Below are 72,089 nucleotides of genomic sequence, written 5' to 3' on the forward strand. Positions count from 1 at the left end.
CCTTCCTTTCATCCCCATCCCCTCTCCCTCTCATTTCCTCGTTTTCTGCCTTACCCCTTCATGGCTTGACGTTTTTCTGCAGGTACTGTACCTCCGCCAGGCTTTCCTCGACTCTCTTGTTTCTCTGCGCCCTTTAGCAGGAGGCCCGACTCTTCCCTTTCGCCCTGTTTTGCTCCTTTTCGGCTGTGCACTACTGGCTGCCGCCTCTCAAATTGTCAGATATTATCTCTGTGCCTTCACTTCAGGCCGCACATCGTCGCCATGGTTCTAGATTCAGTTTTCCCTCAGAGATCCTCGCAGAAGGTATGCGAGTGGAAAAGCAAGGCTCTTACAGAAGCGGATGCTCGCGATGCCAAGACCATAGCAGCCAGATGCAAGCGCTCAGAGATTCGGCGTTTTAAACTTATGGCTGCGTGTGGACGTTTTGCAGAACCTCCGGCTAAGAGGGCGAAAGTGCATGATAGACTGGTCGGCGGGTTGGAGGGGCTGGCTGAAACCCATGGAGCTGGGAAGGAGACAAGGCCTACTGTTTCTACTTTAGGAATTTCAGTGGAATGCACATCTGACGTCGGAGTTTCAGTGCGCGACGCGCGGGATAACGCAGGTGCCGTTATCGAAGGGCAGGCCACGGGAAGGAGCAAAGTGATCAGAACGGCTGAGGACGCTGCAGTGGCGGTGGTACAAAGGCGGAGTAGTGTGAAGGACGATGACGAAGAGGAGCAGCAGCAGGACGAGGAGGAGAGGAGGCTGAGCGCCGCCGCGTCTTCCGCGGCTTGCCCGGCGCATTGTGTCGTGAGCATATGTGGGCGGAGCCGTGAAATGGAGGACGCTGCAGTTGCCGTGCCGTCGTTTCTCACTTTACCCATCGAGGTCGACCACAGGGCCAATGCACCCGCTGACACCTTCCATTTCTTCGGCGTCTACGACGGCCATGGTGGGCCCCAGGTAACACGATCTCCACTCTCTTGCGTTCAGCTTTCTTCTATGCAGTGGGGTATCGAATTTGTTAGTAATGGAAGAGCGCGTCTGTGCAGGCGGCAGAATTCTGCAAAGAGAGGTTGCATGGGACGTTGGCGGAGGAGATGAGCGCAGCAGGAAGCAGCTCCCCGTCGCAATGGGATGCATCCATGCAGTCGTGCTTCCGGAGGCTTGATAAGGAGCTGTGCGGGTTTTGTCCACACGGATCTGAGTGCTCACAAAGCAAGGCGGAGGCCAGCAATAGCTGTCGAGAGCCGTTGGTGCCGGGATCGGTGGGATCTACGGCGGTGGTGGCTGTGGTCGGCGCCACCCACATCGTGGTGGCTAATTGCGGGGATTCGAGAGCTCTCCTCTGCCGTGGAAGGCAAGCCGTGCCCCTTTCTACCGACCACAAGGCAAACCGTCCTGACGAGGTGGCTCGCATCGAAGCGGCTGGCGGTCATGTGATTTCGTGGCAAGGATATCGAGTGCTAGGAGTGCTCGCCATGTCGAGAGCCTTAGGTAGGTTGTTTCGGTGGTTCTGATGTGATTAGGGGTAGCGATTCGGCGCAGGAATGGAGCGGCTAACTAATACGTGACTGTTAATACAGGCGATCGCTACCTCAAGCCCTACGTAATTGGGCAGCCGGAGGTGACGTGCACCGCGCGCAGTGACGACGACGAGTGTCTAATCCTCGCCAGCGACGGGCTGTGGGACGTGCTTTCCAACGAGCTGGTATGCAACGTGGCGCGAAAGGCCCTGGCAGGCTGGCGGAGCAAGCGCTCACACCACCAGCGGCAGCAGCAGCAGCAGCAGCAGCAGCAGCGCCGCCCCTCCTCCTCCGAGCAGCAGCAGCAGCAGCAGCAGCAGCAAGCGTTGAAGAGCAATGCCGCCGATGTGGAGGAGTCCCCCTCCCAGGTAGTGGCGGCCCTCCTCACCAAGCTAGCCCTTGCCAAGAACAGCAAGGATAATATCAGCGTTGTGGTTGTGGACCTTAAACGGCTGTAATTTGTACATCTCTGCATTTAAATTTTTTTTGAGAGTGCACGACAAGAAAGACTGCCCAAGAACGTGTTTGGCAGAGCTCATCCAACAAAGGTTTACAATTGTGAATTATTATTTTTTGTTATTCTCCTTACACCGCACATGTACTGGATCCCAAGAGGTTTACAATTGTGAATATATTTTTCCTTGCTATTATTCTCCTTACACTGTGTCATCAAGTAGTCGTGATTGTTTAAGAAATCTATCTCTCTGTATCTCTCTCTCTCTCTCTCTATAGATATATATATATATGTATCTCTCTCTCTCTCTCTCTCTATAGATATATATATATATGTATCTCTCTCTCTCTCTCTCTCTCTCTCTATATATATATATATATATATATATATATATATCTAATATATATCTATATTAGAGAGAGAGAGAGAGAGAGATACATATATAATATCTCTCTCTCTCTCTCTCTCTCTCTCTCTCTCTCTAATATATATGTATCTCTCTCTCTCTCTCTCTCTCTAATATAGATATATATTAGAGAGAGAGAGATATATATATATATATATAGAGAGAGAGAGAGAGAGAGAGAGAGAGATTCCATTGGTCATGCGTGTTATGTGTTCTATGCTATCTATCTGATTTGGTGAGTACTAATATGATTTTGAGAGTACTAATATGATTTCGAGAGTACTACGTACTAACATTCACAATACACTATAATATCAGTGAATCATAATATGTTATTGGCTATGTGATTTTGTGAGTCCTAATGGGACTTGGGAATATCACTTGTGAAGTGTTACATGCCATGTGTCGTGTGCACACACACACGGAGAGAGAGAGAGAGAGAGAGAGAGAGAGAGAGAGAGAGAGACTTGAATTTGGATGTTTGACAAGTTTTTTGGACTTTAATTTGTTTTATTTTTTAATTTCCACACAATTTCTGTATTATGTTTTTTTTATCAGCACAATTGAGGCGGTGATTATACAACCAGTTATAGCGTCATTTATAGTGCTGCTTATAACAGTGCTTATAGCAACGTAACGTAAAACTCCGCAAATAATCTCTCCTTCCAAGGGACTAAAAGTAAAATTTTGGTTAAAGGTCCTCAACCTCTTTAGTGCAATTGTACTTAGTCCCTTGAAATGCAACTTTCACCTTATAACTAGAGTGTGATGCATCTAGGTTAAGTGCTTTTAATGCCTCTTCAAAAATAAAATCATGAGAATTACCATCATTATTCAAAATAGATTTTTTATTTCCTTTCATTTTTTCTTGATTTCTTAACAAAGCATGAATAGGAGCCTTACCTTCAACTGAATAGTCACTGGTCAGGATTGGAATTACCCTCTTACTTGAGTGAATCGTCATCATCATCTACAACCATGTTGACATGAGTCACATGTGCGAAATTCTTTTTCTTTTCTAGACAATCTGATATAATGTGCCCCTCCTTGTTGTGACATTTGAAACACTTGACAATACAATTCTTTGACTTGCCATTTGAGAGTTTGTTGTTATTATCTTTTCGAACATCTCCTTTGGTCACATCTTTACCCTTATACATCCTGGATTTATCAAAATTTCTTAAAGGAAAAGATGGTTTAGAATTCTTTGCATTTGCTTGTATTCTAGAATCTCCAGAAATAGAAGCTTTGCATACAGAATTGAGAGCAAGTTCCATAGCAAAACTGAGATTACGAGGATGAAACATATTAACATCTACCCTAATGGTTAGTTTGAGTCCAACAATAAATTTTCGCCTTTGCTCTCTGTTATGCATATAAGGGAGATCATGCTTTTGCTTTGGCTCAGGCACCTTATTATTGATTTGGGTATTGGCGAGTCCTCAACCACCACTATCATTTTCGTTGACAATCAGAGCGAGGAATCCAGTTTTTCATGCTCGCAGAAAGCACATTAAGGGTGCACTATTATTATGTCAGGGAGAGATGCTATGATGCAGGGAAAATCAACTTAGCTTATGTGCCAGCATAGGACAGCTTGGCTCTCCCATGAGAAAAGTTTAAAGCTTTTTGCAAAGCTTTAAACTTACTTCCCTTTGGGGAACTAAGCTGAGTTCCCTCAGCCCAAAGAACGTTACACATCTCTGTACTTCTAGTGCCAGCTCACCCCTTGTTCACATCATCACCGCCAAGGGGGATTTGTAGCCATATTTGGTAGTGATGTGTCTGAACACAATAGGACTAGCGGGGTACTTTTTTCCTCTTTAGGAGGTGTTTTCCCTGTGCTAGTAGACACCCATCTTGGGGTATACTTTCCCTTTTTCCCTCTTTAGGAGGTTTTTTCCCCGTGCTAGTATACACCCATCTTGGGGTATACTTATCATCTTTTTACAACACTCATTCATATCATCTCATTGTGTGCTCCCTTGAGCTTCTCCACTATGTGCATGTGTGTATGTGTGTGCGCGCGCGCATTCTTGCAACCCTACTGATAACTTATTCTAATCTCTTAGATAATTTTGGGATGCTTGGATTATCTTTTTGTCATGCCAAATTATGTTAATATTGTGGGTGATGCCATTTGAAAGATTAATACATTTGGTACACATTGATGTATGCCAGTTGGTTTGTATGGCAAGGTGATTCCTGGAGTACTTATGCCTAATAAACATGTGTGTGGTGATGGTTTGTATTCCTTTGGTACCAATTTATTGTTGGATATTTTATAAGTGAAGAGGACTTGGAATATTGAGGTGAAAAAGCACTAAATATTATTTTTAAAAGATATTCATTATTTTAGACAAGCTTTGTATTTATGTACTAACTTGTGCACATCCATTTATTTGTTTCTGCAAGCTTAGACTTGATTTTGTAAATCTTAAAAGATCTCCCCTAGCCCCAAATAATCTAATATTTCAGAGCTCTCCATTTTGGATAAAGAGAGAGCGCCGTGCAAGAAAAAACACAAGTTTTGTATTTTTGGAGGCTATGGCCTATTTTGGCAATTGAATACTTAAAAATACTTATGTGTGGGGAATATGCCACACACCTTGGGGGGAAGATTGCACCTAATGTGTTGATTTCTAAATCTTGGTTTATGTTGAATTTGTTTACAATAACTTAAGTTCAATGGTTGAATAATTATTTCGCTTGAGAAATTGTTTCTGCGAATTCCTAGATGGGGATCCTTATGTCACCATTAGTTTTTCTTGATGCTCCCAAGGTGTTGCATTGCTCCCAAGGCTTTTGCTCTTATGTAAATGAAATAACCAAAGTGTAATACTATTTTTGAACTAGGTAATTTAGTGATATGTAGGTGCTAAAAAAATTGCAAGTACACTCTCCTTCCCTAGTACAGAAAAACTCGTGGATTTGTCAAGGGCTAGGGGGGCTTTATATACTTGAAAATGACGAACTAGCCAGCCCACAAACTCTCCTAATTAACTCAAGATTGGTAGCCCATATGTATGTAGATCAACCTTAATCTTCATGCATCCTCTCATTTTTCATGCATCCAATGGGTCACCATAGCCAATGCAACATCTTCTCTAAGGTGTTGACGATGACTTTATCTCATCCCCTTCAGAGGTATCCCTTTAGAGGCACCACATCCTAGGGAAGGATCAGTGCACATACCTTAAATTAGTAGGTCCCTTTAGAGGCACCACATCCTAGGGAAGGATCAGTGCACATACCTTAAATTAGTAGGTCCTAACCCACCTCAGAGTGAGTAACAAGCCCACTGGAGTGTGAGTATCGCCCATGGGACATAGCAAGCCTCATAGCCTGCTTGTCCTTGGAGGTCCGAGTTCCGATAAGTTCTCTTCTCCACAAGGAAATTTTGAATTTTGGAGAGAATGAGCAAGCTTGATGAATGGAAATTTAAGAGCCCATACAGTTGAACTTGAGCCAAGGAGGAAGAAGACAAACCATGCCTAGTTCATGATTGGGAAACTAATCACATCTATACATGTAAAGGCAGCTAGTCCTTGAAGATAGACCTAAAAAACATGAAAGATTCGACCCATGGGCTGAGGCATTCTTGCCAATGAGTCTTCCCTGAAAACAAGGAAGACTCATTCCATGGGCTGATGTGTTCTCACCAATGAGTTTGATACAACTATCCAAATTGTTTCAGTTCTATAAATGTTGATGTTGCAAAACAACTTGTTGGTGGATAGTGAAGATGAGAACTGGGATTTCGAATCTCTCTCGGAGCTTGATGATTTTGAGGATTGGGTCCATGTCTTGGGGCAAACCATGGAAACTCTTCTACAAAATCTTGGAATAAGGTTTGCACAATTGGATGGGATGAAAATCACTTCCCTATTCATGCGTAGTGTGGAATCCCTCATGGGAGCCAACAACGATTTTAAGCTTGGAGTAACTAGTGAGGACTTTTTCACAGAAGGACCAAACTTTGTGTTACCCACAGTCACCCAGCCAAGAAACAAGAAACCACATAGAAAGCCCTAGAAGTATGGAAAACCACATAGAAAGCCTAAGAAGTATCTCCTTCCCATGGAGACAGATTTTCACGAGCTATCTCGAGGCTGTGGGTTCACATGAAACCTACACCCATGGGAAGATGACTTAAACAAGGTCACTATTCAAACAAGACAATGGTCTATAAAAGTGACAAGGAGCCCACGAGGTTTAAGAGCAAGCCAAGATTTTCCAAGCTAGCACATACAAGCTTAATAGAGTTAAGGCCAAAGAAAAAGTAAGCAAAACTCAAAAAGCTCGTCGAGCCTCAAGAAGAAGATTTGACGCAGTGCTCGAGTACTTCAAGTCCTACAACATCGGGGGGACAAAGTGGTACATGATGGTGAGAAGGCTTAAATGAGCCCATGCAGAGAGCCACACGCCTCATATGATGGCCCCACCTAGGTCAATGAAATAAACCTTGATGGCCCAAGTAAAGAACCTAAGCCAATGTTTATCCATGAGGAAGAAGGAGAGTTGATTGCCTTGTTCAAGGAATTTCAGGATGTGTTTCCTAGAAATACACTGACATGAAGGGAATAATTCCTCCAAAAGTTCCTTTGGAAGTAGTGAAACACAATCCATGTGCATGAAGATGTGAAACCATCCAAACAAAGATCCTACAACATGAATCCCAAGTATGGTCAAATGGTTAAAGAAGAGGTAGACAAGGTCTCTCATTAATGTGGGATTTGTGTATGAGATCGAGCACACCGAGTGGGCATTGTTGATAGTGATCATTCCCAAAAATAATGGAAAGCTTAGAGTATGCGTTAGCCTCAAAAAGTTTAATACTGCCACAGTTCGCGATCATTACCCCTTACCCTACATAGACCATATGCTGGAAAGAGTCATTGGAGCAAAAGCTTACAACTTCTTGGATGGCTTCTCACGCTACAACCAAGTGACAATTGACCCAGAGGACGTTTGCTATAAAATGGGGAACCTACGCATATTACATCATGCCATTTGGCCTGACCAGTATCCCAACCACACCTTTCAATGCTTAATGTATACAGTCTTCAAGGATCTCTTTCGAAAGATCCTAGAGATATTTATTGATGACCTATGTGTGTACTCCAAGTAAAAGGAGCATATTTCTCATCTTTGGGCTAGCCTTTGAGAGGTGTAGACTCTACTATATCTCGTTAAACCCACTCAAATGTCAACTTTAGGTTAAACATAGTTTCATTCTTAACACATCATCTCCAAGAATGGTATCTCCATGGATGAAAACAAGATCCGCATGATCTCAAAGATGCCATCACCTATCAACTCCAAAGGGGTGCAGAGATTCATGGGACACATAAGGTATTACATAAGATTTATCTTTGGGCTAGTCTTCAAGAGATGCAAACTCTACTGCATCCCATTAAACCCACTCAAATGTCAATTTGGGTTAAACATGGTTTCATTCTTTTGACACGTTATCTCCAAGAATGGCATCTCTATGGATGAAAAAAAGATCTACGTGATCTCAAAGTTGCCCCATCACCTGTCAACTACAAAGGTGCAGAGATTCATGGGGCATGTAGGGTATTATAGAAAGTTTATCTTCTTATATGCCATGTATGCTAGATCTTTGTATAAACTACTAATTTTCTTTGTGTATACCAATGGGAATATGAGAAAATGAAGAAGTAATTAGCAAGCATACCCATCTTAAGATCCCCCACCAACAGAGAGGAGTTAGCCAAGGTATATGCCATAAAGAAGTACATGCATTACCTATTAGGGCTACTACCAAATTTATGTGCTTTGTCGACCATCAATTATTACTGTATTTGGTAAACAAAGCCTTGAACCATAGGTGTCAGATGTCTTATTGTTTTGGTGTTTAATTTCACCACATCACAATGTGAAAAGGTTCTGTGCATGTTAATGCTCACCACCTTTCTAGAATTCCAAATGGAGAACCCCCTCTAGGGGTGGAAGATGATCTTCTCAATGCTCCACTGTTCCACATTAACCATATTCCAGAATGGAGTGAAGATATTGCCCACTTCTTGGCCAATGGATTTTCCATTGACTACCCCATCAAAAACGATAGAGCTAGATGCCTCATTAGGAAGGATTCCCCCTCTATCAATTGATAGTGGGAATGCTTTACAAAAAGGATCAAGATAGCATCATGAGGAAATGTGTTTATAAAGATGACTTTGTCATTGTGCTTAAACAAGCCCATTCTGGCATAGATGGAGGACACTTTGTCAAGGACATGGCTGCCTGCTACTACAAGGTTCTCTAGGCTTGACTTTGAAGACCTACATGCTTTGGAGATGCGGTTGGGTTTAGTCAAGTGTATGATTAATGCCAAAGATTCTCCATTTTCCACCCACAAGAAGGACTGAATGCCCCTAACCCTAGTAGTTTTGGAACAGCCCTTTGGAAAATGAGGTTTAGATCTTTTTGGTCCCATTAGCCCTATTGCTAATCTAAGGGAACCCATGCGCATTTTATCATCATCTCCACATAATATAACAAAGTGGGCCGAGGCCAATGGGCCGAGGCCAAAGCAACACAAAATGCTGACGTGAGAGCTATTGCCAAGTTCCTCTATGAGAATGTGATTACCTGTTTTAGTTTCCCACTAGAAATAATGAGCGATCATGGTACACATTTTATCAATGAAGTGGTGGAGTTCCTGCTTAAGCGAATGGATAGGCCAAAAGAACAAACAAGACTTTGTGCACTATTCAAGATGCCAGAAGGGTTGTGAAGCGATTGGGAGCACAAGTTGCACTCAACTCTATGGGCCTACCACTATGGGCCAACTGTATGACATGCAAGGTGGCTCCAACAACACACGTTTCGAGCTCACATTCAAACTTAAGGCATTCATACCAATGGAACACTTGATTCCAAGCCTCCAAACTGCGGCCAAACATAACCTTAAGGGAAACCCTCTCATGGAGAGGCTAGTTGCCTTAGAGTAACTTAGTGAGCAAAGACTACAATCCACTTATGGATTAAGGGAAACCCTCTCATAGAGAGGCTAGGTGCCTTAGAGTAACTTAGTGAGCAAAGACTACAATCCACTTACGGATTGATGTTTTGAAAAACTAAGGCACAAGCATTGGTTTAAGACCAACTAAAGGATAAGTGTATGGAGGTAGGAGACATGGTGCTAATGTACAATGTTAAAAACACAAAATGAAAACTTATGTATAGAGTCCACCAAGTTCCCTACTACCAAGTGATAGAGATTGCCCCTCAAGGCACAGTAAAGATAGATACCCTAGATGGGATTGAGATGGAAGTTTAATCCAATGGTAACAAGTTGAAATGCTACTATATACCTCTCACCTAGGACATGCCCTTCCACATCCACAAGAGGAGAAATGAGAAGCTGACAAAGAAAAACAGATGGCACACCTCAAGGTGGTGAGCCTCCTCAAAAAAAAGACCCAAAGAAGCCATAGACCCCCCAACGTATAGTCTCTATGCATATAGCTGATCTCCATGATGCAATTGAAACAAAAACAACCATAGAACATGCTTGCCTTGAGCTGGAGTTCCCCCAAGAAGACCATCTAGTGGCATGGCCTGCCTTGGTTGACATCGGGGCTAGCCAAAATGTTTTGTCATGGGAGAAGTGGACCTCCTTAGGCTACCCATGCCTCACACCTTTCATTTGTTATCGTGACTGTTGTAAATAACTCCCAATCCATGACCGTCGATTGTTTTGAAGAAGAGTTTCTAACTAGATCTAAAGTTACATCGTGTAAGTTTTATGTGACCCTCGCATATACATTAAAAGAGAGCATCATCCTTGAGAGGTGATGCATTGTGGTCATGGGGATTGCATCATCACAACTGCAAGAGAAGGGCCACGATGCTCGAGCTTCCCTTCAGAATGGTTATCATACCCTTGGTAGATTGAGGAACACTGCAAACCTATCAACATCCCAAGCCTCATCCTCCACTTATAAACCACTACCTCATCAGGTAATCTCTAACACTAACCCTCTCACCTTGCCACCATCAGGGCCGCCCCCTAAAACCATTACAGAGATCTAAAACCTTATTAGCAAAGAAGAAGACCACTCCCCAAATCTCAACCTTAACAACCCTTCAAGGAGGTCGCCCCAAGAAAGCATAAGTACCCAAGAGTACACTAGGCAAGCCAGGGAAAGTATGACACCCATGCAAGGATGTGGCCTGAAGCTAATAGCCCATGCAAGGACATAGCCTGAAGGTAACATGAGTGGAGATCCACCAAGTGGAAGTGCCATGCAATAGTGTTCTAACTAAACCCCGAGCCTTGCAAGCTGCTAGAAACCCAGGGCTTCTATGAAGTGAACCCATCTGTCTGGGTCCCAAAATCCTTGCCGTTTGCATACACCTAAAAGCTAAAAAATATCTAAGCGATGGCCTCGGGTACCCAGTACCACCCCAAAAGACGTCTTGTTGGATCCCAACCAAATTGCTATAAGCACAAGGGTTCTACAGAGGAAACTCCTACATCTAGGTGCTAAGATTAAAGAAACCGGTGGCTTGGAACAAACCCAAATGGGTGTGGAGACCTGAAGCCATGCCTCTTCTAATACCAACTCTAAAACTCTAAGCAAGAATGGAGAGTAGTGCTTCCACTTCAACTCGTGGTGTCGACACTACCTGTAAAATTTAGAAGAGCGCGTGGACCCTGAGCAACAACACCTTGCCCCTTTGCCGTGGCCCTACCCATCCTTGTTCCCATAGAAGGACTGCTACCCATGGTGTCAAACCACCCCAAAGAGAACCATGCACACACTTCTGTGGCATAGTTGAGCAACCCTAGGGCTCAAAAAGATCACCACATCCCCACAACACCTATGTGTGCCACACCATAACATCAACTCACTAAAACTGTGAAAGGCCAAAGTTTAAACAAGTGCACCAGTCGAGCCGAATGCGAGCATCCAAGATTTCATTGTGGATGGGCTCCGCCCTCTCACCCGTTGAGTGCAGGCCCCTAACTCACATGTACATATGTAATGTAGCCCTCTTCGCTTAAGAGTACAGTCACTACCTAAAAACCTATCAAGAATCATCCTTAAAAAAAGAACGAAACAAATCGGCAATCTCAAAAGTTCGATCAGTTTCAATTGGTAATCTAAAGTTAGATCAGCATATATTGGATTGCAAAAAATTTGAGGGATCTGGCAATTTTTAAAGTCGAATTGACTATTCGAATGAGATGATTCAATATGTAAGATTGGTGGAGTCTTATCCACCAAGATCCAAGAATCGACAATCAAAGAAGGTGAATCGTTCAAAAAGTGGGATCATCTAAGTCTAGTAAGATCACCACGACCCAAGGTTGATGATTCAAGATGTGTGATTTATAAAGTTGAATCGTAATTGAAAAGTAAAATCAGCAATTCAAGATGTGAGATTTGTAAAGTCGAATCCTGATTTGAGAGGTAGAATCGATGATCCAAGACATTGAATCGTTTGGAAAGTGGAATCATTGTATAGGAGTCAGATCACCACCCACGATCTAAGATCAAACGATTAAAGATGTTAAACTGTCTAAGACTTGGATCACCCATGAACTAAGAATCGACGATCAAAGATGTGAGATCAATAAGGTCAGACCGTGATCGTAGAAGTGAGATTGGTAATTAAAGATGTTGAATCATCCAGAGGAAAGTGTGATCGCATGATTGGATCATAATTTTTGATAATGTGGCGCATGGATCATCTACGTGCATTACTTGCACATGAATCGTCTACGTGGACCACGTGTGTGCGGCTTACGTTAAATATTGGAGTGCCTGCATACATGGCACCCCGCGGGCCCGCCGGTCAATGGCTAGTGTGACAGGCCCATTTGTAGACATATGTCCATAACATGTTATGGACATGTGTCTATATCATGAGTGTGCATGCGGTGTAGTAAATAGGAGCTTCACCTCCCTTGGCAGGGACCTGGGTTCGAATCCCAGTAAATGCACGGACATACGGACGTGTGTCCATAACTCTTTTGCACGATTGTCTAGACCGAGGTGGTCACCGGCTAGGTGATCGCTCATGCTGGGGCCCGCAGAGTGCCACGTATGCAGGCACCTCGAAATTTAACATAAACCCATGTGTGCAGAGAGTGAGAAGGTCCACGTGCTTACATAGAGAGAGAGAGAGAGAGAGAGAGAGAGAGAGAGAGAGAGAGAGAGAGAGAGAGAGAGAGAGAGAGAGAGAGAGAGAGAGAGAGAGAGAGAGAGAGGAAAAAACTAGCCTTACATCCCCTATCTCTGCCATCTCGCAGCTCACATGCCCTCCCTGCCCATGGATTTGTGCCTAGCCATGTGAGCCTAGCCATGTGCTAGCGACTCACCCCCATGCCTCGCCTGCATTGGGGCGGCTGAGAGGGGGGGAGCTTCATGCCTTGTGCAGATCTGGCCACCTACTCTGTTGCTCTATGTCTTGTGCTACTTCAATCAACACCACGACCCATCAGAGAGAGTGCTTGGTGATGTTTTCTACATGGAGAGTTGGTGATTCCGTAAATCTTTGTACTACCGACCCTCACACAGGTCTAATAGGCCCCTTTATGCCTTGGTACTTTCACTTGCTAAAGCCATGCATGTCAAGGTTCACGTAAGTTGACATTTTGCTGCTCTTTTGTGTGAATCCATTCTCTGGATATCTACTAGGGAATAGAACTTTAGGATCAAAATGCATGGTAGCTAGTGGGTAGTGGATAGGTAGAACCCACATGGGGAATTTTGGCTTCACACATCATCATAGACTAAGCATCCAAATCGTGAGCATTCAGTTTGTGTCATGAGTTTGTGGACTGCGCTAGCAGAGGGGTGCCAATAGAGGCTACTCATGCTTAAAAGCTCATGGATGCGGCATTCATTTTTTATCTGAAACGTTTGCTAGTCGGGGTGGGGACATTCTCATTGTACACACCATTCTCTTTCTAGCAATCGCTTCCAAGCCAAGGATGACCCTAGATCACATACTAGGTAAGCTGGGTGATCGTTATTGAGATATCAAGCTCAACTAGTGCTATATGGACATTGATGACCTACCTGGATGATAACATCCACACTTATGCCACTGGCATGGTTGGTGAGATTATGGTTGATATGTCGCTAGTGGATGACAGGCTATGACATCCATATCTGGATTACTAGAGTATGGCATAGTTATAACATGAGCTCATCTAGTCAACTTCGCACTATGGACCAACTTTGTATATTATAGTAGGAGAGTACTTTCCCTTATAATATGTACTCTTATCTCTTTAGTTTATGGTTGTAGAGAAGAGAAGAAGATGAAGAAAATTCTATCATCCATCTCTCTCTTGCGTGTGTATTTGCTAGTAGCAAGGAACTCAAGCTCTCCCTCTCCCCTGCATTCTCTTTATGGTATAAAGCTCTGTGGTACATGTGAAGGAAGAAGATCATATTGTGTGTAGTTAACTATATTAACTAAACCTTTACGTATTTCGATACGATTTGTGCATGCTTCGGGCCTAGTTTTCCACCACAGGCACTCCATGAATTGTCAATTTTGACTATGTATGCCCAATTTATGGTTCGAAGAAAAGTTACAGCATAAATTTGGTTGCAGGACAATTTGTGCAGAGAACCTAAGTGTCGTAGGTATTGGCAAATGTATGTGTATGTGATTGGTTCACATACAGTGGCATTATAATAGGTTTACAGTACCGCTATTGAAGATTGCAAATTTGCTATAAGTGCACAAGGTTGTTTACAAGCATTGTTTGGTAATTTGTTTTGCAAGTAAAGATGTCTGATAGCTTGTCAGATTGTGAGCGAGAAGCTTGACAAGAATAATTCTAGGCATGGAAATTTAGGATGACCAATTTTCTTATAGGAAAAGGATATTGGAAGTTCACTATAAGTGAAAAGGAGCCAAAGATTGGTGAAGAAAATTCTACCCCTTAACAACCATATAAAGCATGGTATAAAAGAGCCAAAAGGTGTTGTACTTTTCTGTCAGTGTGACAAAATCTATGATTGTGCATATACAGGATGCACAAATGCCTAAGGAGACTTAGGACACCTTGGTGAAGAGCACAAACACCCACTAAGCTTGAAAGATGTAGCTAAAGAAGGAGCTGCATAATGTGATTAGAGGAAAACTGAGTATAAATTATTACTCGTGAATATTAAAGGGCTCACAAATGCCCTTGCTTCTATTAGATTACCAGTAGATGATGATGATATGGTTTCAGTCACCTTGAATGGTCTTGGCAAGGAATACAACTAGTTTCAAATCTCCATTGGAGTTCAAAAAAAATTTCTTGATTTTTAGGAGTTAATTTCTCTTCTCATCCATATAAGGAGATGAATATTGGGGGAGGTTCATCCTTTGGAAATTCAAATGAGAAGGCCATCTAATCAAATACAAGTAGAGGGTAGCAAGAGCTTCATCAGAGGCCGAGGTGGAGGCTATTTTGGAAATAGAAATCATGGGCAACCAACAACAACAGAAATCAAATGTACAAATAGGTGAAAGAGGCCACTCTAGAGGTAAGGGGAGCCAAAGAGGCTAAGGTGGTTGGCAAAGAAATCAAAGTGTAAATCGCATAGAGTGCTATTACTGTGGCAAACCAAGGCACATGGCAAAGGATTGCTATAAAAAGCAGAATGATACCAAAGGTGGAAAGTTGTAGCAGGGCAGCTATGCATCATCAAGTAAACATGGTGATGGCAGAAGTGAGCAACTATTTGTGATGCAGCATGCTCAGTTCCACAATAGGAGATGAGTCAAGATTAGGAGATATTTAGTATGTGGATTATAGCACCTCTAACTACATGACCAATCACGATGAGTGGTTTAGAGATATGTAGAAAATGGAAAAACCAAGATATGTGGATAGAGGCGATAATACTATGCATCCCATTGCACATGGTGGGGTAAAGTGCCATTGTCTATGCAGGATGGCAAAATGTACTTAGTAGATGTACTTCATGTTCCAAATATTAGAAAAAATTTGGTTCCTACTGGATAGATGTTGAGCAGGGTCTGTAAGTGAGTTTCAATCCTCAAGGTAGTTTTTGTGGAAGACTTCAAAAATCAATGCCGCTTGGTTATAAAGGGTAACAAATTTGGCATGATATTAACTTCAGATGTGAACATATATGAGGTGAAGGCATCCATGTTAGCACATGGCACATGTTTCATTATAGATATTGACATATGGCATAAGCGCATTGGTCATACAGGCCCAAACTATTATCATAGGTTTGCCAAAGTTTAAGATTGATGGTATGCATTAAGTATGTGAAGCATGCTAGCTTAGTAAGCACAAACATGCTTTCTCACATATAAAAAGCACCTCAGTGCAAGGCCATTAGATGTTATACATTCAGATGTATGGGGAGGACTGACCAAGACTGCAACAATTGCAAGTTACATGCATCATGTTATATTCATTGATCACACTAGGAAAGTGTGGATTTATTTCATGAAGAAGAAAAGTGAGGTGTTTGCTCACTTTAAGAGATTTACTTTGACCCATGTAATCCTTCCTACCTTGTGGTCTATTCGAATCCCATCCATGCACTCATGCCTTTTGCTGATCGCACACCCAGTGGTCTACACCGCACCTTTTTAAGGCACTTCGACACCGGATACCATGCTTACACCATGCCCCATACCAACACTTTGTAAGAAGAACTAAAACTTGGTTCCATGGTAAAGGCACTTTTATAGTGGGCTTCTATGGGGAGCGCTATGGAGAGTGGGACTCTTGCTTCTTATGTTATGTGTTCTTGCTGTTGGGTGTATTGTGGAACATTTATTCTTGGTGGTATGGAAAAAGAGACATGTCCCGTTTGTCAAACTGCAGTTCTTGGGTTATTTGTTGGTCATGGTCTGCTTGGGATAAAAACCGAGCTCAGGATCAACACCAAATGTAAACCTTAAGGTTCCAGGTCCTACACCCGCTCCTTCACTAGAGCCACACCCAAAAATAGGGTGATTAAACATCTTCTTCAAAATTTAAGGTGTTGTTTACAGAGCCAGTTTGTTGGTGAATCCAAAGTTTAAAGGACCATGTAAGACCATGTGGTGGCCCTGTTTCCAAGTGTTCCTCTGTTCGTCTTCCACTTACGTCTATGTTTTGTTAACACATTTCTTCCCAAAGCTCCTCTCTAGAGATGGATCCGAAGGAGTCTAGCCTTCTCAAGAACTAGGGAGCACTATGCTAAGTGTTGGTCATTTATTGGGACTATAGCTATTCTTCTTATTAGATTCATGCCTTCAGACTCACATCTACAGGCTCATGTCTGTGTAGGATTACGTGTCTAGGCTCACATCTCTAGGCTCACGTCTATAGGTTCATGCCTCTAGACGCATGTGTCTACTAGGTTCACGTATGTAGGTTCACATCCCTTGGGTCACGTATCCAAATTCATATCTACAAGCTCACACCTTTTTTGTATGAACTCGGCTCACCTACTTCCTTGGTATAAAATAGGTCTTCTGGGACACAAAAATCTAGAAATAAGGCCTATCACACAGGGTTGGTGTGGGTGATAAGTGTACTTAATTCTCCAATAATTACAAAGAAGGACAAGAAATTGTAGTTGGTATAGATTGTATGACAAGAATATCTTCCAAGGAAATAGGTAGGCGTGTCCACCATACGGGTCTTTATAGTTATAATAATTGGTCCGTACTATATTAGGTACTACCTACCTCCAAGCTCACATCTGTAAGCTCACATGTCCAGGCTTATGACTCACGTGTCCACACTCACATCTCACATCTATAGGCTCTCATCCTTTTGCGTAGAACTATGGGCTCACCACGTCCCCTACCTAAGAATTGGTTTGGCTTGGTTTTTTGTAGTTTTTGTGATTTTTTGGACTTGATGGGGTATGCTTATTGTTTCTAATCATAATTAATGGTTGTGATACAACTAATTAAGTGTTTTTTGATGATTTAGCATGCGTCTACTCTACCAATTCCATAATGCATGAATGAAAAATATGAAATGCATGAATAAAATTGTTAATTTTACTCTAATTCCACCTAATGGAGCTCAATGCTCATGTTTTTGGAGTGGATTCCACTCCTAATCACAATTGTTAAGTTAATTCTTGGATCAAAGCAATGAAATTTAAGTCTCTTGGGCTCCAATTTCATGAAAATCAAATAAAAATTTGGGGCTTTGCCCTATCAAATAAACAAAATAGAATGCCCTAATGCAAAATAAACTTCAAATCAAAATCAAACACAACAAACAAACACATCTAAGGCTCCAAAACCATATGTTTTTTGAAGTTTGGTCTCCTAATCAACACCAGGTAATATTCCAGGTGATCCCAAAATCTTGGAATGGACCAAAAAATGGAGCCCCAAGAGCGGTGCCAAAATATGTTCATGTCAAAAGCTTAGCTTAGCCTTGCCGAAACATGTGTGGTTGGGTCTTGCCTTAGAGTGGCAATCTGCAACTTCTCATGTAGGTGCGCTAGCTCGTCCATAGTGTCTTCACTCCGTTGTCACACCGGAATACACATTTGCCAAAGGGATAAAGGGAGAGCTCTCAATGCCTAGATGGAGGCAATAAGAGACGATCATTCATGATGGTTCTCTCTCACAAAAGATGGGAAATGCAAGAGGGAAACCTACAATCACATATGTCTAAACAAGCATCCATCAAGCAAGTAAGAACGCAATAGCATGCAAGCAAGCAAGAAGAGGGAAGAAGGAGAGCTCACAAGAAAACTATTGCAAGGGAATGATTGTGTATTGCTTATTATCAAAAATGACTTATGTAAAAGTAACTAGTTTTTACACTAGGCCAGCCAAATTACTAGTCTTACGAAACTATGTACACTAAGTCCATAGACATTCCCTATTTGACATTAAGCTCACTAGTAAGGCTACTTTATATATTCAAGTAGCACTGTCTTACAAAATATAAGTATTCGTTTGTGTGGGTAAGAAGGCAAAGCACCTTACGAGCGGGCGAAACCATGTTAACCAAAGGAGTAGTTTAATACTTAGGTTGTTTATTTATTTTATTTATAATACATTGGTATGTATGTGGCAAGGGGAGCACAGGTGGAGGAGCCAAGGGTGTTTTTTTTAATAAAACCATAAAAGAAAAGAAAAGAAAAGGGGAGAGGGGGGGACTTTAAAAAAAGTTTTAAAAAGGGAAAAATAAAAAGGAAAAAGGGGCTCCTTTTTGAAAAAGTAAACTTAAAAAGAGAAAAATAAAAAGAAAAAAGGAGGAATCTTTTTTTGAAAAAAATAAAAAAAGAGAAAAAAATAAAGAGAAAAAAGGAGGAAGTTTTTTGAAAAATAAAATAATAAGAAGAGAATTAAAAAAGAAAAAAAGCAAGGGAAGAGGGAGGGGTTATTTTTAAAAAATAGAATTAAAAAGTAAAAAATAGAGAAAAAAGAGAATTAGAGAGAAATAACCATACCAATAAAAATTTTAAAAATAAAATAAAATAAGAAGAAAATGAGGGGGTTTTTTTTACGAGAGGACGTTATGTGTGTTGTGTGCACAGATGGATGGGGTGCACATTTTTGTGTCCACATGCGCACGTGACAACGTGATTGTGTATGTATAGGTTAAAGCAAAAGTTTGGGCACGTGCATGCACATGAGGTGCAAAGGTGATTGCACACACATAGGCATGTACAAATACGAGTGATGCATGTGTGAATGTGAAAATGGAAAAAGTGCACATGTGCAAGTTTATGTACGTATAGATATGTGTGCATGCACGTGTGCACATGCATGGGGTGTACATGCATAAATAAATGTGGATGCAATTGTGTGGGTGCATGTGTGTGCATGTGAAAATGCATGAATGTAAGTGCTTGGTGTGAGTGTGTGTGCACACAACACGAGTGTGTGTACGAATAGGGTATGTGCATGTGTAAACACAAAGACATGAATATATGTACATGCATAGGCACATATGACTCTGGGCACACGGGTGAAAGGGCATGTGGGTGAGTGCATACACGCATGCATAAATGTGCGTGCACGATGTGAAAACGGAAATGCGAGTGCGTGTGCAAAGGTGGGTGCACATGCGAATGGGATTATGGTGCAAGCAAGTAGGAGAAGGTGTGCATGAAGTTTTATGGAGTGTTGCACGAGCGCACATATGCATATGCATGTACATGGTGTAAAAATGTGTAGGCACATGTGTGATGTGCGTGTGTGCACACGAGGACAAGTGTGGTTGCATGTGTGACGTGCGTCTGTGTACACGCCAAGGGCAAGTGTGTATATGCACATGCACGTACATGGTGTAAAATTGTATAGGCACATGTGTGAGATATGTGTGTGCACATGAGGGCATGTGTGCTTGCATATGTCATTGTGAAGAGCTGGGTGCACGTGCAAGCATATATGAATGTGCAAGTGGACGTGTGAATGTGTAAGAGTGCATGCACATGCGAATATGTGGGGTGTGTGCACGTGCACGTGCACGTGCGAGTAGATGCAATGTGCATGTGTGTGTAGATGCAATGTGCGTGTGCGAGCAAATGCAACATGTGTAGATGCAATGTGCATGTGCGAGAAAATGCAACGTGTGTGCACACACAAGTGCGTGTGCATATACATGCAAATGTGTGTATTTCTAGATGATTTTTTGATGTTTCTTATTATGTTTTTGGGTTTTCTATGTTTTTTATCATTCCTAGTTTGGAATGTAAATAGATCATCAAGTCTTTCACATGTTTTACATCTCGTGTGGAGATGCTTGGTTCCAGCAATCTAGTCCCAGATCGTTTTCTCCCTCCTCCTGCTTGAGGTTGTATATCTATGCAATTGTGCTCCCTCTAGCTCCACTGGGCGAGAATCCCACTATGAAAGTGTCTCAAGACCTTAGCTGGCCTTTTCAAGTGGGTTTAGTGACCCAAATTGTTTGCCTGCTTTGCCTTCAAGGCAAAGTCTAAAATGAACAAATCTTGTTGGTGGGATCACCAATTCGTCACATGGCCTTGCAAATTTTATCAAACCTCTCTAGGTACTGAATATGATCTCCAATTCCATCCAAATTTGGTCATCATCTTTGAGATGTAGATTGGCTTTGTTTTGCCCAACTCTGAGTCTCTAGGTGTGCTATGTTGGTTACAATGGTTGCAACTCCCCTTTCCATTTCAAACATCACCCTAAGCATATCTTCTACGTGTGGGAGTGGAACGTAACAAGGTGATTGTATGAAACCCTATGTTTTAGGGTACAAGATCTCTTGCCCTTAGGTTTGGGTTGTGCGCTTTCCAATGGCACTTATCCTCCATTAGAGTGGCCTTGAGTCTACAGGCTCGCTCCTGAGGACACATTCTGTGAATGCTCGCGTGCATTCCTTTATGTTGAGATAGTCCCAAACATTGGCTCTTTACCCTTCCCTGTGTTTTTGTGTTCCTCGTCCAAACGGAGAAACAGAGAAGAACTAGAACTCGGTTTCGTGTAAAGGTGCTTCCATAATAAGCTCCTTTTTGGAGCGGGACTCCAGCTACTATTGCAAGGGAATGATTCATTATTGCTTATTATCAAAAATTACTTATATACAAATGACTAGTATTCACACTAGGCCAGCCAAACTTAAAAATGGTTCGGCCGCTATTACTAGTCTTAAGCAACTATGTACACAAAGTAGACTTTCCCTATTTGACATTAACCAACTAAGTAGACTTATTTATTACTAGTCTTAATAAGTAACTATGTAAATTAAGTAGACTTTCCCTATTTGACATTAAGTGCATGGTAAGGCTCCATCTTACAAAAGTCAAGTGTTCATTCGCACACAGGTAAGATGGGAAAGTGCCTTATGGTAGATCGGGCGGAGGAAACCATGTTAACCAACAGAGTGGTTAACATACTTTTTTAAAAAATAAATATTTTTGCATTGTCCATGGACTCCTCTCATCCATTTGCATTACAACTCTTTCATTCCTTTTTTGTTATATCTATAATGGCCTCCTCTCACCCATTTGCATTATAGCTCTGTCATTCCTTTTTTGTTATATCTATAATGTTGCAATACTTTTTAATGCCTTTTTTATTTAAAAAACACATTGTCCGTGGCCTCCTCTCACGCATTTGCATTATAGCTCTTTCGTTCCTTTTTTGTTCTATCTCTATAATGGTGCAATGGTTTAATTACGTCTACTTTTTTCACCTCATGTGTAAACTTTCTGCATTTTCCCTCAAAAGGAACCTAGTACCTATAAGAATCAGACACATGCATGTAGTATTATAAAAGAAATACAAAATAAGGCACATAAGAAAAGAGTTTCCAACTCCACCACCAATGGAGCAAGAACAATAAGTGAAGGGCTCAATAGAGGCTTATCTTTCATTTAGTATTACGAAAGAAATACAAATTACCGAAAATATTAAAGAGGCACACGAGAAAATAATTTCCAACTTGAGAAAATGGAGCAAGAACAATAAGTGAAGAGATCCCTGCAACTCCTTTTGCCCACCATAGCCCTATGTGTGCAATTCCCTCTTGCTTGCCATTCACCTCGTCCCCCTCTTCTATATTTGACATGCTTGCTTCTCTCCCTCTAACTTTTTTCCCCCCTCCTATATGCCAATAAGCCCCCGCTCATACCTCTCCCCTCATATGCAGAGTTATCATGATAGGTGATGGATGTTTGGAGAGCTTGTGATGCTCGTGAGTCTAGGTAAAGAGTTCTTCTTGTTAGTGATCTTTATCGCACGGTGGCCCTAGCCAGAAGGCAAGAGAATTCGGATAGAGAGAGAGCCATCAAGTGTAGATTGTGTGCTTTGCAAAGGAAACTTGAGAAATGCCAAGTGGATCTCAGATGCATTATGCACCGTAAGGGTTGAGGGTTGCAGGACTCTTTTAAGTAGCGTGCAAAGTTTTATTATCATGCACAAGAGTCATTCTCGATTCAAATGGGAGGTAGATGTAACATGCATTTCTTTGTTGCCCATATCTTCTCCCATAACAGGGAATGTGTTAGACAAAGGTGTGAACACGCAAGGCTTGACACCCACATAAGGTTTGGGAGTCCCTGCCTAGGCTGATTTTGAATGGCATGTATACATTACTTGATGCCCCTTTTGGCAAATGATCTTGGACATACAATTCAAGCACTACCACATGGTAAATGTCATGAGAAGGACACACTACGAGATATCTCACATGCCAGGTCAAGATAGACATTACACTTGCCCCTACCCAACAGTTGGCCACTGTGAGCATAACGAAAAAGCTCCTTCATTGGAGCTCCAAGAAGCTTGATCTCGCATCTAGAGCCCTAGTGATAAACCAGGTGTTACTTGCCAAAGCTTGGTTCGTCACTTCTTGTTGGTGTTATGACCGTATGCATTAGATAGTTGCGCCGCAACTTCTTCTAGTCAGGCTTGATGGCACATTATCCTTCCCAAGCATGGAAGATCATTGATCCAAAGATCCACTACAAAGATCTATTTTGGAAGTCGGTGGTTAGAGCATTCCTTCCTGGTACTAACTGTTATATGCACATTATGTGTGCATATACTAGGAGACTAACCCACATTAGGCTCGTGAGCATGGGAACAAGCTCTAGTGGAGCATGGGTTAGGACTAACCTTAAGGGTTAAGGTTAGGATCAGGCATCCAAGGGTCACACATGGGAAATGGAGAGTCAAGAGTCACTTGAGGGCCCTCCTATATAATAGGGACATGGGGCACACTCAAGGGGGGCTAAGGCTATGTTATCTTGAGGCTAGGTTATGGTATGATGTTCTCTTGTATATAGAGGATTATATCTACTCACCTACCATTTCACACTATAGCTACATGCTACTGGATTGCAGTTATACCTCTTGATGGTATGGGACATCAAGGTAAAGGTATGATGTACTTCATTATAATTCATGTGTGTATCCCTTGGGCTCGGGGGTGGTCGGGTGGATGAGATTATACCTGATTTATGCATGTTTATGCATAACAATTATCTACAGAGATCTTAGGGTTTTAATAGTGGTATCAGAGTAATCTCTGGTTAATTGTTGTTGATTTTTCTTTCTTATTGTAATTTTTGGCATGTTTTGAAGTAAATTTTACTATTTACTAAATAAAAATATTATTTTGTTGATTTGTGTTGATGATTTGCACATGGACCGTCGATATGGCGGTTGGAACGCGTGTTTCTTCTATTCAATGGACAAATCAACATTGCAAGGAAATTTCGTGAGTTTAAATGCTATTTTTTCTTATTTTTTATGGTTTAAAATAAGCATTAATGAAAATTTTTACCAAAATACCGCATATTTTATTGCGGATATTCTTTCGATTTTCTACCAAATTTTTGCTAAAATGCAGTGTGGGACAGCCAATTGATGCATGGAATACTCTCTCGTGTGCGTGGAATTCTCTTCTCCTCTCAATTCTGAATTTTCTTTCTATTTTCCTCTCGCGTCGCCTGAATGCCTCTTAATAGGCATAAATTGATTAAGCTTTAATCATAATTAATTGATAATTATGATTAAAAATGATTTAATTAAATCAAAAGATTAATCAAGTTTTAATCCTCTCTGTTAACAGAGGAGGGGGTGGTGAGAGAGATGAATTAAAAGGAGAGAGGAGAGTGGAGAGAGACTCTCTCTCTCTCTCTCTCTCTCTCTCTCTCTCTCTCTCTCTCTCTCTCTCTCTCTCTCTCTCTCTCTCTCTCTCTCTCTCTCTCTCTCTCTCTCTCAGTTCTGCGTGCACACGAGGGGAGGGGGAAAAGGCTGTGCAGCAGTCGTCGGGCGAAAAAATGCCCCCCTCCTTAGAATTTTTTTTTAATAAGCTTTTATACAGCTTAATTGAGTTTTATTTAAACTTTTTTTAAGTGTTTTTTTAATTCCAAAAAAGCTTGAAAAAAAGTCAAAAATGAGAAAATATGAAATCTGAGAAAAGAAAATTCTCTGAAAATTTCAGGAAATTTTTTCTTTTGGTGCCTCTTGGCTTTCCATCTCCCAGGAAATCTATTGGCTTTCCGAATTCCGGGAAATCTATTGACCTTTCGGATTCCAGAAACTTTTGACCTTTCATATTTCGATTTTTTTTTTGCCTTTTCATTTTCCCAAAACTGTTGGCTTTCCGTATTCGAAAGACTGTTGGGATTCCAAAATTTTTTAACCATTCGTATTCTAAATGGGTTCGAAGTAAATTTTAAAAAAAATAAAAATTAGTAAAAAATTAAACAAAGGTTATTTTAAATTTCTAGAAAATGTGGGGTTGGTGTTTGGGATGTGGTGTGTCCATTCGGGCGCCTGTGACCATTCAAATTCCTTTGAAAATATATTTTTTGATCCATAAAACTAGAAAATCCATTAAAATTATAAATTTTCATTGGATTTGAGAATTGTCGAGCGGAATTAGAAATTTCATGAACAATGGGATTCTCAAGAGAAATTAGGAAAATTTTAGAAATTATTTTTAAAAATCCTAGAAATTGGTATTTTTTAAATATCAATGGTATTTTGACAAATCTATTTACTAAAATTTTTTTGGAAAAATATAGGCTTGGAATGCCATAAGATAGGTTTGGTGGAATTTAAAATTATCGTATTTTGAGGCCCTATAAAATTAGAAAAATTTTGAAAAAAATCATGGTAATTCTTTTTCTCGAGAATTTAATATTTTCGAGGGTTATATAATGTTGAGTACGTTTTCTCGTACTAACATTAGATAGATGCGAGTTATTCGCATATTATTAATACCATTGTATCTCGTATTAATAGTTATTTTTATTTGGATTAATTCTAAACGATATTTTCATAATTTGTTACCATTGTTTAGCTATTCTTTTTGGACATGTTCCTTAATTTCTTCAATGATGGCTATAATTTGCATTCAAAGTGTGTCTCACCTTTGACACTTGTACATGTAATTTATTTTGCACTTATTTAAGTGTGTTCTATGCTTAATTTCTTAAGCCGATGACAAATTCTATCATGGGTTTGTTGATCTCTTTGTTTTAGTGGATTTTGTTGGATGTTTTCTAAGTTTTATTTGGACTCATCAGGTTCTGCCTAGATCACTTGAGTCTAGGAGTTTTTAATGAGTGCTACACACATGTGTTTCACTTGCTTACTTTGGAGTTTTGCTTGAACAACACCACGTTCATATACTCCGGTTTGATGAGTTGGCCACCAATTTTAATCCTTCTTTTGGCATGATTAATGACCATTAGATGGCATGCATTGATTTTTATGATCAACTATGGTTTTCATGGATTTAAGGAGCTTCTATGCTTTTATCCGTGGTTTTATAAGGATCTTTTAATCTTTTGGATAATATCATGTGCTTTGAAGGTAGCATTTGCCTTCGTTTTTTGCACATTATTTTAGACTATGTTCCTTGTACTTTTGTACATATTCCAACTTGGATACCTAGTTGCTTATATATCTAGATGAGTTATTTATCTACCCTAACTTTATTATGTTTTGGGTAGTTATCATTAGAAAGGTACCAATAATTCAAATTCTTTTCTAATGATGGACTCGGAAAGAGTTATTCCTTGATGTAGTCTCAGGTATATAGTGATGACAGGTTTTAGTATGTGAAAGTCTGGGATAAGGCCATCTTATTCCTTTTATACAGGATTTTATTCATATTTCCTAGATGGCATACTAGGGAGATTCAAATTGGTAAGGTATGTATGGGTGGGATCATGGTGGTATGGGACGCTAGCGATCCCTCACATAGATTATCTTATGGGATAATTTGGGCTCAAGATTGTTGCTTTGCTTACATCACTTAGCATGTTGACCTCAACATTCAAAGACAATCTCATTTTCTAAATTTATTTAAAGTTGTTGTGTGAGCATTCTCTAGATAAACTTCTTTTATCTATAGCCTGCATGTATTGATGAGTGTAATCTCATCGGCATTTTCACTTCTTGAAATCTCTTTCTTTAGAGTTCAACGAGTTTATTTTGTCGTGTTCAGATTAAGAAAATTTGGATTTTTCTTTTATTGGCATTTCTTTCTCTAGTTCCGTACTTTAGGTGATTTATACAGTCAACCTGATGGTTTACGGATGGACATATGTGACTCATCGGAGACATTGATGACTCTCTATGTTGATATGGGTAACTCGGGACGCCGATAATTTCATGAGCAGATGTGGATACATCGGGCCACCGATGGATACCTGGTTCCTGCTGTTGTAAGGCCATGTTTTCCTATTTTATTCCGAATGGTTTACAACGAGGAAATTACTTTGAGTATGAATTCCTCTTATCATCCCCGCAGTCTGATGGGCAAACAGAGCGTATGAATCAGATTGTAGAAGATATGCTTCGTGCATATGTCTCTGAAAAAGTATCAAATTGAAAAAAATATCTTCCAATGCTGGAATTTGTCTATAACAGTTTTAAACATACGGCTATTGGTTTTAGTCCATTCGCGCTTATGTATGGGTATCAACCCAGTGCACCTATTGATGTCGGTCTTAAGGACATTGAGCTTGATGCATCGAGAGATTTCTTGCGTGATATGTAAGAAATACTGACCGAAGCTCAGGATTCTATCAGGAGGACTCAAGATTGGGCACAGTTCTATGCTGATAGAGGATGATCAACTTGGTTTTTTGAACCAGGAGCGTTGGTTTATTTAAAACTTCCTAAAGATTCCTAGATATTGTGGTCCATTTCGAGTTATACATCGGATTGATACGGTTGCGTATGAACTTAAACTACCTCCACATGTTAGAGTTCATCCAGTCTTTTATATCAATAGATTGAAAAGAAAACTGGGAGGTGAGGATAACACAGTTACTTCTCAAGAACTCGTTAAAGTCGAAAAATTATCCTATGTTCCACATGAACCTGATAAGGTACTTGAATTTAGGGAAAGGAAACTTTGTAGTTGACTAATGCCTGAGGTTAAAATTAGATGGAAAGATAGGAAAATACAGGATTCGACTTGGGAGTCGGTTGATATTGTTCAGTGCAGTTCTCCTTCTTTTCATTGCAAGAGTATAATGTTTTGAGAGAGGGAAAGTATGTTATATGCACATTATGTGTGCATATACTAGGAGGCTAACCCACATTAGACTTGTGAGCTTGGGAGCATGGGAACAAGCTCTAGTGGAGCATGGATTAGGACTAACCTTGAGGGTTAAGGTTAGGGTCAAGCATCCAAGGATCACACATGGGAAATGAAGAGTCAAGAGTCACTTGAGGGCCCTCCTATATAATAGGGACATGGGGCACACTCAAGGGGAGCTAAGGCTATGTTATCTTGAGGCTAGGTCATGATATGATATTCTCTTATATAGAGGATTATATCTACTTACCTACCATTTCACACTATAGCTACATGCTACTGGATTGGAGTTATACCTCTTGATGGTATGGGACATCAAGGTAAAGGTATGATGTACTTCATTATAATTCATGTGTGCATCCCTTAAGCTCGGAGGTGATCGGATGGATGAGATTATACCTGATTCATGCATGTTTATGCATAACAATTATCTAGAGAGATCTTAGGGTTTTAACACTAACCCCCCTCAAAAGATTTCTTCATGTACCCACATTCTTAGATATGTCCCTCAGAGCGATGGGGTAAGAGCATTCCATCGTAGTACTAAACCCCTAGAAAGATTTTCTTCGTGTACCACATTCTTAGATATGTCCCTAAGAGCGATAATGAGACTGGAGACACAACACATTTTTTATTTTCTCTTAGGCAGATTTACACCCCCTCCCCCCTCCCCCCCCCCAAAAAAAAAATTCCTCCCCAATGGTTTCTTTCATCATCTGGTCTGCATATATTTTTACATCATAGGCCTTTAAGCTCAGTATATGAGACTGACAAGCCACCCCATATGTGGAACGACCTTATCAAAGATAATCCTGGCAATCCCTAGGTGCAACAAGATATATGCAGCTAGGAGAGAGATCTGCAACGACGATGGTACTTCACTAGAACTTTAAAAGTCTTCTAGAATGCCCCCTTCACGATTGATGTTTCCAAAGGTCGAAACCCTGAGCTCCCCTTCACAAAAGTGGCACTCGTGTGTGCGGTTTTTACATAGGGAAAAACAAGCACTAGCATGCATATGAGGTCTTGCAATCACTAATAAAAGAAAATGTGTATTGGAGAATGTTATGTCTAATAAGCTCTTGTAATTGTTTTTAATGATATATTTCTCAAGACAATGTACTAGAGTATGATTGATTGTAGTTACTTGACAATGTACAAGAGTATGATGGATTGTAGTTACGTTGCTCTAAGGTATTTTTTGCTCGTGTATTTTCATTAGGGACGGTATGACGCATTGAATAGTTTAATCCATTAAAAAACAAGGAATATTCTTGGTGTGGACTAAAATAAACTAAGATTAGCATTGTACAAAAACACCAACAAATTAGTAAAGTCTTTTGAAAGAAGCATTAACATATAAAGAGGAGATTTCCTCTCACTCTCTCTCTGCTCTTCTCTTCTCTGTGGCATCGTCCTCGTATGTAACTTATTTGAGACCATTGAAATTTTTATTGTAATTTTCTCTTTACATTTAAATTGGTTTGATTGAAATCCTTGAGTAGCTAAGCATTTAGGCAATTTAAAAAACAATTAGGAGCCAATGGGTTCTTGAGTTTTTAAGTGGTTCATTATCATATGTAGTCCTTGAGTTCATGAATAATTTTTACCACGTTAACAATAAATAAAGGTGCCTCTTTCGTTGGTTTAATCAACTTTTTTTTCTTCTTTAAAAAAAGACTTCTATTAAGTAAAATAAAACCATACAAAGAGAAGTCTCAAACCAAAAGGTAAGGAGATCTCAACCAATCGAGGGCACTTTGTTGCCATAAGGGCCCGTGTAGGAGTGGAGGAGAAGAAAATACCATGGTTCCACTCTCATAAATCTACTGCATTTTGTCTGTGCAGCTCTTGAAGATCCATGCATGCAAGCCTAGGTGGCCGAAAAAGTGTGAAGGATGTCACTCTCATAAATCTACTCCATTTTGTCTGTGCAGCTCTCGAAGATCCATGCATGTGGGCATAGGTGGCCAAAAAAGTGTGAAGGATGTCACTCCATATGCAGCAAATGCGTGGTGTTATAAACCTGAATACCCTTGAAGGCCTCTAAGCATCTGGTCTTCCAAATATGCCACGTCCTCAAAGCTGTGCCCAAAGAGCTCGGCTATAGATACCCTGATCCTCTGCGCTCCCATATGCAATGGTACATTGTCTAGGATGGAGCTGGGCATCTAGGACAAGAGAGGTCCATGCAAAAAAATAGATCTCAATTGGTTTGGACAACCCACCCTGTAGGAACAACGAGAAGAAGTAGGATATCTACCTCCTCGTGTATGAGTGCCAGAGTCTTTGCTAGAATCTCCTGTGAATGGGGGGTGTAATATCACATGCCTCCTAGCGAAGTCTAAGAGTAAAAACTCTCTGAGTATGTCCAAGCATGAGCAACCTGAAGTTACGCACAATGTAGCTGAAGAAAGGTATGCTCCTCATGGGGTTAGTCACATGGGTCCATTCCCACTCACCAAGGTCCCAATGTAGATGTCTGGGTTCACATCAGTCCACTTCCACTCACCAAGGTCCCAATTTCCTATGAATGGGGGGGTGTAATGTCATATGCCTCCCAATGAGCCCTTAGAGTGGAAACTCTTTGAGTATATCCAAGCACGAGCAACCTGGCATTACGTACAGTGTAGCTGAAGAAAGGTATGCTCCTCATGGGGTTAGTCACATCAGTTCATTCCCACTCACCAAGGTCCCAATGTAGATATCTGATAGGGCATCCACCATATAACCATAGGCACCACGAAGCATGAATGACCATCTGTGGGAAAGGGTCTGTATATCAACGCTTCCCAGAGCAACCCACTACTCTCACCGGACGGATCACAGAGCTAGGTGTGATCACCTATACACCACGGTCCACATCTCCCCATTCGCCCTCTAGACTGAATGAAATAGAAGGCAACAGCCTCTTCCTTCTTTGGTTTCATACAGGAATCCAATCACTTGAAGGGTACCCCTATCTCAGAAAAAAACCATGGTGATACTCAGCTAAAAATGTACCAGTGATCCAATGGTAAAGTGTAGCTGCATCAATCTGTGCAATCTATACTCCCTCTAAGATGCTGGGTAGATGGCTCTCTTTGATCCCAATCCTTCATCTTGTTAAGCATTTAACCATGGCCTTGTCTCTAAGAACCATCTACCTCCCATTCTATTCCATGTGCAGGAGCCATAGGGAGAGACTAAAGGGCAACAATAAGAAAACATCCTCAGAGAGTTGGGTGCAAAAGACACAGGTGGGTTCTTTTGGTGGAGCCTATAAAGGTTACGGAATACCTCATTTGTTCATCTAAACGTCCTCTCCTTGGTCATAATCTTGCATAATTCCCAATGAGAATTAAAGAGCCCCTTAGTCATCCACCCATCTTTCACTCTGGGATCCTTGACCAGCTTATTGATTTCTACAAGCCATAACATCTCTTTGGTGCTATTGTTAGCCCACGCCCTCACAGCAAGTACGCAAGCAAAATGCATATGAGCATGTTGAATGCTTCAAAAGCAGCTCCTTGAGTGTGTTTGCTTCCTTGTGTTCAAATTTGTCTCATTAGTGCCACAAAGTCCATCTCTAGCAGTCTCATATGTTGAGTGGCTTCAGAAGGTCTGTGCACAGTGTGGGGATGACAATGACAGGGATCTCATAGTAGAGTGACTGGGTGGATAGCATAGTCAAGGTTCATGCTTATGGTGAATGATTATGACTTGTGATGTCAAGGAATGCTGATTAAATCAACCAGTATAGTTTTAATACGTTAATCTTCTTCTTTTTGTGGGGCTTTGGTAGCTTATGAAGAAAAGATTGAGTGCCTCTATCTTCTCCAACCCCGAATACGAGGTTAATATTAAAGGCTGAGCATGCCATTTATTCAGTTCTTGTGACTCCACCTGGTGGGGCAGTTGCCTGCATGCCTAGGAAAAAGCCCATGGCTTTCCTAGCTAGGTAGGTGTGCATATTGTAGTGGCTATTATCACCAAGCTTGCCCTCCTCTAGAGTCTTTGTACTAGTTGGAGTTCATGGTAGCAGCTCCTTGCTGATATATACCTGGTGGGGGGAGCCATAAAACTTCTAAAGAATGCACTACTACCTGAGATTCACATTACCCGGTTTAAAACAATGTTAAACACGTTGGCCCCTCTATGTAAACATCCTCCTCCACCTTTGAGAATTTTTAAACCTTTAGTGCTAAAGTTGGGAGAGCCATGACACAATATTCCACACTGAGCATTGTTAGGAGTGTCAACTTGGAAGTATAATATTAAGTCTACATTCAAGACTAGATAACACCCTTGAGTTTGTATGAAGGGTTTCCCCTGGGTAAAAATGCTATACATGGCAGCGCATACAGTACTGATAGTGCATAAGCAAGGAGCTATGACCCCAAAGGGAGCTCATAACCTGCATGACTGGACCAGAAATACACAAGATTTGGATAAGACACCTAAGACATACCTCCGTTGAGGAAGATGCTGTAGCAGGCATGTACCGTCTCAACCCAAAATGTGGCAGCAGGCATTTAAACTTCAACCAAAAGACCGCCATATCCTTCCTTCTAAAGAGATGACCATGACTGAGACATCGTCATGGTACTTGCGGCGATCACCTTGTGGAATGTCCAGCAACTCGTGAAATTCCATCCCTACAAAGTTCAAACACAGCTTATAACTTGATGTTTGTAATATCACCAGGAAAAAAAGAAATACACAACAGCCAACCATACTAGGGAGGAAAAAGAAGAAAGTCTCTAAAAGTCTAATTCAACAAATAAAATATGTTCTGTAGTGCAACCAGTGATCTAGAGGACCTTCAATAGTAGCATCCAGATAGCCTCCGTACTGTACCACATACTCCACTATAGCAAAAACAGGGGCTTGTTCTCCACTTCAGACTTCGAGGCTGGTATGAGTATGGCTCAGAGGCTCACATACGAGCATGGCTCAGGGGCTCACCAAAGCATGGTCTCAGAGACCAAGTTTTCCTTTCAAGGAGACAATGGCACCAAAAATCCCAGAACTCAAGCTGGGGGAGAACCACCATATATCTGCAGCATACATCAGCCCGCCTTGCATAATATTCAAACAGATATAAACACACAGAATTTTTGTATTCAATTTCGGGAGACTTCCGGGCTGAGAACCCATGACACAGATTATTTTGGAAGTTTTAAAAACTTCCCGGGCATATGTCAATGAAGAACTCTTTCAGCCATGCTTCCATGCCACTGCTCCTTCCATGGCACAGTAGGAGCTTCAATTCAATGTACAAGGCTTCAATTTGGAAAAGGCCCAAATTTTGAATATTGCTGAGGCCAGATTTTTTTTAAAAGCCCTGATGTTTGTTGATATGGCTTTGCAGGTAAAGTGGTTGCTATGGACACTGGACGGCGGCGGTGTGCTGATGACGTGTTGATGCCAAGCGCTGACATGGATCTGCAGGTACAGGTGGAGCAAATGCACGAAGATGAGCAACGGCAGAAGATGAGATAGTGGCGGCTAGGGAGGGCAGTACTAGCAGAGGTGGCACACAGGCTACAGGGGAGCGACCGAGGTGGGTGTGCAGCGCTACACAGTTGGTGCTAGTCATACACAGCAATGCAAGGCAGAGAGTGCAGGCAGCAAGTTGATGTGGGCTGCAGATGCTACACAGAGGGCAGCTTAGGCCAGCGCAAAGGCAAGGGGGGAGGCAAAGCTGAACGGCGCTGCAAATGTAGCAACAGGAGCAGAAGGCAGTCAGGGCGGAGCTGAGCGGCGACTCTGAGCAGCAGCAGCAACAGGGCAAAGACGGGCCAGTGAAGGTGGAGGTCGCAATGCTCAGAGCAGCGGGGCTGATGGTGATACAGGTTGGAGATGGCAGGCTGAAACCCGAAAAAAGCAGAGAAACTCTAAAGATGCTCTAATACCACTTGTAAGTTAGGGTTAGGGTTAAGGTTAGGTTTTGCACCCTAAGCGTCGAAGACATCCATGGTGTGAGAGTGTAAGAGAGAGGAGAGAGAGAGAGAGACATGACTTCACGATCACCCACCAAAATGCTGATCACAAATACCTTTCTTTCACCATCTTTGGACTCTACCCCCCGCTACACCAACCTCTAGCTACACAGATTCACTTTCATCATGGCCTACATCGCTCCACTCCTGAAAACACTTACATTTCTTTCACCATCTTTGGCACTTTCCCCATTCTACCCCCCACTACAACCACCTCTCACTACACACAAATTTACTTTCATCATGACCTAGATGATGTATACTCAGATCATTCTCTCACCAACTCTCTGAACTTGACTCCTCTATTCCACTTCCTACAATCACCACTCAACTAACCACCATCTTGCATGACTCAGCCAAAGCTTCTTTCCCTTACACACACCACTTTGATGCAAAAAAAAAAACCCTATGAATCCATGCCTCAAAATAGTTGGTATGACGATGAATGCCGTTGTAGCATGCAACCGGTATGATCGTGTAACACATAGCAACTTCATACCTTAATGTTTGAGTGAGTTTAAGCAATCCACTTTAATTCTTGAACAAGGAGATAGAGCTGTAGAGAGAGAAGATGGAGAAGCGACACCAGATTGGGTCCCAACTACCCACTTAAGGGGCCCCTCCCGCAAGCAAGAGTACTTGCTTTTATTACTTTGGAGAACTTCCTTACAATGCAAGCTTTACCAAGAACTTACCAATGATGGTTGTTGACTGTGGAATGTCCAACTCAAGGATGAAGAAGACCAAACGTCGGTTGAACCATTGTGTGGTCTGAAGACAACTTAGAAGGCACTCCGGGAGCCAATATGCACACCCACATCTTTTGAGGGGATGTGGGACTGATGGCTGAATGCTGAAGATAACTTGAGCTAGTGTGTCACATAACACCTCAGTGCATGGGTGCATGTGACATTCTCTCCTTTGGCTTCCAGGTAGTCTGGCAAAATCTAGGGGTACTCAATCATTCAAGCATATAGATGTCATAGAAACCTTAAAGTTTGCATCAAGGCGTGTGTGCATTTATGCATAGCTTTTATCCCATATGCATGTAGGCCATCTAGACCATTGCAGAAGCATCATAACTTTATCTGGTATTTTTCCCACATTTTTTAGTATTTATTCAGCATTTTTTCATATTATTATCACCTTTATGCATTTATTGGCAAGACATGAAGCAATCGGCCGGGGGGTGTGTGTGGAGTGAGCTGCAGCCCCTCTAACACGACCTGACGCATCTCTGTCGTAGATCTGACGAGCTTCTAACGCAGATCCGTCGCATTTCTGACACACTCCTAGCACGGATCTGACGCAACCCTTCCTTGCGACTTGTTCTCTCTCCTTTGCTCTGTTTTTTCTTCTCTGTTCAGCACCTGCTCCTCGCTTTTTCTTCTCTATACAACCCTCTGTGTGTGTGTGTGTGTGTGTGTGTGTGTACAGTGAGTGAGAGAAACACTCTACAGTGCGTGCTTCAGAATGGACTCTTCTCTAGATCAGTTGGTTTCAGACCAGAATGTAAATATCTCTAGATCAGTTGGTTTCAGACCAGAATGTGAATATCAAGGTTTATCATCATGCTCACAAGAATGATGAGCACAAGAACGAGGTTCTCTATACTGAACTTGGCAAATCTCTCCTGGAGTTATCTCCCGAGGAACGTTTTGTTCATGATATGTTCCTTGATGACTTTGTGGACAGTAAAAAGGATTGGCAATTGTTGGGACCTGATTTTCGGTTTGATATCCCTCTCCCTTCAAGGGTCTCATCATTGAAGAAGTTCTCAGAAAATGTTGCATCGGTTTTTTTCCCAAGCAAAGTGCCTCTTGCGAATGAGGTGGCACAATGGATAAAATCAGAATTGCAGGGAAATGTAGTTGATGGTGTGTACTGGGATGCCAGAGGATTTTATGAGGTTCTTTTTAAAGAACCTAAACACAGAGTAGCTTTGTTGGAGAAATCGCCCCTCATGTTTGGCACTCAGTTGGTTCATGTATTGCCGTGGTCGGCAAATAAAGACTACGAAAGTGTCATTAAGCGTAAATGCCCGGTGTGGGTCATAGTGAAGCATTTCCCATAGCATTTCCATGAACAAATATTTGCCTATACTGGCTGCTTCATTGGGTAAGGTAATTTGTCCTCCTCGACCTATTGAAGATGGAAATCATTTTATGATTCTCTGGAATACAACTAGGCCCATTGTTTCCTCGGTCTCTATTGGAATAAAATGTACTGATAATAGATAGCTTGGGATTTACAGTCGGAACTATGAACTTGTTTGGGACACCTTTGCTAGTGCATGCTTTAAATGTAAACAGTTTGGGCACATCTCCAATAAATGTCCCACCGTCATTCACAAAACACTAGATGTGGCCAACCTCTAGTGACATCAGTCCCGCCTTCTACTACAAATGCCATTCCTATGTCGCCCTCTACTACTATGGCTAAGCAGCAAGAAATACCAAAAGGTTCATTGCCTATAGTTAATCAGCAAGCCTCCACCAGTAAGGTTGTGCCATCTAGCAAGACTATCACACTGCCAATGTAGTCTCACGTAATTGGACTCAAGTTTGTACTAGAGGTACTGAAATCTTTGATATGATGTTATTTAGAATGTATTGCAAGATCCGGAGGGGATCTGCACATATGGATGAGAGTTAAATCCCCTCATTTCTCTACCATGTACATAAAATTCCTTCAATAAAGTGTGTTACCTATAATGTACAAGGTATTTGCAATCCTCATAAATGGAGATCTTTATGGGATTATGTACATATGATGAGACCATATATAGTTTGTTTGCAAGAACATAATCAACATGAGTATGGTGGCCAAATTGGCCATCTTGCTAGATATGAAATTTTCTATGCGGAGCAGCAAAAGATTTGAAATTTCTTCAATTCCTATCCCTGTTTGACAAATGCTCTAGTTTGTGGAGATTTTAACAAGTCTCCACAAAGGGAGGATAGGGACAATTTCTGTAACATGCGGAAGCTTCGGAGAAGATTGGTAACTTCAATGCTCAGAAATCAGCTCTTTTTTCACGACGGAATTAACACAAACTGAATGAAGATGTGCAAAAAATAGAGAGAGAGAGAGAGAGAGAGAGAGAGAGAGAGAGAGAGAGAGAGAGAGAGAGAGGACACAATATTGGGTCCCAAATACCCTATGTAGAGCCCCCACCACGGATGGTGTATTTGCTTTATTAGAATGATGTGAATCTTAAAGAAAATACAGAAAACCTTGACCTTTCTTGGCTAGGAATCCCCAACCCTTGACCTGCAGCCCTTCACCCCTTTGCTTAGCACCTTCTTGGCTTGTCTAGCCCCTTTATGCTTGAGCTCTTGGTGAGAAATGAGATGAACTAATGGGATTGTGGGCTCTCATATTTATACTACTCCACCTAGAGTAGTCGGCCAGCTGAAGTCCAGGCGGCCAGCATTAAATGTCCCACGACTGAGTATTTCAGCATTTAATGCTGAAAAAATCACATAAATTCCAGTGCTTCTTTCCCTTGTTGGCTGGGCATTATGCGCATGCTTCTACATGGCTGGACAATGCTTTTGCAAACAATCTGAGGGCTGGGCAGCCTGTATGGGCTGCCCCCCATACCTGCCCTACAGCCATACAAAGGCTTCATCTCCTAAATGTCTGCCTTTAGACTGCCCCTAGGGCTGTCCTACAGCCCCTCCATGGCTGGTGGGTTCAGCCACGGCCTTCCTGGCCATAATGGGGGTGGTTTCACACTATCCCCATGCCCACACAAAGACCCGGGGTAGCCCTATGGGCTAGCCCCTTGTTCTAAAAGCAAACCCTAACTAACTACTCAGTGATACTGGTATCCGGTACCATACCAAATACATAGAATCACTGACATCATTCCAAAGGGAGACTTACAGCGCGGATTGGCACTGTTTCATGTGCAGGACAGTGCACACCTGACCTTAGACTCCTGTGCAGGACAATGCACACCTGACCTCGGACAACTGAGATGGATCCCTAGCTGACTCGTCCCAGACTGGCTCACATGGGACCAGTTCACCATCCCAGGTCCTGCACCTTCTGTACAGATATGTCTACGTGGCATCCAAGTGCGGGATGCACGTGACAATTGCAAGCTAATGCCTCTGATCTTTGGCTTTTTACTATGGCTCGAATTCCAAGATTCACTTATCGGCATAATGCTCTTGCTCAATACTCAGCTAGATTGGATAGATGGTATCTGTTACATGCTCAACAATATGACTCTTTCTCATGTAAGCTTTGGGTTGATTATGCCTCAACACTCTCTGATCATACACCGCTATGGTTGGTATTAATTTTCATATGCCCTTGTGGGACTCCTTTCCAACATCAAAGACTGTTACACATAATAATAGTTATCTCTCGCATGATGCATTCAAAGCTTTAGTACATGATGCCATCTCTCCGCTTCTTGCTCATTTTTGTTCGATAACGCTGGCACTACTTAAGTTTCGTTTTGTGCAACAAATGCAGATAGTCATTGCTGACTATGGCAGGTGGTATGTTATTGACACCAAGCAAAGAGTTGAAATGACTAAGCGATAGTTGCTCACGACACTCAGCCATCTTCAAACTCTTACACAAGATCAACAAAATGTGTTGTGCAAAGCCAAAGTATGTGTCTCTATGAATCAACAAAGAAAGCTACAAAAAAGGGAAGTCCGATCAAGATGTAAGCAAATCCAAGATAAAGGTTTCTCATTGAAACAATTTTTCAAAATCTTGCATGTTGATAGGCAGAGACACAAAATTGTGCGTGTTAAAAAAATTTGATGGCACATGGGCATCCACAAAATTGCAACTGAATGTGTCAATCATTATCAGCACATATTTCAAAGTTCATCTGTTGTGGATGCTGATGTCCATGATGCTCGCAAAATTTTCTTAAATTATGTGCAACCCATTGTTGACAACGAATCTTTCTATATTTTTGGTGTTTTGGCATCTTGCATGGCTGGATTTGACACTTTCATAATCTGAATGAGATATTGGGTACTTTGGACTATTTGGAAGGCTAGGAACCATATTATGTTTCGACAACCTTCTCTAGATGCTTATGCTTTCTTTCCTGCCAATCTTCGCTAGTCCCTACATGTCAACAGCTGGAGGCTATTGATACCCGACAGTTTGAGGTATTTTTTCACTATTTCTCGCTTTCTTCATTGGATGACTTCTCAGTGAAGTACATCCTCCCCATGTGTATTGCTCCTTGGTAATAGAACACTAGTTTTTTACTTTTTTTAGAAGTGTGTATACGTGATTGTTGGCATTGAGGCCCGCCCAGTCTCACCAATGCAGCAACAAGCTCATAGTCAACAAGAAACATTTCGTCATTTTGACACATTTCGTTTTGTCTCTATAAACAAATAGCCTTGAGTCAAATCGTGGAGGGGGTTCTGTCACATGTGCAAACAACTCCTCATATCTAGTGAAAGGAGTTGGAAGGGTTGTGCTCATTGCTACAAATAGTGGAAAAATCACTCTCAGATGTATTGTTTGTACTTGGCATCGAGACAAACTTACTGTCAGTTTTTGCCATTCCTAGAGGAGGTCTAGAGATCAGATTTGTGGATGACAGGTGTACAGTTCGTGATTGGAGTGATGAAGACATCATTGCTGCCTCCGATACACTATGCCACGGTCTTTGCAAGTTGTATAGATATGAGAGATTGGCACATCATGCATGTTCAATTATTGCCATACGTGCTATGAGTGCCACGGAGGTTTCAGAGTTGTGATATTATCGTATGCAGAGTTCAAAAGTACTATAACACATTTGAGCATCCCTTGAAGTAAAAATGCTCAAAATCAGACTTTGAATGCTTTCAAGTATGTGCATACCAGCTTTTTTCGCAGCTCGAAAGAGAAGCTCTTCAATAAGATATTGAGCTGGATCTCCATCCGGGTAATTCTCCATGAACCATTCCACCTGAGAGACAACTTCTTCATTGCTTAAGTACTGGTACAAACCATCAGATGACAGCACCAAGAAACGGTCATTGGGCCCAAGTGAATGATGATGAAGGGCAGGTATGCATGTGACGTACGGAGCTGTGCCCACATAATCGACACGGAACATCTCGAGAAGAGCTTTATTCCACCTAGGCTGCATAATCGAAGAATGAATTCGGTATGTCGCCCAACATGTATGTAATGGTTTGACAAAATCAAACAGTGGTATGTGCTTACCATTTTCAAAAAGCCAGCACCGAATGCTCGTGTAACTTTCAATCTGCCTTTGACACGTTCATTTGAGATGGATTTTTTATCATCAGGGTGCTCTGCTTTAATCCGAAGAACCTCCTAAATGTGCCAAGCAAATGAACAGCTTGTTTATTAACAATGTTAAGCACACCAACTAGCTTCTTTTGTATGTATGTATGTATATATGTGTGTATTGTATGTATATATGTGTGTATGTATGTATGTATGTATGTATATGTGTGTATGTCTGTATGTGTGTATATGTGTGTATGTATGTACAAAAATACATGCATTTACTTTTCCGCCCATTTTCTGTGCGCCCAAGAGGGTTTTGGGGAATGTATCTGAATGTTTTTGAAAGTCTTTTTTACCTGTTTTCTTTTCTGCTGCAGAACTTTTGACAAAATCTGGTTTAATCTTTCAAATCTACATGTTTTTTAAGTCTGTTACTTCAAATACATTGTACTTGTAGCACTTGTGTAACTATGTTAATGTTGGTATGCAAAAAATAGCATTTTTGCATGTAGCAAGAAAAAAACAAGCATTTTATACCTCCTCCACTGTATGAAACATTTAAGAAATGTTCCTTAGAGGTAGGAAATGTACAAAATGTGTGTGCATCCCACCACAAGCACACACATCTCACTGGTTTCATTCATCACTATATATATCTACAAGCGGTTGTGCATTCAAATACTTCTGCCATAGATCTTTCTATCTAAAAGTGTCTACAGTTTGTCCTTAAAAACATTATTATACTGTCTATTGAACATCATTTATTGCATAATCTTAAGACTTCCAAAAAAAATTAATATGTTATCTTACAGTACACGTTTTGCCTTGCAAGATGCATTATGTCACAGTACACATTCTCTTGCACGATGACATTAAATAGAAAAACTGGCATATCGCCTTGCAATACATACTCTCCCTTGCAAAACCAGAAGCTCATTTCAGAGAACAAAAACAAAAGCAAAAAACAAAGAAGATGACGATACAAAGATAAAAGTGAAAACTCCTATGAATCCAGCCACATGAGAATCCACATAAGAATGATTACAATTTAACTAAGCCTGATAACAATCATCTTCTTGCGAAAAGGAGCCACAACTCCAATTATGTCATGATGTATTTCTCCAGCCAGTTCTTCTCGCATCAAAGGTTTTCTCTTAAGATCAAGTCCCCCAGATATGTGCCCCAAAGATTGTGCAGGATGAATCATAAAGTCAACAGGTAGACTCTTTGTTTATGGGCCTTGAAAATGAGTTTGAGAACATCGTCTCTCCAAGATTGCCATATGGACCATGTTGCAAGAGTTCAGAAATCTATATCCATACAAATCAAAAAGCTTTAAAAACATTTGGGCCTGTTATGACAACGGTCAAACAGCTTCCACAGTTGAGGAAAATGTCTTAACAGCAGCGTTGAATACACAGATAGGCCATTATCTGATTTCCATGTTACCTTTGGTTCACATGCATGCTAAAGCCCAGCTTAGAAGCAAATGTTGGTTGATCCTATTGAGGATTGTGGTATGCCTTCTCAGGTGAACTTTTGGTATTTGGTGGGTCTCTTTAGGTGCTTTTGAAGCACCTATGGATCGTTTCAACATTTTCCAAATGAGAGACACTAGAGTCTAGTATATCTGAGAAGAGGTTCTTTACAGAAAACTTGGTTATCAAGAGATATTAAATCCCTAGGCTCAAGGATTCAAAGGATTGAATGATGGTCAGTTTCCTCAGATTGACTGGAACTTCGTGATAATTTGCAGGATCTCAAGAACTTCTCTCTGCCACTAATTTTGGGGCTTATTTCTATTAGCTTCTATTGCTCCAGGTGGGCCGGGGGCAGAGGAGAATAAGCACACAAATGAGGGGTGAAGATAAATGGTAAATAAATTTTAGAGGACAAACCTATTGCTGTGTTGACCAGCTCTTTCTTTCCTATTTTTCATCTGTAAAGAACCCACTTAGACTCATTTCAGGGCTCTGTTTGTCCAATCATGTACCAAGGCAGAGGCACTTTTCCAGCACATGTCTTGCTTATTTGCACCACTTGTCACTGCCTGAACCAGCTACTGATTTCTCTTGCTCTAAATCTGCTGTCTATACTTTGCTCTTCCTGCACATTCTCATCACATGCATGCACCTACTTCTACCCTTGTGCATTCCTACCTGTTTGTACAGTCAATACCTTTATCCCTTTATCGATTAGGGCTCACAAGTGGTCAACACACATCTGTGCATGGCCTCAATGGTCACATCTCAGACATGATGGATGTTGCATCCACTCGTGAGACACATCAAAAAACACTGTTATTCTACAACTTTTACTATTACATTCATGACAAGGGGGAGGATAACCAGGAAATCTAAGCGAAGAAGCCTTTAAAAGGGCACTCAAACCCTCAGCTCTGAATCTAATGGTAAATCAATAGCATTTTAAACTTCCAACCTTGTATAATGCATCTTTTTCTCCCTCTCCCTGCCACCCTCTTCCTTGTCCACTCGACCACCCCCCTCTTTCCTCCCTATCTATATATCCATCTAGTATGAATCATTTGATGATAAAAATTGTCCTTTCAATCAGAATCCAGATACACACACAGAGAGATAGAGAACAACATACTAGCTACCAAACTTCGGAATATATACAAATCTTACCTCTTCAACATTGGTGCTGTGATCAGCAGAGAGTTGCAGTGCACTTAATAGCAGGCTCATGGCAGGTGGCCCAGTACTGGAGCAAGTGTGAGAAGACTCCAAGATTTCCAACTCAGTAGGACTCTCCTCCATGATGCGCTCGAGCTCCTGCCGTAGTTGTGAATCCCTTGCTCCAATTTTTTCTGAGTCATCGACTTGCGATGAAGTAGGGCCCCTTGACGTTAAAGTATAAGCTTTAGAGTCGCTCTTCACTTGCGCTAATATGGCCCTGCTGTCACCCACATTCATCACATAAACATCTTCCCCTTTCATGAGCATGACCAAGACACACGAGCCCATCAGTGCCAGCTCTGGCATCTCCTCCATCGAATGGTCTGCCATCTGCAAATACGCTCTCTCGGTTGATGCAAGTGCACTTGCTAGAGCTTTGAGGACAGCAGAATGATCAGCATTGCCAGTTTTGCACAATTTACTGGTGTCTAGCTTGTTATTCTCCTCATAGTTTTTCCCTCTGCCTTTTGAATCCTGCTCCAACTCTGAATTTGATGGATACCCCCTTCTGTTTTGTTCCTTCCCTTCACAATGTGCTTTCCTCAGCTTGAACTCAAGTAGGGACCTCCCAGACCAAACCTTCCTACGCTTTCCGGGCATTGAATTTTTTCCATGCAGATGTAAGTTGGGCTCCTCACCATTCTTCATCATGATTGCCTCATAATCATGGCATGGTATGGTTAACCCTCCAGACTCAATTTTCTTTGATGAACCATGTGTTGAGTAACTTTTACAACTACTGAGATCACAAAGCTCCCCATGTGTGTCGGGTTCATCACCACTTGATGGCCATTGGTGAATCGTTTCCAAAATATCGCTGTTGCTGTGCCCAAGCGTCTCACTAGATCCAGCATGTGTGCCACAGGTGCAGACATCCCGAACTGGATACGAGCAGCCATCTAGCTGTGCACACTTATTGTCATATTTAGACCTGACATAATCCTCATCACTTGGAAAACTACACCCTCTATCAGAGTTACGAGTGTTCTGTGGCCCTTGGAAGCATTTTTCTGAATATTTACCTTCCTCAACCTCGCCCTCTTTTCTTACGGGTGTTTCTTTCCTGTCCCATAAAAGACCTCTCAATTCCTTGTATACTTCTTGGTACAGATTGCTCATCAGAAAATCTGGAGCATCAGGTCCATTAAAGCCATCATAAATCCCAACGAAGAGCCATCCATGTTCCTCAGACAGAACCACATGCACTCGGTCCTCGCCCGCCTTGCCCTGTGCCCATTGCAAATTACGACTCTCTCTCGAGTCCGAACTAGAAGAAGTATAACCAGAATCCAAAGGGCAATCATATTGATTTGCCCCATCCCTAGCTGTATCTTTGGTGTGGCCCCAAAGGAGTTTCACAGGAGCAGTGAGGGACCGTTGAGTCCGTGCCAAGGAAGAAGTTGTTTTAGACAGACTTCTGGACAGAGCTTTCTTCACAGGGTAGCCCAAGTTCCTGACCAGTTGAGCCAGAGACCTTCTTCGCCTCCTGAAGTAGGCAGCGTAGTAGGAGCCCGTGAGAGGGGCGGAGAAGAGACTGCGGTCGGTGGCCTCCATGGGAGCTGAAACGCAGCCCCGTTCCAAGGGTCCGGACAGAGACCCTCGTTCCGAAGGGCCGGACATAGACCCTCTCTCGATGGGGCCCGAGAGAAAACCCCTGTCCAGAGGTCCGGAAGGCTGCCCCGAAAGGGATCCAGTGATGGGTCCCGACTGAGAGAGTCCCCTTGGAACCGGCTGCAGAGGAAGCGAGCTGAAGGAGGCTGTGCCCTCGAAAGCGGCCGCTCTGTCGTACGACACATTTGCAAATGAGCTGAACTGCTCGCGCGAGGTGATCGTGCGGGGAGTGGAGGTGTTGGCGCTCACGGACGCGCCCGAAATCGCCTTGAAAGAGGTCTCCGGCACGTTCCTCTGCCGGTGAGGCTCGTGGCTGCAGCTGCCGTTGTTAGCGCTGTTGTGACGGAGAACTCCATTATTAGGAGGCTCGGCTTCGGTGTCGGAGTGCGGAGGGGAAGAGGCAGAAACGGGCCGGAAGTAGCAGAAGGAGTGCCCCAAGCCCTCGTCCAAGGGCTCCGACAGGAAAACGGCGACCTTGTCGTGGTGTTCATGCGGTGCGAAGCAGCCTACGACGCGGGACATGTTGCCGCCCATTGCATCCTTGCTTCGTCTGGCCTGTGGTAGCAGCTCATCGAGGGGGAAGCCAGCCGCATTTGCATGCCGAGGACGGAGCACCGGGGAAGGAAAGTGCCATGGGAAACGAAGATGCGGCCACCTGCGTAAAGCTTGCTGCTGCCGGATTCGGGCGAGGCTGGAGAACCAACTATGATTACGACACTCGATTGGAAGCGCAGCGGCGGAGGTTTGAGGGAGAGAGAGAGAGAGAGAGAGAGAGAGAGAGAGAGCAGGAGAGAGGGAGGATGATGGAGACTACAGGGCCGTCAGCTTGCGTGGAGGGCACGCGTCTTGCTTTTCGTAGGGCGTCGCAGCCACGTCGGACGGCATGTTGAACTGTTTTCCACGTCTGAAAAGGTTGACTCATGTCCCCGAGGGGCCCTCCGGGCCCATGAATATCAGCAATCTTTGACCTTCCTTTAAACCCACCCATTCGTAAAATTTACTTAAAGTGGCCTTTAAAGTTGGGAGTAAGGAGGTCCAACACCTTAGGGCCTCACCCCAAGCCATTTGGATTATGATTCTAGCTCATTCCATTGAATAAAGGCACCTCCCTAATGCTAATCAGTTGTATAATTATGTAGCTTTAAAATCAATGTATGTGTAGCTTTAAAATCAATGTATGTGTGATACGCAAGGGACCAGTTATTTTTGCAATCTTCCACGAACCACCTATGTGCGCATGAGCAAGATTTTAGGAATATCAACTTTACCAGTGGGGCAAGATTGTTCTGCTCTACCAACACCCATCATCTTATTGGCCAACCTACACAAATACTTGATGCAGCTTCACTACCATCGCTTAGTGGCAAGGGGCTTCAACCTACTAAATTTAGACAAAAGTTACAATGACAAGTATTCATCATAAGCAAGGTATTGTGTAAAGCCTTTGCACGCTTTTCTAAAAAGCACAATAATCAACAACACCTACTTGTGGTCTCTTTACTAGATTTTATTTGCTAAGCACGAATAATCAACTATTCAATTAATAAAGACAAGGTTGAAAGGTACCACGAATGAGTAGATGAGAATCAGTTGAGCTCCACACACATACAATGTATCCGTATTGTGCCTCTACTATTGGATAAGTTACTTGTGCAAATTAGCCCAATGTGAAGCCTCTCAACAAGGCCTAATACTATGATGTCCTAAACAAATGTACAACCATTATGAATGTGTCATATAGCCACCCAATCTTGATCTAAGAGAGTGTAGCTACAACATTGTGTCCTTATATCCATCATCAAACCACCTACACCCAAGTAGTTTGCAACTTGATGTATTTTGGTGAGTCAAGTTATAATGGTCTCATGCAATGCCCTACCACATGATCCAACTTCCGTATCCATGCCAGGTGTGAACTTCACATCACATCATTTTTGCCATATTATCATGTCCTACATGTATGGTTATCCTATAGTGACCTATAGTGACCTAATTAACTAGGAATTTCTAAAGATCCTAGCTAAAAATCATGTATGTGTTTACACTTGAACCCATATTATAAGGATGGTTTCCATGACCTATTATGTGCATGTATGTCCCCCATGCATCCACATGTCCTATCATGACGATAATGCATATCAAACTATAATTTCCAATCCACTATGTAATTACATAAATTACTTAGTGAAAAAAATCCCGAAGAATTGAGCCATAAAGAGGGTAATTGCCAAAAAACCAACCAAGTTTTGTGTTTCATAAACAAAATTTCCCATTTAAAGCCTAATTGAAAAATGTTTATTTTTTTAAATGGAATATTGTGAAATACAACTATATTATGTGCTAAAATAAATTTTGTTTCATTTTGTAGACTTATGTAATGAGGATATTAATTAGTTCTCATTAGTCTTAGTGAAACAATATCTAGAAACTAGATTGTGACTACAACCTACTTGTGATTGTCCATAAATTTTCACTTTGATGTCACTTCACATCTAATTATGACTACAAACTACTCATAATTATCCAAAAAAATCACTTTGATGTCATTGATTTCTAATTTACAGTTACATAAGTGATCATGGTATCTACACCATACATCGCGACTCAAAAACCACCTAATAACAATCGTTTCTTTTAGTTTGACAATCTAGTTTGAGTGAGATGAGCAACAGTATCTCTTCAATACTTGGTTTATCCCTCATCTTGTGCATTTTCCCTTTATCCAGGTTCTTTTTTGCAAATTCATATTAAACTATAAGGGTACTTTGAATGTCATAATGCACTTAACACAAATAGATACAAATGAGAATCATCAACTATCAAATTAACAAGATAAAACGTACTTAAAAAAAGATTACATGTTTTTTTTGTAACAACATCAAAGTAGAGTAGAAAGCTATCATCAGTAAAATAGGAGACAAATGTCTATTGTTATAGTTTTCTTTGGATTTTTTATAAACTACATTGCTCACTTTGGCTCCTCTTTATCTGCAGCCTCCCAAAACACACCTGCAGAAGCAGATGAGTTATATGCATCTTTCTCCATTATTGCTCCTTTATTGATTTATACCAAAAGCATTGACACCTCCATGTCAAGTAAGCTTCTCAACTCTCTAGCTCACTATGAAGAGGGGGTAAGAGCTCCATTGTCAATTGAAAGAGCACTCACCTCTACCATTTCCCCCCTTCTTCTTCATCTTCATGTGGGATCTCCATAACACACATGATACACATTTCAATATATGATGCTTTCATGTCATCTTTCTCCATGGCAATGGAATGTCTCCCTCCTTCTTCACTGCATAAGCTAGAGTTTAACCTCTTTTTCATGACCACTTCCATTATACAAGCTATGTGGCTACATAGAAAACATACTAGTATACTCAATCTGTTATGATCTAAGAATCACACAAACCAACCACTTGATTGGTGAACTCTAAAACCATCTCTCAACTGCATAGATTTTACATTTTAAATGGAGTACACAATAGTTGTTTCATGCTCATGTACCAACAAATGCCTTCTTATCTCCATAGAATGGTGACCACCAGGAACATAATATTCTAACATCTTGTCATTATGGCTAATCAAAATTATCCTTGTTATTTAGAACACTATAAAGATTCCATTGTGACAACCATTTTCATCGTAGCTTTCAAGTTTTTTGCATGCCCTTTATATGTAATGCATGTGGATATTTAACTTCCAATGCCCTACTAGTAGTAAGAGAATCTAAAGGCGGCCTATGGACCCCCTCTAATTTAGAAGATCAAATGGCTTTCCACCTACAAGCTTGTTATGTCATATCTTCTCTCTTAAAACATTTTGTTGAGAAAAAAATACATAAACCAAGCATACCAATAGGTGTCACGGTCCATTGCTTCACTTCAAGAACTTTAACTTCCTTTGGTGCTCTTCTTTTTTATGCTTTTGTTACACCCATCATGTCATCTTCTCAAAATACATGGCTTGAAACACCCATCATGTCATCTTCTCAAAATACATGGCTTGAAACTTTGTTCCATTTAAAAGCAACAAAGTTCCTTGGAGTTTTTGAAGGAGGATAGAGATGCAAAAAGTAATAGAAGTGTTAATGTATGGAGGAGAGGAAGAGGTTAATAACAAAGAAATATGCTAGAAATCATCAAGGCATTAGAGGTAATCATTCATAGAGTATAGAGAGATGATTGGACTCTTAAAACTTTCTTTTATTTAGCCCATCAAATGCACTACAAAAAAACTAAGAGGTTGTCAAATTCTAAAAGAGATACAAAGGATTATACGCACTAGCTTTTAAGTTATGTATCTTAGAGCAAGAAAATCAAAGCTTGTAAAGGAGGTATAGGGAGGAAATAAGAAGGATCACTTGTTATAACAACATTGGCACATGATGATGAATTGGGATATTTATTTTGGATTGCTAAGGCAATTAATATTTCAAAGGATGACTCCCAAAATATAATAATTTTAATCATTGTTCATTGGCACAAAGGCCTCTTTGCCCACTTTTTTTCATAGAGGTGTTAGTTTTGGGCTCCATCCCAAAAACGCCGAAATATTGCCTCAAGAGGAGCACGCAACACTGAGATTGGAGAAGATGCTCCTAATGCGGCTCCAATCCTCCCGTTGTTTGCAAGCTCCTCAAGGAAATGGTGGCCAGGTTAACTTGGTTATCTTTTAAAAAGAGTTTTTGTTTAATATTAATGGCAATAAATGAAGAAAGAAGATGAGTATCTTTTCCTTTGAAAAAAATGTATGAAGCTACGATTTGAAGTGATGCTGTATTCAATGATTTGTATTGAAATTAGTATCTTTAAGAGAAAGAGTGCAGGTTTTTCTTGGCTTCAACGCTAACTTCGTTCCGTGCTTGTGTAGCCAGGCAGCGTCGTTATAGCAAAGCCCGGGAGGGCAAGGTATCCCTCGTACCATTGGGAGAATAAGGTTCGTCGATTGAGGCGAGAGATTTTGATGCTGTCTAGTTCTGAGGGCCCAGGCTAGTGCGGCCACTAGTGGGGGAGCGGGAGGGAAGGGTGTTAAGATTTTTTTGTGGCATTTTTGCTCGGGGAGGTCACTATACAAAAACCATATACATCGCATGCATTTGAGGCCTATATATAAAATCCCTTTTCTGTGAATTTGGTAAAAATTAAATGAACCCTTTTTATAAACTTACAACTTTTTTCCCAAATCCTTTAAAAAATACCCTTATATAAATATATTTCTATAAATTTATCTAAAAAAAGAAATAAAACTCCTTTTGTTGAACTCTCGTGCTATTTCACGTATTCTTAAAGTGAATCCCCCGAGTGTTTTTGAGCACTTCAAATACTAGCAAAATAAAAAAATATAAAATTTCTTTAAGCAATCGTAATGGATTTGAAGTGATGTAAAAACCTCTTGTTTTTTGGGAATCTTTTTAAAGAGTTTAAACAATTCCCATTTTTTGGAAGTATTACCTAATAGATCAAAAAGCATGTTCTATGTATGTGCTATATGCTATGCTTAAAAGTAGTTTTAAGAAATTTGAGGTACGAGTGGGTAAAGTGATAATAGATTAAAAAGTGTGTTCTCTATGCATGTGCTATGGGCTATGCTTAAAAGTAGTTTTAAAAAGTTCGAGCTACTAGTAAGTAAAGTGATGTGGTACCCATTAAATAAAATGGTTGTTGTGAAGTATACTCTTTGCTCTATTAGATCATATCATTAACTCACCTATAACATTATTGAATTGCCTCCAAAGTTGATGAATTTGGGTTTCCTCAACATCCACTCTGAAACCCAAATTAATCCATATTCCACTATTGCCTTCACATACCTTAAGGTTGTTTTTAGTACATCCAAGTGTGGTTTCTTGTGACCTTGCATGAATTCAAGTGTGATTTGTTGTGATCTTGCATGAATTCATTGTGACCAGTCCTATTGCATAACCTACAACTTTCATCTTGGCCTCTTTCATTTCTCCTCTTTAACTCTTCAAGCTTGGAAACAAATTGAATTTGTTAAGACCATATTTCTCGAATGTTTTAATGGCGACCATACACAATTGTCGATACACTGTTATAACCTTTATGCATGTGCTTTGTGTTGAATCTAACCTAGATTTAGTTTCTTATATTCTTCAACCTTTATGTTATCTACCAAAGGATGTCCAACTCTGACCAACCTTACGAAGTAAACGTGAAGTTGACTTAGTAGTTGTTTTGGTGATGTGGATGTTTGGGTTCGAATATCCTCAATCCTTGGTATGGTGGAGTAAAGCTCCTCCTACACCTCATGTGGCTCCTTGTGGAATGTACCATATCTTAGATCACAATAATCTTCTTGGCCCTATGATTGTACATTCGATAATCTTTTGATGCCATGCTATATCCCACAATAAGATGCATTTGTGGCATTCTCTATACATCTCATAGATGCACAAAAGCAATCCAAAAATCCTCAAATTCAAAACTGATGGTAGATGTTGTTTGATGTGAGGTTATGGTTGCCACTACTTTAGTTGCACAATTATTGAGAGTGTAGATTAGCATGCACTCTATCCTTTAAAAAACATGAAATCCCCTTTGCATATGAAGCATAGTTTGAAGCCATTTTGTTGATTGATATGTTCTTTTGTTGGGTGAATCCATTTTGATTAAGGGTATGAGCAATGAAATTTTAGCGCGAGTGATCTCATGCGCTTATTAGTTATCTCTTTAAAACATATTACTATATTCATTATTACACCCATTTCATCATACAAAGCCTTCATCCTTGTGCCCACCAATATTTTTACTAATTGTATGCTTCTTGCTAGATGGATTGTAGGATCTATAGTCTCTAGATAAAGCCAAGTAACTCAAAAGACACATTTTACTTATAGGTCTAACTTGATCCTTACTCATGTAGAACACACTAAAACTCCACACAAAGGTCTAACTTGATCCTTACTTATGTAGGATACACACATAACACACTAAAACTCCACACAAAGGTGCATGTTCTTGCTTCTAAATCAAGTTTTGTTCTTATTTGATATGGGGTGTGTATGAATTAAAAAACGTTTAGATGAACCACATTAGGTTCAATATTACTAAATTCTTCTTATTGAGTATTGTCCTCTCATGTATTGAATCATTCTACACGTGAGGTGGTTTGGAAGATAATCGGTTCACCACACTCATGTTTTGGTGGTTGTTAGCGATCCTCAATTTTGCCATCACTTATTTTGCTTAATAACAAAGCATTCCTTTATTACTTAATGAAATAATACAGTAGAAGTAGCCTTCACGAGCTCTTCCGTTTTCTCTTATATGTGTTTTTTTAATAAAAGGACATGACTCCTAGCCATTCACAAAAACCACTAGTGGCTAGTGGTCTTGGCAATGGTGGCCTTAAGGTGTTGGGAGACTAACCTAAAAGATACCTCAGATGGGCCACATGCACTAATTTTGAGGACATTGTGGCCAGGAATGTGTACATTTTAGCTCTGCATGAACGAAACGACCCCAAAGATGATTTCTTTGAGAATGTCAATTGCCCATCCTTTTTTTCCATACAAGGTAATGTATTGTATGACACATCTCCATCATCTGTCGGTATGTGTGGTCAAGCTCTTTAAAAAAAAAACAAATAATAAATGCCATGAGGAAAGGACATTGAAAACTGATGTGAGCCTTCGGGGATGGCTATAGCTTTACTGATTTTTCTTTGAACAAGCAAGTAAAATCTAGACTAGTACATGGGGTTACCCCTTGGTGTAGGTTGAGAGAAGTCTCACAATTGGGGTAGGTTCATCATTCCCCACCATAAGCTAGGAGCATATAATCTTCCTTAGTCGAAGGGGGAACTCATAAACGTTGGGTAGGTGGTTGAGGGTTGCTTGTATAAGGTTCCGTGTGGGTTGTTTGTATAAGGTTCCCATTGTGAATGATATTTAAGGTATCATGACATTTGTACGTTTGTTGAAGCTCCAAAAAGAAGGGAATCGTGCAAATGGTAATGGTGCATTTCATGTGGTGTCATTTCATTTCCCGTAATGTGAGGTCCCCTACGATCGTGTTGTAAATACGATAGGTACGTGCGGCGGCAACCATTGGCAAGCGCGCGCCGCGGCCTGCCGGCGCTTTCACAAGCGCAGCCTTTGTCCGGACACCCGACAGTTAAAAGCAAAGTTGTCCACAACAACACATCTCCATTGTCCACATTAGGCCTTTTTCTTCGTGTAATTTATCATATATCAAACATTTCATCTTCAAATCGTACCTCTTACACTCCAATGATCAATATATATTGATCGTTCTTCACTCTTCATCTTTGAGAGCATTAATGATTGAAACTTCTTTACTTCAAGGTCTTTTTTTAAAAAACCAATCATTTATATATATACAGCTTTACATTAACTTTCCAAATTCGCAACCAGCCCTCATCTGCATAAGAGTCATCATTCAACAGATTCCACATGAAATCCCATCTTATCATCCTCTTTTGAAGGTCTTCTCTATATTATATGAAGGAAGCCTTTCACTGCTACTACCTAGGCTCGAGAAAGCAATTTGGAGGTTTGAGATTCGAGGAGGAGGTTCAAGGAGGGGTAGGCCTACCCGTCGAAGATGGGTGAGGTTACTCGTCATGGCTATAAGCCATGTTCGAGTAATTTGAGACCATTTACAATCTAGATTTTTTGAAGTCTCAAATTTATTGGACTCTCTTTTTCAAAGGATTCTTTTATCGATTCTACTCTTTATATGGCATGTGAGCTGGTTTGATGTCCCCCCCCACCCACCCAACAATTTTAAAACCAAATTTAGAAGCACATTTGAGACTTAAATCACCTTAATATTACTCTGATTCATCTAATTTGAGACTATTCATAGCTCTATTTATTGATGTCACATCTAAAATCAATTATATTTACTATTTACACAAGCTTTTAAATTAATTATACTCTTTTTTACAAGTCACTTGAATTGGTTTGATGTTCCCTCCCACACTTTAATAAAGACATCAACAATGGTTTTTAAAACCAAATTTAAAACTCAAGTTACCTTAGTATGGATTTTATGAGTGACAAGATTATTAGACATCTTTAGTGATTTGCCTTAATACCTTTTCTAATTACTACATTTACCATAGCACAAATGGGTGAGAAGCCATGTGGCATAATGTGACTTCTTACCTTTAGCATTATTACCTAGCAATGTGTGTATGGTCAGATTGATGTGGATATGAAAGGATAGTGGGAGGCAAAGTATTTGTCTTGGAGATTTGTGTGTTTACTTACCTTTGATCATATTTATTGATGAGGTTTAAGTTGAGACCTTAGACTTAACATCTTATTTATGCACCCAAATCTTAGACAATTGAATTTTCTACTTCACATGAACAAGCACCTCTCTCTCTCTCTCTCTCTCTCTCTCTCTCTCTCTCTCTCTCTCTCTCTCTCTCTCCATGTGCTTAGCTTACACTACACTCTTACCTACAAGAAGCACCTATAACACGTACCTGTTTGAGAGTGTAGTTATGATCTTATCACCACACAAGGTCCTATTAACAAGAGAAGAGCATTAAAACCATTCTTTAAGCCTTTTCACATTCTTGGGAGAAGCACAACATTGATACGCTACTTGTTTGCAAAATATTATAGGAGTATTAATGATGCTTAAGGGCCATTGTCTTTTAGGAACAATATAACTTGAACATACATTCTAGCAACTACTTCCCTATCTTAAAAAAGTTAATTCTTAAGTCTTAGGAGGAAAGATCCCAAACCTCGAGGGTTCCTCTGTCCGTCAAAACGATAGACCTTGGGTTATCCTTTGTGGGATTACAAATCCTATATTGTCCCTAAATCAATACTCATTAACTCTTGATATTACTTTTGATCTTAAGGATAAACCTAAGTTTATCTTTTACTTTCCATCCTTAAGGAATAAGAGCCTACATTTTAGTATATCTACTTCTACTTAGTGTATAACCTTAAAGAAAGGAAGCTTAGTTATGCTACCTTCTAAAGTTTGTTCACGTGAGACATCATTTTACTCAACATAATGAAGCCATTTTACTCAACACGATGCGAGACATCATTTTACTCAACACAATGGAAGCATTAGACAAGCCTTACCTTTAGTCCATGGAATCTCAACACTTTGTATGCACTAGGTGAGCCATATCATTGTACTAATGACTCACAACACATAACATCTAATGGATGAACCATGTTACCACACTAATGACACTCAACACTTGTATATAATGGCTACGTAAGCCATGTGGGCACACCATTGGTTCTCAACATATTACATTCAACACATTAGTCATGTTGCCACTATAGCACATTCGATCCAACAAAATTCTATCCAACAAGTAAACCATGTTACCATACCAATGGATCTCCACATCTTGTATCTAATGAGTAAGCAACCTTACCACACACATTGGCAACAACCATTGACATCACAATAATGAGCTTCTTTAAGCATCTAACTCTATAGGAAACAACCTCATCTTGGAGGGCTCATCCACATTAATCGGCAAGAAAACGGTAACAAAAAAAGATAAGATGCATGTGCCTTATGAACTATTTGCATGGATTCATCAATTGAATACAACGAGTCACGTATCCAAGTTCCACCAAGGATGACATCATACTCAAGGGAATATAGGATAACATGGAATGTAAATTCCACAACTCCACCGATTATTTGAGTAACATAGCTAAAGTATCCGGGAACTTCAATGTTTTGTTCATTGGCTCGTCTTGCAAGACCATTGTTTATAGGGATGGGTTTAGGTTGTCCCAATGACACCCGTGTCTATTGTCATGATGTTATGACTAGCTCAAGGGCTAATCAATGCACGTTTGTGCTTAACATCATTGCATGTAGGGAAATCTAATCATACCATGATAGAATCTTCAAGAGGAATCATGGATGTTTCAGTTTGTGTTTTAGCTTCAGATCTCGTTTCTATTTCATATTCCCATTCACTTTCATCCTCTTTTTGGCTCTCAGCTTTTTCAAGAGTACCTAATGTGTACAATGGCATACTCGGTCCTCTGAAAATTCTAAATGAGGTCTGTTTGGAAACTTGCGAATTCTCACAATCTTGTTCTATGGAGCTCTTTATATCTTGGTATAACTCATGTTTAGCCTTTCAAGGGGCAAGTGCTGATACTATGCTAGCTTCACTACTATGAGAGAAGAGCATTCCTCCAAACAAGGTTTTGAGAGACTGCTTTACTTTCGTAAAGGGATTTATCGAATACCTCACGTGTTTTCTCAACCGCATAATTTGTGCAATCTGTCTCTAATGACTCTTCTGTAAAGAGTATGTCTTCCTATTAAAAGGGGAAGCAATACTCCTTCAAGTTTTGTATTTTGGTTGCTTTTTTAGAATTGGAATTTTAGGTTCAATCACAACCCCTGATCCTGTAAGACACTCAACCATGCTAAGCATGCTCTCCTAGGCTTGTTTTTTACATTCCACATATGTTATATGATCATGATTTTCAATTTAGGATGGTTGGGTGGGTTCTAGTTTCTGGATGGGTCTGGGAAGTGCACTGAGTGAAGAGTCAGAGCTTGATTTATTCTCACTTAGCGATGTACTAGAACATGTTTCATCTTCTGACTTTCTTTTGATCGTCAGGTTTTCATTATGTTTGCTCATGATGCGAGACGAGATCGAATTTTCTTTTGGGCTTTTGTATCCTGTGTCATCACACATATGGGTTTTGTGGTTTGTGTGGTGGCCTTTGAGGTGGATGCTTCTGCATCATGTGTAGCTTTTGGCTCTTTTGGGTTTATGTCTCCTTTTGGTTTTATGTCCTTCATAGGCTCCTTTTCCCTGTCCTTTAATTCAGCTTTGGTTTGGATAGTTTGATGCCCCTTTTTTTTCTTGGGTTTAGAAGGTTTTGTTTTCTCTTAAGGATTCTGCTTTAAGGCATGTTCTTCTACCCATTTCAAAGTGTTATCTTTTGTATTCTTTTTTACACTCTCTCGTGCCTTGGCTTGTAACGTGTAAGCACATTCAAGGATACCGTGGACAATTGCCCATTTTGTACACTTAAGATGTTTAGATTTGTATTTTGTGGGACAAGTTTCATTGAAGCAACTTGTCTTGGGCAATCTTAGAACATGTGGTCAATGCCACATTGTTCACACATGGGTTGTAAAGTGCTAGATGGGCATGGAAGTTTCCAAACTGTGCAATCTGCCACTTTGTGAGGTCCACACAAGAGAAACACTGAAGTGTTTGATTTATTGCTTCTTGAGCGGTTTCTACCCTTTGGACTGTTTCTGTTTAGTGCATAGGAGATGGAGGTTTTGAGTCAATTGTTAATAAATTAGGACACTTTATAATATCCTGACCAAAGGATTTACAATATATGCAGTACAAAAAGACAGGTGCCTTGTATGCACAATGGGGATTGGGGTGGTCCGTATTAGTGATTACACTTAACACAAGGCATTTTGCTCCTCACTTGTAGAGGCATTAAGGATGGTTGTATATATGCAGTACAAAAAGACAGGTACCTTGTATGCACAATGGGGATTGGGGTGGTCCGTTTTAGTGATTACACTTAACACAAGGCATTTTGCTCCTCACTTGTAGAGGCATTAAGGATGGTTGGTTTTGAAAAAGCTCATCCTCTCTTAGAGATGTCGATTGAAAGCTTTTAAGTAAGGCTGCATAGAATTCAGGGAATGACAATTCCGAGATCAATCTTTCTTTTATACCATTGCTTCACTTGGTTTAGATGAGGAACATCTCGTAGCATGATCATCTTCCAACATGTTGTCATCTAAATGTACTACTTCTTTACAACATTGATCGAATGTTTTTGGGTTGGATACAATGATCAAGTTGTGTAAGTTGTTATTCTTTAAGCCCATCATGAAACATCTCTTCAATTGAGAATCGTTTAATTTTTCCCATGACTCACATCATGAGTCCAAGAGTTTTATCCGAAGGATAAAGTCTCTAATGGTTTCATTTGGTTTACGCTCAATTGAGTAGAGTTCTTTCGCTGCACTCCAATGATCACCTTGTCTTAAAAAGCCATGGATAAAGGCCGACTTCAAGGTTTTGAAGTTTGTCTTGATCGCTAGCATCAATGTGATGAACCATCGAGACTAGCTTTTCCCTCTAAGCATAGGTTCAACGCATGTACCTTGGTGGGGTAGTTTGATTTCCAAAGGCTCACATCTCTGTTCAAACATTTGTATGAATCGAATAGGATTAGTTGTTCCATCATATTTGCCCATAATTTTGGAAATTTGTACGATCGTACTTTTGTATGAGTCACTAAGGTCGTATATGAGTGCTCTTGATTGTAGGGACTCACTCAGTCCTTGGGCAACCCCCCTTCCTAGGCTAGTCAGTATCTCTAAGGTGTGGGCATCCAAAAGGGTTGGTACCTATAGGATTGGTGAGAATGTTAGGTAAAGGATCAAAGCACGGGCGGGATTGAAGTAACAGGCGGTGTAAAACCCGATGACACGCTTGTTGTAGGCATGGCCAATGGTATTGGGAGGTGCATTTGGGGCATTGATCTCAATGACTCGAAGATGTCAACCATTGGGTTCAGTGAGGGTGTTAGCCCACGTAGTCTCTCTATCGTTACCATGTCTAATTGCCTAATTGCTCCTTAATGAGCAAGCACACGTGTTTTGTTTTGTTTTATTTTTTTGCTTTTTATATATTTTCTCACAGCCCGTGATGACAGCCTCAAGAGGCTTGGCGTACTCTTCGTTGGGTCAAACGAGTGTCCGTTTGCCCTAATTAGCTTACACGCATGTGAACGACCTTAAGGATATTTTTTCAAAAAAAGTACATGTTAGTAACTTCCCAGATGGAAGAGGAGGTCCTAAAACCTATTTTTCATCAGTCTTAAGATGGAAAAAAATTTTGGGAATTTTTTTCGTGCTTTGTAGCACGTTTTTGAGGGTGTTCTAAAAGGAATTTGGAAAAACTCTGTATAAGAGAGTTGTAGTATTTTTGGATTACTACAACTTTGTTTACCTGAGTCGTTCGTGATTTTGTCGTTTAGGCTCTCAAAAAATAGCCCGAATATGGACCAAAGTCGTTTTCACACTGTTTTTTACGATTTTTTATTTTTTCGAGTTGTTTTTTTTGCCTCGATTTTTGGATCGAATTTTGAGGCTGCTGGTCCGAGGCCAAAATGATCGATTTTGACTTCGGACGACCAAGACTAAATTTGAGGAGCTCAATGTCAGCTTTCCGATGAGTACTAGAGCGCCCTCATCGGATTCACAATGTAGGAGATACGAGCCTCCAAACATGGGTGTTTTCCATAGTCTTTTTTTTTTGGTGGCCGAGATGGACCCCCTTTCACGTCATGAACTAGTAGGGTGCAGTTCACAGCGTGAAGCGACCTTCATGGATTTTATTAAATTAATTTTTTTTTTGAGACTGTTTCACGCTATGAGATACTTAGTGTTCCATGCCGTGAAATGCTTAGGGTTTCACGCCATGAACCGGAGGACTTCACGAAAAAATTAAATTTGATTTTTTTTTGACGTGAACCCTTAGGGCGTGAGTGCAAAAAATGGTTCACACGTGAACCCTTTTTTAGTTTTTTTTTTTAGCCTAGTGAAAATTTTGAATTTCCTTGTTGGGGGGGATATTTTTTTAATTTTAAATTAAGGAGATGAACATTTTTCCAAAAAGATAAGTGGGAATCAAAAAAGTCAACCTTTTTATGACACCCCCTTACAGCCTTCATAAATGATCCCCAAAATGGACAATTTGACAACTCATGGGCATCTACTCATTGAATGCTCATTAGCCATAATGAGTTATATAAAAAAGTGATTAAAAACTAATCAAAGATTAATCCTTTCACTAATCTTTTCCTCCTTTACACTAATCAAAGACTAATTAGACTAATTAACCACTAATTCTCAATTAATTCACACAATTGAGCACATCATTGGATAGAGCAAGGGAATGCTAAGCTATTGGATAATTTTATATGCTTTGAGGGTAGCACATAATTTTGGAGTAAATTGCTTGTACTCTTATACATATTCCAACTCGGATACCTAGTTGCTTATGTATCTAGGTGAGTTATTTTTCTACCCTAACTTTATTGTGTTTTGGGTAGTTATCATTAGAAAGACACCAATAATTCAATTTCTCTTCTAATGATGTACTCGAAAAGAGTTATTCCTTGATGTAGTCTCAGGTATACAGAGACAGATTTTAGTATGTGAAAGTATGGGATAAGGCCATCTTATTTCTTTTATACAGGATTTTATTCATATTTCCTAGACGGCATACTAGGGAGTTTCAAATTGTTAAGGTATGTATGGGTGGTATCATGGTGGTATGAGACGCTAGTGATCCCTCACATATATTATCTTATGGGATAATTTAGACTCAAGATTGTTGCTTTGCTTACATCACTTAGCATGTTGACCTCAACATTCAAAGACAATCTCATTTTCTAAATTCACTAGAAGTTATAGTGTAGGCATTCTCTAGATAAACTTCTTTTATCTATAACCTACATGTATTGATGAGTGTAATCTCGTCGATATTTTTACTTGTTGAAATATCTTTCTTTAGAGTTCAATGAATTTATCTTGTTGTGTTCGGATTAAGAAAATTTGGATTTTTCCTTTGTTGGCATTTCTTTCTCTAGTTCCGTACTTTAGGTGATTTATACAGTCAACCTGATGGTTTACAGATAGACATATGTGACTCATCAAGACGCTGATGACTCTCTATGTTAATATGGGTAACTCGGGACGTCGATTATTCCATGTGCAGGTGTGGGTACGTCGGGACGCCGATGAATCCTTGGTTTCTACTGATATAATGCCATGTTTTCTTATTATATTATTCCGAATGGTTTACAACGAGGAAATTACTTTGAGTATGAATTCCTCTAATCATTCGTAGTCTAATGGGCAAATAGAGCGAATGAATAAGATTGTAGAGGATATGCTTCATGCATGTCTCTGGAAAAGCATCAAATTGGGAAAAATATCTTCTAATGATGGAATTTGCCTATAACAGTTTTAAACATACGGCTATTGGTTTTAGTCCATTCATGCTTATGTATGGGTATCAACCCAGGGCACCTATTGATGTCGGTCTTAAGGACATCGAGCTTGATGCATCAAGGGATTTCTTACGTGATATGCAGGAAATGCTGACCGAAGCTTAGGATTCTATCAGGAGTGCTCATGATAAAGCACGGTTCTATGCTGATAGAGGACGCTCAATTTGTTCTTTTGAACCAAGAGCGTTGGTTTATTTAAAAGTTCCTAAAGATTTTCAGACTTTGTCAAAAGGAAAATACTCAAATTTATCTCCTAGATATTGTGGTCCATTTTGATTTATACATCGGATTGGCACCGTTGTGTATGAACTTAAACTACCTCCATATGTTAGAGTTCATCCAGTCTTTCATATCAATAGATTGAAAGGGAAAATAGGAGGTGAGGATAACACACTTACTTCTCAAGAACTCGTTTGAAGTCGAAGAATTATCCTATGTTCCACATGAACCTGATAAGGTACTTGAATTCAAGGAAACGAAACTTTGTAGTTGACTAATCCCTGAGGTTAAAATTAGGTGAAAAGATAGGGAAATAGAGGATTCGACTTAGGAGTCGGTTGATATTGTTCAATGCAGTTCTCCTTCTTTTCATTGCAAGAGTGCAATGTTTTGAGAGAGGAGAAGTATGTTGTATGCACATTATGTGTGCATATACTAGGAGGCTAACCCACATTAGGCTTGTGAGCATGGGAGCATGGGAACAAGCTCTAGTGGAGCATGGGTTAGGACTAACCTTAAGGGTTAATGTTAGGGTCACACATTAGGCTTGTGAGCATGGGAGCATGGGAACAAGCTCTAGTGGAGCATGGGCTAGGACTAATCTTAAGGGTTAAGGTTAGGGTCAGGCATCCAAAGGTCACACATGGGAAATGGAGAGTCAAGAGTCACTTGAGGGCCCTCTTGCATAATAGAGGCATGGGACACACTCAAGGGAGGCTTGGGGCTTGGAGGCTAAGGCTATGTTATCTTGAGGCTTAGGCTATGCTCTCTTGATGTTAGCTTGAGGCTAGGTTATGTTATGCTCTCTTGTGTAGAGGATCATAACTACTCACCTACCATTTCACACTATAGCTACATGCTATTGGATTGGAGTTATACCTCTTGATGGTATGGGACATCAAGGTAAAGGTATGATATATTTCATTATAATTCATGTGTGCATCCCCCTGGGCTTGGGGGTGGTCGGGTGGATGAGTTTATACCTGATTTATGCATGTTTATGCATAATAATTATCTAGAGAGATCTTAGAGTTTTAACTCTCTCTCTCTCTCTCCTCTCTCTCTCTCTCTCTCTCTCTCTCTCCCCTTTATCGATCCCTCTCTATCCCTTTCTCTCTCCCTACCACCGTTCATCCCTCAGTCTATCTCTCTCACTCTCTATCATTCTCTATCCCTCTCTCTCAATGTCTCCTTCTCGCTCCCTCGCTCCCTCTCTCTCTCTCTCTCTCTCTCTCACACACACACACACACACACATTTTCACTCATCACTCAACATTTCTTTCCACATCTCCAATATCCCCCCTCCTCTCTCTCTCTCTTCCCATGTCTCTCTCCCTCCTCACACTCTCTGCTCATGCTCTCTCCCCCTCTATCTATTCTTGTCCCTTTCTCCCCCCTCTACCACCGTACATCCTCTCTCTCTCTCTCTCTCTCTCTCTCTCTCTCTCTCTCTCTCTCTCTCTCTCTCTATGTTATCTAAAAACTCATCATTCCTTTCCACCACTCCATACTTCATATGTCTCTATATCTCTTGTTTTACAGATATTACATTCTTGTTCCATGCATCAGAACCTTTCACAAACCTACATCGTGCTGAAAATACATACAATTAGATGACACTCTCTCTCCCTCTCTCACAAATACTCATTTGACTATAAAATAGTTCACAAAAGTGTTGTATACTTCTCCATCAAAGATGTTTTTTACAACTGAGCGAGTGGCAACATGGCATGTGCGGCACTTTAACATCGAGCTCAACACAAACAAATGTCTACATACCTGGTCAAATCACTTGCTCAGCAAACAAGTCAAGGATAACATCTCCTGGTCTTGTATGGAATCCAATATGTGTTCCCATGTCTATCGAGCGCAATGTAAGCCTCCTACACACAATAAACAATTAAAAATATGCCTCAAGCATATGTATGATGGGACTTATGAATGGGGTGCATTTTAGAAATGTCCCTTACCTCTCCATGGCTTCCTGTTGTTGTCTCGTACCCATTCACTTTCTTCACAGTCATAAAAAAAATATGGTCAACTTGTGGAGCGTCAGATTGCGGTGCAGCACACCTGCTCTCATGAAAGCCATCATCACATGTGCCCATGTCTGTAAACAACCTCAAAACAAATGAAAATCCTCTTCTTAAAATTAGTTTCAAAATCTCACAAGAATCCCCTTTCAAAAATCCACGACTCCTAGAGGTTAGCCAAGGTGTTGTACATATAGTTCTTGTCAATTTCACAAGAGGCGGCATGGTCAAATCAAACAACGAAGAAGATACTCCACAAAGATAGCTAGAAAGACACATGACTTTATGATCACCACTATTGAATGCTCTAATATTCATAAAGCTAGGATAAGTGTCACTACGCCATGTAGTTGGCACAACCTACTGGTGGGCTGCTCATCCCTCTCTGATATAGAAATATAGAAAGCACCTCCACACCCACATATATACCATTTTTTGTCTTCTTGAAATATATACCATTTTGTAGTTTTATTGAAATGTATACCATTTGCTATCTTATTGAAATGTATACCATTTGTGGCATCCTCCCAGCATCCTGAATGATTCCATAGTAGCCACTTTTGACGTTAGGGTTCACAAGGATCTATGTGTAGAACACCTTGGCTAGCCTCGACCCCCCCAAAAAGAATTGCCTAACAATGTAAAGAAATAATTAGATGTTATTAGTAGCTAACATGTACCTTTCCAGGTCCCGTGCAAAATCTAGAGTACCAAAGAGATGAAATCGCATGATCTAGCAATAAAATCACTTGTGCTATTTTGTTAATTAGTCTATATCCATAGAGCATTAACATTTATGGGGGCACAATCACAAAGTGTATGGAAGGACAAAAGGAAAAGAGGTAAGTTTTTTTAAATCAAATGTCATTTTTTTTATAGTTTACTTGTACCACGTCCTTCAATAGTTTTAATGTCATTTTTAACTCCATAAATAAAACAATCGAAATACTTTAGCCCAAAAAAAAAATCCTTAAGGCAAATCTTACTTTTTTAAAGTCACCTTATTGGAGTTTGGAATGGCTCCCCATATATGTCATCCAACTCCCAAAAGGTAAGCACAATGTTAAATAGCTTCATTTATTTAGAGAATACCTTTTTAAACATTAATATGCTACATGAAATTCAATTCACACATGATAAAAGTAGTGCTCTCAAATGTGGATGATCTAGAGAATAAGAAGATAATGCATATGAACTCTTTAAGTTTGAATGATCATGAAAATCTTGGGATCAAAAGATTCTAACATCATTCTTACTCTTCCCTTTTTTGTTTTCATGCATGAGTGTGTATATATGTGTAGGTTCTCTTAGTTCTTCCTAATACATATAAAATTATTGTAGTTGATTTGAAATATAATAGATCAATGAGAATTTCCAATGGTGCATCCGAACATCCATTTGCAAATGAGCTTATAGAGTGGAGGTTCTCCTAAAGGAAAAAGATATATTTGATGTGAGAGTAAACTCTTGGAGGTAAAATATATATTATAATCAATTTCAGTCATGAATTATGTTTCTATTTTTGATATGTACTGAGAAACTATTACTTGTGAGCTAATAGTTCTCTCATTAGATTCACTTATGCATAGCGGGTTGCAGCTCATGTACATTCACTTAGGCATAGTGCATTGTAGCTCATGTACATTGTCATGGTTTCATGCGTGATTTAAGCAACATTTTGAAGTAATTCCATGTGTGTGTTGGCCAAAGGGCAAGATTTTGTGTGCACATCTACATAGTACAAGGGTCCCTTAGAGTTTGTGGATGTGTATGTTGCATGTCTTGAAAAGTGTTCCACGCCATGATGGTGATTGCTTAAAATGTGAAATTCCAAGCAAACGATGAGGTATTTCAACTTATCTCTTCGTAAGACAACCCACCCATGGGTGGAGGTTTCAATCAAGGTGGAGTGATTCCCATTTAAAAGTGGAGGATGAGATTAATTTCTTTTTTTGTTTTCAATTAGGTTTAAGATACCACGTGTTTTATAGTATGAGATGGTTTTGACTACTTCTCTTGTTCATGCCCCTTGGGCTTCTGAATCTATATACACCATCAAGGTTGCTACTAGATCTTATGTTCCTATGAATGGGACATTTTCATATGTCTTATTCCTTAAGATAAGGAGCTTCTCTACTTACGTTTACCTTGCTTCTTATTAGTTATACTTACGTTTACCTTGCTTCTTATTAGTTATACTTATGTTTATCATGTATTTCTACTTATGTTTATCTTGCTACTTATTATTAGTTATAACACAAGACTGAATCTCTAGTGAGATTGAGGATTTCTTAAAAGGAACTTTTCTTGCCAAAATAATGGTGATTATATTTGACATACCGCGATAAGATGTTTACTATTCAAGGTCAAATTACTAGTGTTTAATCAAGGGCATCCATCACATGCTTATTCTATTTGTTAAATGAATATCTGAATCACATGCTTATCCTATTTACTAGATGACTTTGATAGGTCTAGAGTTGTGCAACCATGTGAATTATGTGTTTAGTTATCCTTGTGTTTCTTTGGCTCTTAGGAGCAGAGATTTATGCAACCAAGGGTGTTAATTTATAAAATGATTTATTTCAAACTATTATTTTAAAGGGTGCTGATAAGAAATCAAAGAGACAAAAGAAGGCAGAAAAGGTTGATGTAAAAGGGTGGCCATCTAACCTTCTTTGAAAGAAGGGTGGGTAGATGTTTTTGTCATTTCATCGTTCTTCAAAAATGTGGTCATTTCACCATTCTTCAAAAATGTTTTGGTCATTTCACTATTTTTAAAAAATGTGGTCAAAAGGGCATACATTTGTTCGCTTTTTTTTATTTGGATACAATTTACAAAAAAGATCAGTCCTTTTGGCCACTTTACCATCCATCAAAGTTGTGTTTTAAAATTTGGATAAAAGGGTGGGGAAGCAATTTGCCCTTTTGAAATATCCAAAAGGGTAGAAATGCATGAAAAAAAGGATGAAAAGACAATCCGCCACTTTTTTCCAAAGGGCGGATGTCTGTAAAGGTGGACTTTATAAGGTAGACTTACATTTTCATCCTTTTGAACAAATTCCACCATTTGGGACAAGCAAAATTATAGAATTAGGCCCCTTTTTGTAGTGTTTCCTCATAGCCAATATTTGCAGGTAAAATACCAAGGGTGAGTTACTTTTGTATTTTCATGATACTCGATACATATATTTTTATATTGTCATAATAGCTGATATTTTTTTCTCCCCTTTTAAAAATTAAATGGTGAACAATGCACATGTATTAACATCAATAAATACTAGGCTTAAAATGCACCCTTACTCTTATAAAAGCTTGCACAACTAAAATTGATTTAACAACAATAGATAGTGGCATACAATGCACCCTTACCCATACAAAAGCTCTCAAAGCTCTTACAAGAAGCTAAATCAATAAACAAAATTTTATAGATTAATATATTAAAGACCCACTTACATGCAAACGACAAACAACCTTCCATCTCTACAATTGCAAAACAACTAATCAATGCGAAAAAATCTCTACTTAACGAAAAAAACTAGAATAAAATGTCTCTGGTGTGACAAACTAATGCACAAACAAGAGCACCAATAAAGATTATCAAGCGTATAGGCAATTTGGAAATTAAAATAAAAACCTTTATCAATTGAAGACAAACTTAAAATCCAAGCAGAAATAAGATGTTAAATATGAGAAAATTCATAGTCTAGCAAGATGCAAGCGTATAGGCAATTTGGAAATTAAAATAAAAACCTTTATAAATAATAAACAAAAATCAACTTTAATCGAGCCATTGCCTTCTTGTTAACAGTCATGTTGAGGTGCAACTCTAGAGAACAAAATGAAGTACACATATGTACAGGTGGCCAAGGCCCAAGAGAACAAAATGAGGAATAAAGTACACATGTACAAGTGGCCAAGGCCTAAGAGATGTAAAGTAACATGAGGTTTAAAAGTTGGGGTAGGTGGGAAGCAACTAGAACATATAAACCCTAACCTACATTACCTATAGTTCTTACCTAAGTTGCATTACATGTTATACAAGAATATTTAACTGAAGCTCTTACCTACGTTACACTATACACTATGAAAGAATATGGTTATACCAAATAATGCCGAATAATACATTTGACATATTATACGGGGGTGAAAAATGTGACGATGACATGTCAGGTTGCATTATATGTTATGCAAGAATATGTTTTCCTAAGTTACACTATATGTTATGCATGAATACATTTACCTGAGCTACACTATATGTTATGCAAGAATATGTTTTCCTAAGTTACACTATATGTTATGCATGAATACATTTACTTGAGCTACACTATATGTTATGCGAGAATATGTTTATACGTGAATAACGCTTGAATAATAAGTTTGTTTATATGTGAATAACGCTTAATACTTATTCAATCTATAGGCTTATCATTAATTAAGCGGGCACTAATTAATGAATATACCAAGGTTCCAACCAAAGGTTTTTTAATGTTAGCACCAAGGTTGGCCTTGCTTCCTGACACACCGAATGAGAGATGGCCTTGCTTCCTGACACACAGAACGAGAGACAGAGCTTGCTCTGAATGAATACGCAATGACGGGTGCGCGAGACATATCCTGCTGCTCTGAAGGAATACACTGTGGGCGTGAGAGAGAGACGTTGGTCTGTGCACGATACACCGAGAGAGAGAGAGAGAGAGAGAGAGAGAGAGAGAGAGAGAGAGAGAGAGAGAGAGAGAGAGAGAGAGAGAGAGAGAGAGAGAGAGAGAGAGAGAGAGAGACTACTCTCTCCTTGATGCGATACGCACGAGAGAGACCAAAAGAGAGCCTCACGACGGGCTAGAGAGGCGGCGAAGCTACGAACTGTCAGGGAAAATCCTGTAAGATCCCACCGTCTCTCAAAAGCATCACAAAATCCCACCGCTCTCAAAAGCATTGCAAGGTTTTTTTTAAAATTAATTAATCTAAGGTTGGAGCCCTTCTCACTAATTAATTAATTATGAAAAGAGTTTGGTGCCCATATTTATATGAGGGCAAAAACATATAACGTTGAAAGGTCACATTTAATGAATTATAAAATTTTGGGCTTACAGTTTGATCAAAAGCTTGCCTGTACAATAAGTTTTTAATCATTTTTTCGCATGAGTTTATCTTGGTCTTGTTTGTGGCTTCTTAATACTTATTCGGTCTATAAGCTTATTCATTAATTAGTGCCCACAAGTATGCATTAGTTAATGAATATCCCAAGGTTCCAACCAAAGGTTTGAACCTTAGCACCAAGGTTGGCCTTGCTTCCTGACACGCCAAACGAGAGATAGAGCCTGCACTGAATGAATACGTAATGACGGGCGCAAGAGACAGATCCTGCTCTGAAGGAATACACTGTGGGCGCGAGAGAGACGTTGGTCTGTGCACGATAGAGAGAGAGAGAGAGAGAGAGAGAGAGAGAGAGAGAGAGAGAGAGAGAGAGAGAGAGAGAGAGAGAGAGAGAGAGAGAGAGAGAGAGAGAGAGAGAGAGAGAGAGAGAGAGAGAGATGAATGCGAGAGAGGCAGCGAAGCTACGAACTGTTTGGAAAAATCCCACAAGATCCCACCGCCTCTCAAGAGCATTGCAAGGTTATTTTTAAATTAATTAATCTAATGTTAGAGCCCTTCTCACTAATTAATTAATTGTGAAAAGAATTTGGTGGCCATATTGAGAGGACCTCTCCAAAAAAATTTCCCAAAAGGCTAAGATAATGTGAAAAAATTTCCAAGGTAGCCCTTATCTTATCATCACCCTTGTTTAGTGGTGGTAAAATAAGCATGTGGAAAGACTTTGGAGGACCATTGTAGACTTTGGTCATCCATTGTGCACAGTCAACCCTTGCACTCTAGTTTGACTTATGGACAAGATATGAGATCATATCTATTCTCAGAATGTATATATAGACTCTATGTGTGTATACATAACATCTATGTATTCATGATATGCATACTTAGTTATACAAGAAAATGTTAAACAAATAAAAAGGTGGCAAATCTTATGTTACACTTGTTTATCTAAGCAAAATATATTTTGTATTGAATGAATATTCCACACTAATTGACATTATCTTAAAAATTACAGTATAATAATATTCCTTTGAGTTTTAATGCTATATAGATAAGACTCTATGTGTGTATACATAGCATCTATGTATTCTCGACATGCATACTTAGTTGTATTACACGTTATATGAGAAAATGTTACTTGAACAAATAAAAAAGTGGCAAGTCTTGAATCTTATGTGCACTTGTTTATCGAAAAGATATATGTTTTGTATTGAATGAATATTGCATTTTTAATATTCCTTCATATTAAAAATTTAAAGTATAATAATATTCCTTCGAGGTTGTATAGATAAGAAATGCTATTTGTGAGAACGATTACATCAAATTAGTTGTAAAATTTATCATATAGCATAATAATTTAGATGTGAGAACTTTTGGGTTTGTAATCAATGAAGTTTAAAATTATTGTATGCCTAACTATAATGTATAGTCATATTATTGTGTTTTAAAGTTAGAGAATGGTGTTGTGCGCTCAGCCTTAAGCATGTTTTCAGGGAATTTGATGGATCCTCAATAACATTTGGGTGCAATGTTAACAAGATAGTTGGTGTTGTGAAGCCGTTTGTTATATTGCTACCTATGAGCTCTAGATATATAGAAGTTTGTTATAGGGGAAAGTGTATTGGCCCATGTCACGTAAAGAGAATATGAAAAAATATCACCTACATATTGTTGCAAATCTAATACTTGATGGTCGGTGCAAATGCATACTCCTTTGCAAAGAGGCTTCCTTTGCAATAGTAGATGAAAGTTTTCAAATTCATGCTTAATCTCAAAACAATGAGGTTAGCGCAAATTTCAAGGCAATTCGTAACCAATTTATTGCCAACAAGTGAAGGAAAAGAGGCTTCCTTTGCAATAGTAGACGAAAGTTTTCAAATTCATGCTTAATCTCAAAACAATGAGGTTAGCGCAAATTTCAAGGCCAATTTATTGCCAACAAGTGAAGGAAAAGTTGCTTTCCATCAAGTGTGAATTTTACCAACATAGATGGTGTATTTGTGGCGATCTTGGCATTTGAACACACTTAAAAGATAAAAATCACCAATGTGGTGGAAGGAGTATGAAAATTGATACCTTTGGGTTATCTGATGTAGTGCCTCCTTGAGTGAAAGAAATTGGTCTGCATTTGATTTCATTCGCACAAAACAACACAATAAATTGAAAGATGTTTTTTGTAATACAAGAATGATGCACATGCCTATGCCTCATTCTATCACTATACTCAAACTGCCACGGCAAAGCTGCCTCCCTGATTGACACACAATGCACTAGAAGAATATAGAGGCAGTGAAGATGAGGGGATGAGTGGGAAGTAACAACAAATTTATATGAGATAGGAGAATACTTGGTGCTAGCGCTAGTCAAAGAGAATAACGAGCTTTTAAATTGTAATTAAGACTATATATATTCATTTATATTTATTTATTTTATTTATAAACAGAGAAAGAATAAATGAATGACACCTTAGACATGCCAATTATTTTTTAATTTATGAATAGAGAGATAATAAATAAATGACACCCTAGACTTGTTAAAGAAAAATTTGTTTATATTTTTTATTTATGGATAGAGAGATAATAAAAAATGACACCTTAGACTTCACAGATAATTTAGTACTTCATTAAAAATAGTTACATCATGAATATTATGTCAAAAACATCATTATATCAAAGATAGTCTTACATCATGAGTGCCATGTCAACAAAAAGATCATTACATCATTTAGTGTAACGTCAAAAAGATTACATTGGGTTGCCAATTTTTTGGGTTTCATGTTTTACCAGCTCTAGAGACTCACGAGGATGCTAAGATACATTTTATATTATGTCATCAATGTTAAATAGACTTTGAGCCAATGAATATGGCAATGGCAAAAGTAGCTTTATATCTTTTTAGTTTCCCTAGGTCTTTTGTCCATGCATTAAGTTGGATTATTGTTTTAGTAGCATTGTTAGCAATGTATCCTTGGCTTAGTAAAGCTACACCTTGATTGGGTAGTGTGACTTATGACATCACGATGGCAAATGTGCAGTTATGCTCATTCACTGTATTATTTTTTAATTTATGGATAGAGAGATAAGAAATAAATGACACCCTAGACTTCCAAAAGAAATTTTTGTTTATATTTTTTGTTCATGGACAGAGAGAGAATAAATAAATGACACCTTAGAGAGATAAGAAATAAATGACACCCTAGACTTCCAAAAGAAATTTTTGTTTATATTTTTTGTTCATGGACAGAGAGAGAATAAATAAATGACACCTTAGACTTCCCAAAGAATTTAGCACTTCATTAAAAAATATTTAACTCATGAATATCATGTCAAAAACATCATTATATCAAAGATAGTCGTACATCATGAGCTCCATGTCAACAAAAAGATCATTACATCATTTAGTGTCACATCAAAAACATCATTATATCAAAGATAGTCGTACATCATGAGCTCCATGTCAACAAAAAGATCATTACATCATTTAGTGTCACATCAAAAAGATTACATTGGGTTGCAAATTTCTTGGGTTTCATGTTCTACCGACTCTAGAGACTCACTAGGATGTTGAGATACATTTTGTATTATGTCATCAATGTTAAATAGACTTTGAGCCAATGAATGTGGCAATGGCAAAAGTAGCATTATATCTTTTTGGTTGCCCTTCTAGGCATTTTATCCGTGCCTCAAGTTAGATTATTGTTTTAGTAGCATTCTCAACAATGTATCCTTGGCTTAGTAAAGCTGCACCTTGATTGGCCAGTGACTTACGATGTCGCAATGGAAAATGTGCAGTTGTGCCTCATTTGCAATAATAGGATTGACAATGCACTTGGTGGCATAGCAATCATCTGCGAAAATCTTTTTAAACAACTTCAATTTGCATACTCGTGTGAAGGCACCTTAAAGCTTTCGACACCAAGTCCTTAGCTAAAGGATTTAGACCTTTTTGAGTGGGATTGAAGAAAGGCCCGAGGAGTTCCTTGGGTATGCTCATCAAGTATAATATAATTGTTTATGTTACATAATGTCACTTGAACTTCGTTAACTCGTTCTTTGGCTCCAAAGTTTGTGCCATAATATACAACTATAACATAATAAAAAAATCAATAAATTCTAAATAAAATTAAGTATCAATGGCAAAGTACGTATTATAAGATAAAACATTAGATTATGTAATATAAAATTATACACCTACGTGTAATGTTTGAAAAATATTACATTTTTTGAGATGTGGTGTGCATACTTGGTAAATATACAATAGTGAGGGGCTTCTTTATCAAAGAAAGTACTCATGTTTTCCTTGATCCGAATGTGTGTACTATTTTTTAATGAAAAATATTACGTTTTTTAAGATGTGTTATGCGTACTTGTGAAAAATATGATAGTGAGGGGTTTCTTTATCAAAGAAGCACTCATGGTTTCCTCGATCCGAATGTGTACACAAAAAAAAAGAGAATCACTAACCAAATATGTGGTCAAAAATATGCACTTCTGATCAAGGTATCAAGCATACAAGATAAGAGCTCTTAGAGTATTCATAACTAACCCACATATGTGACTAGACTATGCACAACTAGCTCTAACAAATGGGATAAGATCAGAGTGTGCAAAACTAGCCCACATATATGGCATGTATAATGCAACTTAGGCTCTTTCCAGATCCTTAACATGTGGTTGAACTAAATGCAATCCCACTCATGCATTACAATGACCCCACTATCTCTTTAATAAAACAA

The 72,089-nt window shown here is 39.8% G+C and overlaps 2 protein-coding genes across 2 annotated transcripts in view; one reads left to right on the plus strand and one right to left on the minus strand.

Annotated features, from left to right (window-relative positions):
- The window catches only part of LOC147635927 (putative protein phosphatase 2C 68), a 2,203-nt gene extending 36 nt beyond the window's left edge, over positions 1-2,167 (plus strand). Inside the window, exons 1-3 of the mRNA XM_086801322.1 lie at positions 1-945; positions 1,035-1,479; positions 1,569-2,167. The exon at positions 1-945 is cut by the window's left edge and continues 36 nt beyond it. Of these exons, the coding sequence (XP_086657448.1) occupies positions 262-945; positions 1,035-1,479; positions 1,569-1,966 (1,527 nt within the window). The 5' untranslated portion in view covers positions 1-261 and the 3' untranslated portion in view covers positions 1,967-2,167. The remainder of the gene's footprint in view (positions 946-1,034; positions 1,480-1,568) is intronic.
- A 29,465-nt stretch (positions 2,168-31,632) lies between these two features.
- LOC147635928 (putative protein phosphatase 2C 23) lies at positions 31,633-44,758 on the minus strand. The gene is made up of 4 exons (XM_086801323.1): positions 42,274-44,758; positions 39,596-39,709; positions 39,248-39,512; positions 31,633-32,041 (listed from the first exon to the last, which is right to left on the minus strand). Exons 1-4 carry the CDS (start codon positions 44,467-44,469, stop codon positions 31,926-31,928), a joined length of 2,691 nt encoding a protein of 896 aa, XP_086657449.1. The 5' UTR covers positions 44,470-44,758; the 3' UTR covers positions 31,633-31,925.
- Between the last annotated feature and the right edge of the window lie 27,331 nt (positions 44,759-72,089).

This window comes from Cibotium barometz, chromosome 8, assembly GCF_041138505.1.
Source record: "Cibotium barometz isolate CiBa-2024 chromosome 8, ASM4113850v1, whole genome shotgun sequence".
Taxonomy (NCBI): Eukaryota; Viridiplantae; Streptophyta; class Polypodiopsida; order Cyatheales; family Cibotiaceae; genus Cibotium; species Cibotium barometz.

What these genes read in the sequence shown, in the direction of transcription:
- LOC147635928 (XM_086801323.1), bottom strand. Translation starts at nt 44,469, where the DNA reads ATGGGCGGCAACATGTCCCGCGTCGTAGGCTGCTTCGCACCGCATGAA. An exon ending in ACAGCACCAATGTTGAAGAG is followed by an intron (nt 39,710 to 42,273) that starts GTAAGATTTGTA and finishes TGGCACATTTAG; the next exon opens with GAGGTTCTTCGGATTAAAGC. An exon ending in GTGCTGGCTTTTTGAAAATG is followed by an intron (nt 39,513 to 39,595) that starts GTAAGCACATAC and finishes TCGATTATGCAG; the next exon opens with CCTAGGTGGAATAAAGCTCT.